The sequence below is a fragment of the Athene noctua genome, chromosome 5 (genome assembly GCF_965140245.1).
Source record: "Athene noctua chromosome 5, bAthNoc1.hap1.1, whole genome shotgun sequence".
NCBI classification, from domain to species: domain Eukaryota; kingdom Metazoa; phylum Chordata; class Aves; order Strigiformes; family Strigidae; genus Athene; species Athene noctua.
This window is the reverse complement of record NC_134041.1, coordinates 32,261,102-32,322,049: the sequence shown is the minus strand read 5'-3', so window position 1 is coordinate 32,322,049 and position 60,948 is coordinate 32,261,102. Positions and strand designations below refer to the sequence as shown.

Below are 60,948 nucleotides of genomic sequence, written 5' to 3'. Positions count from 1 at the left end.
CAAGGTGCCTGCAGGCATCTGTACCTTCCGGTGCCTGGCAGAGCAGGTAGGCAAGGCGAGGGGCAGGACATGGCTCCAGCTGCCTGTACTGAGTGGTTCAGGACTTCGCTAACCCAGTGGGCAGACAGGCTAATGCTAAACGTGTGTGAAGACGCACCCAAGTTCAAAGTCTGGGAATGTTTCATCCATTACCAAAAGATGACATCAGCTGGACCAAAACTATAAACAAACACTCCAATTTGCCAGAGCCACAGATTACTAACAGCTCCGTTTAATAGTCAGTTAAATTATCATCTGGAATTTTACATAGTGTTACAATGACTTTTTTGTTGTTGCTGTTCTTTAAAACCTTTTTTCTTCTTTTTTAAGTAATCCAGAAGGGTTTTGTGTTTCTTGCCACATGGCTATCTCACCCTAAAGCACCCTACTTTCAATCTACAGTAGTAAAACATCACATTAGAGTTTTAATAGAACATCAAGGAGTATGAATTGTAGCCATCTTTGTAAAGAAAAGGACCAAACCATCTTTATATGTTAAATAACTCCACCACAAGTAAAAGGTAGTAATGCTATTGCAGGGGTATGGGTGTAGCAAAGAAAAGATAACGACCCAGAGGTTCATCTTAGGTGAATGATCGCTTGTTAATTCAGAACTAAAACAAGAAGAGAGGGCAGGGGGGAGAGGGAAGTTGCAGAAATGGACAGTGTCTTGTCCAGCTTTTGTGTGGTTGGTAGCATGGGAAGAACCAGGTGTCCAAGAGAGAAAATGCTGTGCCGACCCAACAGTAGGACCCTGCAGCAGATGTGGACAGTGTCAGCTCTGTAGGGAAGGGCACACCTCAGGGCTCACCCATGACTGTTTGGGGTGAGCAAATCCCATACAACACATCTCACTAAGGCCAGGTCTGCAGTCCAGGTGTAACCAGCCTCTTCAGTCTGGGACCCCATGGCAGGCTGCTGGTGTTTGTCTGAGATGGGCTCAGGTGTTAATTGAGGGATTTTGGCAAGAAAATCCAAGTTTAGGCAAAATTCTGAGTAGAAAACCCAGAACAAGGAAACCAAGAAGAAAGCCTTCACAAAGCCAGGGCCATCATGAAAATGGCCCTGGAGACATGCCACACCAGCAGGACCTGCCAACACAGCGGGTGCAGCAATGCCGTGGCAGTCAACCAAGCCAAGCACAGCCTCACCAGCAGACTGCACAGTCTGTCAGGGAATGGGGATGCTGAGTCCATTCAACTGTGTAAGGGTGCTGCCAAAAGACCTTGGAAGGATGACTTTCCCCTTGCCCTCCAGGTGGTCCATCCACCAGCCCATGGGGAAGCTGGGGCCAAGAGAGTGAGTCCGGCCCAGCCAACTGATGCTGCCGCAGGGTTTTGATTGACCACACAAGGGCTTTGAAATATGAGCACAGAAGCAGAAAAGAAATATTTGCAGACCCCCAGTGTAAATCTTGAGGCTGGACAAAAAAGTAACCTAGGCAGGTGTGAATGCATGGGGTGTCCAGGGTTTTCCTGGCAGCGTTGCAGCAAGCAGCTGGCAGACTGCACTGCTCCCATCCCTGCTGCTGCACCTAGTAAGCAATAAAAGAGAGGAGTCTGCTACCCAAAAGAAAATGGTCTGCATTTCATATAAAGGCCACATAAGCGGTATTACTTGGCAAGCAACCAACTTGCATCTGGGCCAGAGCAGCCTTCGTTCAAGCATCCCTCTGAGGCATTGAGCAGAGGTGCCCTTTGCCCATCCCTGAATGGCTGCCTGGCTGGAAGTTAGAAGTTTTCTCAGCATCCTCTGGGAAAAGCAAGAGGATAAACGAAAGTGTCTTGGCCAGGACTGCCTGTGACTGAAAGGAAAAGGAGCCACGGCTCAGTATGGATCACTTGCCCACATCTACCTCCTCATGGAGACAGGGCTGGTCTTGCTCTGAGCCCCAAGCCCTTGGCAGCATCAGGCACATTCAAAATATAAGGAGAAACATATGAGAAAAAGCCCAAAGGATCCAGTTAGACTTCCTTCTTGCAATGAGCATGCATTTGCCTGATGACCCCTGGTAGACACATCCATTACAGAAATGGCATGGGAATGCCCAGGTAACACTGACTGCTGGTGGCTGCTCCCAGCAGCTCCCTGGTCCAGGCCAGCTGCCCCTGAAGGAGAGCTCTGCCCACGAGAAGAGAAGAGCAAAGCACGGTATCATCCAGCAGGAAGATATTTAACTGCTGTTCAGCAGATACTGTATTGCAGTGCTGTTGGCTGTGACTGGCTGCAGACCACAGACCACGCTTCCTTCTCAGTACTATGCAAATATTCGAGCCATGTCCTTGGCAGGTAGAAAGAGGAATGAGGCAGAAAATCATAAGAGATGGGCTGAAGATTGGTCCTGCCAAGACTGAAAAATGAAAAGCAACTTTCTCTCTGAAGAGGTATCATAAAAATCCTACTGTAGGGCTTCTGGCATGTCCAGATCAAAGGTGCCCAGCTAGCAAGTTCAGAGAAGCCTCCTCTGCAAACCAGGCTGGAAGCTAAAAGGAAGCTGTTTGCTGCCTCCAACACTGTCAGTGGTAACAGAGTTTTGGAAAACAGTTTGCTCTGAACCAAGCTCAGTGTCCCAGGACAACCCCAGTTCTCTGTTTTGTTTTTTTTTAAAAAAAAAGTCACATGTGAGAGCTGCAGATGTGAGTCTGAACACAGGCAAGAAACACCCCCAGAATCCTGCCCACCACGCCGTGTCACTGAGCCCTCCAGGAACATCCTGCGCTGCTGCATCGGGTATGCTACACCCCACTTCCCTCGCCATGCTGAGCCTGGGCTATAGGGCAGCTGGTGCAGAAGGCAGCCTTGTCTATGCCGTCTGGGTGCTGCTCTCTTGGCTGGGGCTCTCCTGAGCAGTAGTCTGACATTGCTTCAAGTCTTTATTATGGGGGTTTAAAAAAAAAAAAATGGAAGGGATTTTTAAGTTGACTTCCTAGCAATGTGGTTCCACAAGAAGAAAACTCATGATGTCCAGCTGACCACTGGTCCTGAGGCCAAGCTGCTTTTGCTCTGGAGGACTCTGCATCTTGGAGCAGGCATGGGCTTTGACCATGACAGAAGAACCTGAGGAGATGGGCTCACCAAAGCCCCTCTCTCGTTGCCTCAGCTGGTGACACCATGCCAGCCCTGCCCTGAAATGGCACAATCACTTGGCAAGGTCTCATCCAATTCTTGTGATTTACAATCGGAAAAAAAAAAAAAAAAAAATCCCAACCCTCTTGGCCATCCAGTGGCAGTTTTGTTCAGCCATAACCATTAGCATCTCAACCTGACCTGCATGCCCTGCCTCCATCTTCCCAACTCTGAATCACCTGTTCTCCTGTCCTGGCTGTGTCACTGTGTTTCTCTCATGACTGGTGTCCCCCACCCTTGGGGACGGCCCCCACAGTCAAGGCAGGGATGGGGCAGGAGGAGAAGGCTGTGCCCTCCCAAACTGCCCTCTCCACTAATGCTGAGGAACCTCTTGGCAAAATGAATAAAACTAAACCAAGAAAACTGGGTCCCACAAGACTTCTAACTAGAAAGGCTTTTGGCCAAGTTAAAGAAGAAACTAATACTGAGTCAGTCCAGCACAGAGCAGCCGGTTTCACGCCCCGGTCCAAATTTTTGCCTCCAGAAACATCAGTGACACCCTCCCCCCACCCCATGGGTCCATGTATAAAACCCTCACAAAAGCCTGTGGGAAGGCCAACATGAGAGCGGACACCCGCAACCCTCAGTAGTCCTTGTCACCATAGTCATTGTAAAGGACACTCAGCGTCTGCTCCTCGCATGTCTTCTTGAGGTCCCGGCTGAGCTCCGACCAGTCGAGCCCATAGGGCTTGATCTCACTGTAGCGGCAGGCGAGGTATTTGAGGGACGAGCGCTGGAGGCTGATCTTGGGCTCTTGCAGGAGGCCATTGCACCAGCTGCTGAGGTCCCCCAGCTGCGAGAGGATGAGTCCGGCCTTCCTGCAGTGAGGGAGGGCACGGAGAGATGCCAGGGGGGACGGACAGCGAGGGGGCAGTGAGGGTGATTGAGACACCATGGAGGGGATGGAAGGAAAGGCAGGAGGAGCATATGAGGAGAGAAAAGCAAAGATGGTTAAGAACACCACAGGGAGCTCCTGAAGGGAGAAGAGATAATGCAAGAGTTGGGCAGCATGGAGAGCAGTTGAGTGGAGCCTGATGCTGCCAGGATGAGGAGGGTTGGCAGGGCTGGGGGGACACAGCAGCCCCGTGGCAGCACTACAAACCTAAATGCATGCAAGACCAGCCCCTACCTGGAACAGAGATGCCTGTGCCACCACAGCAGTGCTGGACCTGCTGCACAGGTCTTGGGACTCAGCTTACACTTCCCTGCCCTGTCCCCCCTTCATCTTCCATCCCATATCGTTCCCACAACAAGGCCAGGTTTGCTGAGGGTTTAGTGAGGGGACAGCCACAAGTGTAGATGTGAAACTCCCAGCACCCCTTGGGAGGGACATCATCAACAACTCAGATGGCATCACTACTCACTGCTGCAGCTACTGGACCCCAAATATAACAGGATGGGAAAGTAGGAGCCAAAAGCACTGCAGAGAAATGCTAAAAAGTGTCAGGCATGGCACATGTAGCTAGCCCAGGGCAGTGTCACCACATGTGTCTGCTCCATGAAGTGCATGTGTTGTATATTTGGGAACTGTGCTCATCACATTTGGGAACTGTGCTTGATGTAGAGCTCCAGTGACATCAGGAAGGACAGGGAAAAGGCAAGCATGCTGGGAGCATCAATCCCTTACCATCACGTAGCTGAAGGGAATGTGATGGAGAAGAAATGCACAGTATTGGGAGCCAGCATGCTGGGACACCACTGAGCAGGAAGGAGATTCAGGGAAAAAAAACACTTAAAATATCATGCCTGGCTTGTGGGCGTTTGCATGGAAGGATGAAGGTGAGACAAAAATTACAGTCCTCACAAGATGCAGTATCACAAGATATAAGTACAATGAATGACACTCCTGGTACATGACTTGTAATGTTTAGTAACAGTTTAGGAAATGTGTCCCACAGGACAGTGCACAAACTAGAAGGAATATACTGAGCCATGCAACACAGGTTTGATCCCAAAAGATCTGAGAAAGCAGGGGATGTGGCGGAGCTCCCCAGTTCTTTGCATGTGCGTTTTGCACTTTCCAATTGCAAAGAGCAAAACAAGAAAAAGCAGGTCACGGCAGTAGCACTTTGTAAAGAGCCACAACCCAACCAAGCAAGCCAGGAGAGAAGGTTGGGTGACAGAGGGAGAGGAGGTCCAAGAGGAATCCATCTTCAGAAGACAGACATGCAGCACCTCCAGGACAACAAAGCCTTGGTGTGGGCTTGTTCTGGTAGTGAGAAAGTGCTATATTACAAAGCCCTCATGTTGCATGAGATATTGGAAGAGCGCAGAGGATCCTAGCCAAATATGACCAAATTGTGTTCTCTTCTTTTCATGTTTTTCCTCTTAAAATTGTACTCCTAATGCTTTTATCAAGAAAAACAGGTTGCTCAGATAAAACCATCACGTTCATTTTAAACTTGTCTAGCACTTGGGTGATCTCCAGGGAATCTGGCAAATGTGGAGGTAATGGATTCAAATGAAGTGTCTTGAAGGTGAGTATCGCATGTGCTTGGAAATCCAACAAAAGTTTAAGTGCCTGAAGAGCTCAGATAAATTCCCTATCCAGCTTCAAGGGCAGTTGGTGGGTTAGGATAGACAGGGAAGAGGAGATATACCCCCTTAGTAGCTTTAACTCGGCATCTGTTCAGCACAAAACAAGCAGCAGATGCACAAACCGTGGTGCTAGGGGGAAAAAAAAAATCTCTTTGTCACATTCTTACTTGGATAAGCAGAGGTTGTGTGTGGAGCACAGAGCTGTGTTGTGGCTGGTTTGACAGCTCAAGGGTACATGTACCAACCATTGGAGGAACATCCACACCCTGTCCACACCTTCCTCCAGGCCAGGTACACCATGGGAGGGCTTCTTAGAGAGGAATTATTTTACCCCAGGACTAGCCAGAGCCTTGACTTTCCTGCAGAGGAAACCCTCAAGATTCATCATGGAGGTGGTTGCAGCTCCAGATCGATCACTTTCCAGAGGTCTGGACAGAATGCAGTCCATTTAATACAGTAAATACAGTAAAAACTGTGAAATAAAATTACTGTGAACTGTATGTGTTTTGTGTGTGTTTTGGGTTTTTTTTAACGACCAAATGTTTCAAGAAATTACTGGAAAATGTTTAAAGAAGTCACTAGGGAAACTGTATTGTGTCAGTTCTGTGGACAGTGCTTTCTTTAAAGGGGGGAGTTCTTAGGATGTACTTCTGAAGTGTTGGGCTTACAAAAATGCAGTTTGTGCCACTCTGAAATGGAAAAACGAATTGGAGAAACAAACTTCTCACCGTAATTCCTTGCAACAAGTTCTTGTATCACAGGCTGTCCAAAGAAGCCCAGGGCACGGGGGCAGGTCTGGACCCACTGAGAGGTTGTCCAGCTCTGCAGCCACATGACACCTGCAGCCCCAGGGCTCACATCCAGAGCACAGCAGAAAGGTGAAGGTGCTTAACATGGTGATAGCCATCCAATGCTGGCCGGGTCTTACAGCTGTGAGAAGGCAGCCGACCTCTCACTTGTCATGGTCCCTACCTCTAGACATCTAGGCAAGGTGTTGTGACTGACTCTCTTCCTCCAGTATCACAGGTACCCTAACAGGAACATTGAATATGATCCCACAGATTTTGGCTCAAAGCCCACAAACGCTACCAGACTTCACTAGGCCTTGCATCAAATCCTACTTTGACTTACTGCTTGCTAGAAAATTACTTGCCTTTCCCTGCATTTCCTCTCCTTATGCAAAGTCCAGGGCTCTCTGCGGCTCTTCTCGAACTGGGAGGGAGCGACTCACTTTCGTAACCCCAGACAAGTTATCTGCACACACCCTTGCTTCCTTTGGTCCAGCACCAGCGTCACCAAGAAGGGAGGCGAGCACACCCCAAGCAAGCAGAGCCAGAAGGCAGCATAGCCACGTGGAGGAGGAGGGGCATGGTAGAGTCAGTCACGTGGGTCCACATCCAGTACTTCAAAGGAGCATCAGCAACAGTCAAACAAACACTCTGTCTGCTGGCTAAATAATGTCATCTGCAAGTGATTTGTCCTGTCACCACCAGTCTGGATGCTTCGCCCTCGCAGACGATCAAACAGGAGGTCTGCTTTCCAAGATTTGTCATCACCAGAACCCATTGCAGCTGCCTAAATGTCTCTTTCCAAGTAGCACAAGCTGCAAACACTTCATCAGCAACTTGCGTCATCCTATCCTAAGCGCTCCAGCATTTCCAGAGGGTGGAATTAACCCTCTAGCTCATAGATTCACACAGCAAATGGTAACATTTGGGCAATTCAGTGGCATTTCTGGCTGCTCCATGCCAATGCACCTCTGCCATATGGGGCTCAAGGAGGCAGCTTCCACCCCATGTTCTGGCTGGTCCTTGGTCTCCTCACTGAGGCAGTAGCAGTGATGGCAATGTTCAGCCTCAGTGATGGCAGTGGCTGTGTGATGACCCAGTCTTCACATATGAAATTTTATGTACTCCTCATGCAACCCATCACAGCAGATGTCAGATGGTCTGTGCAAACCAGGGCTGGATTTCACATCTGGAGACAGCAGCATCACCACAGCTGGACTCGAGATGAAGGTGAGACATTAGTCCAAGCCTCCTGATCCCACTCATTGTCATGGGAATAAAGCAACCCTGGGCAGAGGAGCTGGTGGGAGCCTCAGCCTTAATGAGACTCCACATGCCACGATGACACTACTGAATTTTGAGACTGTGCCTCAAAGCGCTCATATTTCTTAGAACATAAATGGGAAAAAAGGAAAGAGGAGAGACCCCAGCTTTGTCCCAGGGAGTGGAGGAACTCTTAGGAGTTTCCCACCAAAGCTGGACTAGGAGACATGCCTGACACTAAATGCAAGACAACGACCAGCTATTTGCTGAGTCTTTCTGACCACCTAACGGAGATTTGGAGGTCAGAGAAGGTATGCAGTGGATCTCCAGTCCTTTACTAGAAATCCACAAGCGATCACCTGGAAAAGCAGGGTTGGAAGACAGCTAGAACTGTGAGAACAGCAGGAGGAGTTGTGGGACAGGGGGTAAGGTGAAGGACATGCATTTCATAGATAGAAGCTGGTGCTGACGTACATTTGAAGTAATCCTTATTTCCGGATGGGCTTAAGGTTCCAGTTCTTTGGAGGCCAGATGCTATGAAACACCACTGCAGCCCACACAATCTCCCATCCCAGCTTGCTAAACTGACTGGAAACATCCACGTTACTGGGAAACCATGCAGACCAAAGCAGATGTTGAGGACATGGGAAAAAGGGAATATTTGACTGCCTCCGCAAGCACAGGGCACAAGGCACCCCATCCCCTGGCAGCTAGAGGGTCTGGAGTGACCTGGAGGAGCCCAGGGAGAGGACACAGTGCTCACTCAGACACGAAGGGACTGTTTCATCCAGGAAGACCTCAGGGCAACCTCCTCCAAAACCTGCCATGGCAGCTTAGCACTGCCTGGGTACCAAAACCACTCGCATCCCTGAAATCACCCTACATGACCACAGTGATGGATCAAAAGGGAGGAAACACATGCAATTCAGACCCAGTGTCAGTCCACTGCCTGCTCTGGATTGCAAGTGCAGTGAATTCAACACACAGAGATGCATTCAACTCAAGCCAAATCCCAGGAAAAGGAGGAAAGCCAAGTCTGATCTTCGCATGGCCCAGCACATGTATGTGTGATTGCACAAACATTTTATCCAGCAGCTTCCACAACTGAGCTCTTCTGTGTCACCTTCTCTAGCAGGCTTGAAGGTACGACCACCACCTTGCACCTTCTTCTCTCCATCAATGCATAGGGCCCTTCTCTAGGAACACACTTGGACCACACTCTCTCCCCTTCTCACCCACAACAACATCCATTCCTTAAAGATACATTATTTTTCCAAGACCTTCTGCCTTTTGGATTGTGGAAGCAGCTACTGAGGAAGAAAAAGAATCCCATCCCCTTCCCACACTGCATAGCATGAACGGACTAGGCAAAACTCCAGGGAAGTACAGGGCTTGTGAGATGGACATGGATGATGTGTAGATAATGGTCTAACCATCTTCCACCTTATCCTATGTTTATGGTCCTTCAAGGGAGAGTCTGGACCCCAAACATATGCACAGCATCCAGCAAAACAGGAACCCCACTGTGAGACTCTTAAGTTCTATCATCAAACAAATTAATGAAACTTGCCAGAGAGCCACCTTCCTGGTGACCAACAAGTAATAAGCCTGTTGGTGGGCAGGCCTGCCTGCCTAGCCAATCCAGCTTCTGAGCCTACCTGGGCCCCAGTTCATCTTCACAGCGCCAGGTGAACTCCCCAAAGCTCTCATAGTGCTGGTTGTAGTGGTAAAGGACTCGGTGTAGGCTGGGGGAACCAAGGTCCAGCAGAGTGTTGTAGGCTGTTTGCTGCTCCTTGCCACTGGTGTAGCCATTGAAGAGGTTGTAGATCTTATCTGCTATTTCTGGGCAGAAGGATGGGGTGTATTCAGTGGCATGCAAGGAAAGGCATGAACAAAGCCCACCAGACTAAAGTTCAACTCTAAGGAAACCAAGACCAAAGCCAAGATTTGTCCCCTAGGTTATGAGTTATATCATATCAAGACAAAGTCCCAATGGAGAAGCAACAGAGTAGATGGCATTCCTTGGACTCAGTCTGGGTTAGGTTCCCCTGGTTTGGTCCAGGAAAAGAGACATGTGGTGTCATCAGGTACTGTTTGTGAAATACCATTTATTTATGAGAAGGCACACAACTGGGGTTTCTTGAACACAGCCACCACATACACTACCAGTTGCTTTCTGGGGAGGACAGGGAGGTCTTCTTGGTTATTTTGGTATGTCCTGAATGCCTGCCCCTCCACCCATCTTCCCACCCCTCCATCAGCACAGAGTGCCTCTATGTTTGTTGGAGGAGAGGACGTGTGCCTCCTGCCACCCTCCACACCAGCCCTCAACACCACGTGGCAGTACCTGGGCCAGCATGGGTGAAGAAAATGCTACAGCCAGGTCACGAGATGTGTGGGGGGATGTGCTGGAATGGGGAACTCCCTGTTGCTCATCGCAAGCATCACAGTCCAGCAAATCCCTCCGTCTCACCTTGAGCTTTCACATCATCTACCACAGGGCAGGGGGTCTTGACCGTCACATCACTGGACCTGGAGTGTCTTCCTGTGTTATCAACTCCCCAGAGTGTGAACCTGGCCGAGAAGGAAAAAGGTGAAGCTCTGGACTTCCAAGACCTCATACAAACACAGGCAGCATCAGAGAGAAGCACCACGGACAGAGTGACGGCACTGCCATGGGCATGGCACAGGGGAGGCAACTCACATATAGGTGGTGTCGGGCTCCAGGCAGCGAACAATGAGGGAAATGGTGGAGGATAGTCTGTCGGGTACTTGGGCTGGCATGGCGCAGGGTGACTTGGCACCAGAGATGATGTCATCTACGAAGCTCAGCACCGTCTCTAGGGAGAGAGGGGAGGGCGTGCTGTGGGTGACGACAGGTGTTCCCAGGGCTGTGGAGAGCCACTCAGGTCTGTGCCCCCCTACCACACTGCCTGGTGCTGAGGGGCATCAAGGCTCATGTATGAGGTTGTTGCAGAGATAGACCCATTTCTTCTCCAGCAAGGCTCATTACCATGGCATGGAGCTGCCACTTCTGCACATGGTGGGCAGGGGAGGGGCTGCTTTCTCTTCCACAGGATACTGTATGTGTTGCAGCATCCCCTCCTTGCAAAGAGGGAGACAGAGGCTCTCCTTCAACATCTCCATCCCACCTTCCCCAGAGAGAACCAGTGGAGTCCCCACTCACCTGTCTCCACCTTGGAGTGGTCCATTCTATCAGTGACTTTCTCTTGACGGAGGAGGTAGTCGACGATCTGCACCCCGATGGGGGGCTCCGAGTGCCCCCACTCCAGCACCACCAGTGTGCTGCTGGGCTCGTGAACGGTGGAGAGCCGCAGGCTGGGGGGAAATTCCAGCCAGTCAGCATCTCAGGAGGGCAAGGTCTGCCAGCTGTCCCCACCACACACCCAGGATCACCCTCACCCATATCTATCACCATCTTTCTTCTCCTTTTTGCCTTAAAAAGGCAGCAAAACCACCAAGCTGAGGCAAATGGTATGGGGGAGATGCTGAGGACAACCTCTCTAGACAGTCCCCATAGCTGGTGCAAAAGGCAGCATGAGTGTGTTTGCTAGTGCCACTCTCTTCTGTGCAAGCCACATGCAAATGAACCAGAAAATAGTTGGTTTCTGTAAGGTAGTTTGTAGGGACTGTTTTTGCATTAGTCTATCACAGCAAAAGGGCTGCAAAGCCACCCATGGGAGAGAGCAACCTTGGGAGAGAAGCAACCATCCCTCTCCTACCCCTCCTGGCTCTGGGCATGCTGGTCCAAGGGGTTCCTTCCCTGGGGTTGCTCTACCAGGATGGATCCAACACCAGCTCCCCAGTCCTCAGCTGAATGTAGAAAAGACACTGCATCTCTTCTCTCTCTGCCTGGCTTCCAGGCCCCCATCCACTTGCAAACCTGTCCCATAAAGCCACCCCAGTCCCACCACTTCCTGGCACCACACCACTGGTCATTGTCACCTCCTCCCAGACCCATCGTACCAAGAGGCCAGGCTGGGCATGCATGGAGACCTACATGGGGTGTGGGAGAGGCGCACAGGTGGGCAGCCCGTCAGCCCCGAAAGCACTCGAGTCACAGCGGCACCAGTCCTCAATGACATCCCCGCTACCTGAGCACCACAGTGAGCTCATGGTGGCCTCCTGCAAGAGCTGAGAGAGAGGAGAAGGAGTTGAACACTAGGCAGGTAAGCTTCCATCCCGCCACCACTCAAGTCAGTGTTCATCTTTGGTAGGTTCAGTATGGTCCACCCACCCTGAAGAGCAGGGCCAGCCAGTGAGCAAGGGCTGCCATGGCTTGACATGATGCTACCAGGGCAATCTGCCTGCAAAGACTACCCCAATGCTGTACTGCCACCCCCCATGCCCACCCCACCACTCCCAGCCAGTGGTTTCTCACCCGCTGGGTCTGGTTGTTGGTGACCAGCTCATAGATGGGGGCTGCTTTGGTAACCTCCAGCAGGATGGGCTCAGCTGGCACATCAGGACTGGAGGCAACATGGCAGAGTGGGCAGGAGGAAGGGCAACGTCCACGGCTCTGGCACTCCATCCGCACACCGGCTGCCATGCGCTTGGTGCCTGACTCGGAGAGGCTGGCAATGTACTCGGGGAAAGTGAGCACCTTGGGGTCCCGCTCATGCTCCTCTGACTCATCTGAAGGGGAGTTGCCTGGGGAAGGGGGAAAAGAGGGGCACCAGGGTGGGCTTTAAGCCATCAATAAGAGGATGTGAGGGGCCTAGAGCCCTACCTTCCATCCAGGAGAGAGGCAGTGCTGCCCAGAGACCCGACTCTGTACGCTTAAGAGCTCCCCATTTGTTCTGTAGGGATGAAGTGTTTACTGGTCTTCAGAGGGGAAATCAGGAATGAGAAGTCCACTCTGGCCTCTGCAATCACAGGTCCTTTTGTATCCCCATGCCTCAGCTTCCCCAGCCCCAACCCTTTGTGTGGCACTGGGATAGCTCACCCTTGCAGCAGGTCCCCACGAGAGGGAGCCTCCTTCATGTGGCTGAAGACTCATGAAGGACCTGCCTAGGCACATTCATCCCATGCAGACACCTTGTCAAAACCCCCTGCCAAATCACTCCACTGCATAAGCCCTCTTGGCCCAACAGCATATTTCTTTGCTCGAGTCCCTTGGTTCCCAAGGGCCCCCATCAAAGCTGATGTGACAGAGCATGTTGGAGACCAGAGAGGATGAGTGTCAGACCAGGGTGCAACAGCAACAATTCTCACTCAGTGCACCACCACCATCACCAACACCCCACCCTGCAAAGGTCTGCAGCCAGCAGCACCAAAGAGCTCAGAATGAGAAGGGAAGACTTGCTGGTTCCTCACAATGCCCAGAAAGCTTCCAAGATGGCTACAAAGCCACCAAGCTCCTCTCCAGCCCCTCCACCCCTCCTGCACTCAGTCCCCATGCAAGGGCAGGGATATGGGTAGTAGTTCCCTTTCAGGAGCTGGCTCAAGCCTGGCTCTTCCTGTCTCAGGGCACAATGGAGGTGGGTAAAGTTGCAGTGGGGCAAGGAAATAGGGTCCCTTCCTCAGGACTTAGCTTACAAATGAAGCAAAAGAAAATGGTGAGGTGGAGGCAGATGTGTTCATCAGGACTGCAGACCTCCAGCCAGATGGTGACAAGGCTGAAGGCTTATTTACCCTCTGCTCTGTGCACACAGGGAAATATCTGCAGGTCCCACCATGTCAACCCTGCAACCCAACAGGCTTGGAAATAAAGATTTGAAGCAGGAAAGCATTGCCACGGGCTACCATTTTCCCAGCTCTATGCAAAGAAGCCTGATGCTGGGTGACGCCATGTCCCCACCACACAGGGCAGTGAGCCAGACCCTGCACTTGATGAGCTTTTCTCCAGCTGTCCCACAGCAGGGAGTATTTTGACACAAGGAGAAAAATGCTGGTGCAGCAATCAAGAAGGTAGGATCTGGCCAATACTGTGGTGCCCTGGCTAGTGTCTCCCCACCACTGCAAGCCTTGCTGTGCAGGGGAATGGTGCTTTTCACCCAAAAGCCTATTGAAGGATGTCCCTGCCTCTGCACAAAAGAAAGAGGGTCCCAGAGGGAACACTGGTGATGGTCAAGGCAGGCCAGTGGGGCTGGAGCAAGCCGAAGAATGCTCAGGCAAAGCCTCACCCCTGGGGCAAGCTCAGGTCATTGCCAGCAGAGGCTTAGTACAGGCTGGTTGCTGCAGGGAACTGTGGGAGAGCACGTCCATGGCTCAACAGGAAGATCTTCCCATTACAAGGGTTTGCTGAGAAATGGGCCAGTGCTAGCCTATCATTGAGACTCCTGCAAAGAAAACAAGGCTGTTAAACAAAACCCGGGATACAAGAGCATTGCTTCGCTCCCCCAGGGAGCTGGAAATGGATCGCTTTGGGCTGGCTGTGAATTGCAGCTTAGCAGGCGCTGAGGGAAAGCAAAGGAGCCAAGGAATGATTTGTCTCTTGCAATTTCTCAATCGATATCCAGCTCTTGACGTTTGCAAACAAAACGCAAAGGAGGGAAAGTGGCAGGTGCCAGAGCGAAACCGAAATGTGATATTGTGGGTGGAAAGAGACTGCCAGACCTGAAAAGCCTCCAAGCAGGAAAATCAAAGAGGAGGAAATTACAGCAGAAAAAAAAAGTACTTGCAATCAAGAGATGCTACATCTGGAGAGAGCCCACAGCAAAACAGCAACGGGTCTGTACTGTCGCAGGTGGGCTTGGGAAGAAGTCCAGGCTTCAGGAGGTCTGAGCCCACAGGATCCAGACTCAGGCTCCCAGAGAAGCCTTCCCCACACAAGAGTCCTGGAGAGAAAACAAATGTCTTCACAGCCGAGGCACAGCAAGAGCAGCACTGTAGGCTGGTGCCAACACGGAGAATTCATGATGGAAACGATGCAGCAGTGAGCCCCAAGCTCATGCTGCCTGTGCCCAGGAGCTTCTGGGCAGGGGGCAGCAAACCAAGGTCACCTAAAAAGCAGCAGCTCCACTTGGCATCTCCCATGTCCAGGTTTGGGAGCTGGCTCTGGCTTGTCCCCCTAGCCTGGACGGTAGAACTCAGTGTCCCCAGCACAGGCAGCAAAACGCCTGTGGGCAGCTTTGCAAAGACCAGTACAAGAGATGTTGTGGTTCTGATGACATCTAGAAGCAGGCGGGCGTTAGGCTGCCTCTGCTTTTGGAAATTTTGGATCCAAACCAGACATTGCCTCTCTGCAAAGCCCCTTTCACCAGAGATCTGTCACAACTTGCTGCATTGAGAGCACTGGAAGGGGATGCAGCAGTGCTGGATGCCCTCTGCACCATGGTGAACCTCCCAGTTCATATCTAGTTTCCAGATACTAAAACACAATGCTGACATCCCGGAAGAAGGAAACACCTTAGAAGGAGAAAAGTCTGGCCGCAGGATGCAAGTGGAAGAGAGCAGATATGGCAGAGACAAAAGGAAGGAAGGAGCAGGATTAAAGACAAATAACAATTAAATCCAGAATCAGGCAGGATGGCTTGGTGGGATTAGTGCATTTGTCTTTCGTCTCCCTGGGGATGTGGGTATTTATCTTCATTTCTGGCCTGGACTAATGCCTGCTGCCATGCATGGGAGTCCTTCAGCTGGCTTCAAAGGGTGTGAGAGTGAGGTGTAAATAAGAGGATGAGATGGGATGCAGCCCTGACATGGACTGTGCACTTTCCTGGCTATGCAGAAAGCAAACTCAACTTCCTCCTCCCATAGGGTAGCTGTAGGGACCCTTCCTAGGGACGAGCAGGGCTCCTACCTTTGCTGATGTCCTCATACTCCAGCCAGAGCTGCCGCTGGACCTGCCTATTGGGATACCAGATGGAGCAGGACTCCTCAAAGCCATACACTGCCTCCTGGATGTAGTGGTTGCCAAACTGGTCCAGCAGCGCCACGAAATCTCCACGGGAGGTGGCCCCATCCAGAGAGTGGAGTGCGTTGCTGAAGGCTGGGGAGGAGATTAGAGGAGATGCTCAGATCCCAGAGGACCCCAAGCCTTTGGCACCTCCCTACATGCTTGCGATGGGCAACCAACCTCTGAATCCATCACCTGCCAGAAGGCGGTGTGTCCTCTCACCACCCCTTTTTTCCTTCCTCCCCCCTGTCCCGCATGCTTACACTGGGAGATGGTCAGCTGGTTGAGCCGAACGTGGTACATGACGGACTTCACCTTCCAGTGCTGCAAGAGGGGGTACCCAGACACCTCACTGAAGTTCACCATCCCTGCCAGAGAAAGGACAGGGGGACTCAGTGCTGCTGCCCAGGGGTGCCTCACCATGGGGGTGGCTGCAGCCCCTTGTGCCATGCCCTGGGGCAATATAGCCAGTGGGGTGGGAAGAAACCGGGAGAAAGGACTGTGCACACACCATGTCCACCCAGGGAGACGTCAAGGTGTTAAGAGCTGCAGGTCAGCTGTTCCCTAGTAATTAAAATCATGGCTTTGAAGGGGAACACATGGGCTCGTTTCATCCTGCCATCCGGGGCTCTGTGTTGGAAGATAATGAGCCTCCTGCATCCCCTCCTGCTTCCTTCCCCGCGTCCGCTACCAAGACGTACCCAGGTGTGCTAATTATCTCACTAATGAGAGTTGCGCTTTTTAATGAGCTGTTTGCAGGCCTGGGAATGGTCACCGTCATGCCACGTGTGCCCAAGTGTGGACAGACAAGAGGCTTTGGGTCCCCTTTGGCCAGGACTGAGCAGAGCAGGACACACACGTCTGGAAGAAAATTGCATGCCTGTCAATGCTCATGCTCCCTTGGGACATTATGGCAATGCAGGGGTTGAGCGGTACCCGAGGTTTCTACTTCTCCAGGAAAAGACACCTTGTTCTCCAGCCATTGAACTGCGTGTTATGGGAGACAGAAATTCATGGAGTCCAGGGCTGGGCAGCCACTTCATCCTGCCCAAGGCACAAGCCATGGCACACGGCAGTGCAGCTTCCATGAGCAGAGGGACAGAGAGGCCACCGAGCCTTGGACAAAGCCCCAGAAAGGGAATTGAAGGGTGCTCATGGTTTTGACTTTGGGGAGTGGAACATCCCTCAGTTTGCTGTAGCAGGATGCTGGGACCCAGCCACTTGCTCCCTCGCAGCACTGCTGCCATACAGTCAACACGGCACGTCTCCGCTCGGCAGCAAAGTGGCAAACACTGCTGCTAAACAGCCACACAGTAGGAGTTCAGGAGGATAACAACGGGCATCCCCCCCCTGTAACAAGAAATGAAGGCATGAGGATATGGAGGATAAGATCCTTTGCCTTCCAGTGCCTCTCCCTTCAGTGCTGGCTGATACCAACAGCTTCAAAGCCTTGCTCTTCCCTTCAAGTGTTTATGCAAAAAAAGCCCTTCCTTACTCAGCAGCTCTGCCTCTCATGTATTCACAGTAATATCCAGATCTGCTTACTGACAAGCAGAGATTTTACTTCTTTTCTTTTTTTTTTTTTTTTATTTTTATTTTTTTCTTAATCAGCCACAGAGAGCCAGTAGAGCAGTGGGAAATGAACAGGATAATTTACTGGCTTCTGCCTCCCTGGCATCATTGCCAGCAGAATCCCAGCCCCACCAACCCCGTCATGATGCTGAAGCTGTGATGGTGCCACCTTCACTACATCCGCGTAACCATGTCAATGCAGTGGGGAGTACAGCAGAGCTTCTCTGGGAGGCAGGTGTCCTCCAGCACCTCCAGGTGGGGTTGAGTATCCCCGTGGCTGCAGGGATGACCCAAGGGAAGCTCAGCACCCTCTTCTGTGTCTGCATCTGCCCTCACACACCTACATTGCCATGCACCCCGTCAGGGCAGCCAGCACCCATCGGACCCTGCATGCAGCCCATGGATGCTCCCCAAAACCCTCCTGGGACCTCTGCCAAATAGGGTGAATTCATAAGGTCCTGTATGAGACCACCCTGCAGAGACCTTTGACAACACCTTGTTATCCACATCACTGATTTAGTAGCTGCCCAGGGTCCTCAGCCACTTCAGCCAACAGCAACAAGCACTGAGTAAACAAAGGCTATTTAAGGGTGCTGGCAACTTGGTGGAAGAAAGGTAAAACCTTGAAGGTTGTCTAGGAATCCGTGATAACCCTGTCACTCATGGCCCACAATGATCTGGCAGGACAAACTAAAATATTTTGGTTTGGCTGCAGCAGGTTTTGAATGCTTCACTATGTCAGCAAAGGGTTTCTGATTTAGAAATCAAATGAAAGGTGTTTGAAACCTTTTTTTGCCTTGAATAAAAAAAATTCCTTTTTTCAAATTATCTCAAATACCCAATGGATGCTTGAGCTTTTAAACCACATAACTAATTTATAGCCTCTCCCTCTCCATTTTTAAAGTCTTCCTCTTACCACTGCTGCTGCTGCAGGTGAGTGCAGGATGCTAAAACCAGATTAGACATATCCCATGGTAGATATATCCTCTGAGAGGTATAGGTGCTGAAGCCAGGTATGCTGGAAGCTGCCCCACTGAGAGAAGCGCTGTCCGGCCAGACACACTCACCGGTGAGGAACTCCGGGTCAGGCATGGGGTCGGAGAGCTCCTCTTGGCACTGGTTCTCCAGAGGCACCGTGGCCACAACCAGCCCATCCGGCAGCTGCTGCTCCAGGCCCCGAGCAAAGTTGTTCTGCCTGGAATTTAATTGCAGAAAGTGCAGGGCTGGAGGACATGGGAACTGCCTGGAATCATCCCCACCAGCTGGTGACCCATCCCAAAAAGCTACCCAGCGCCAAGCCTTTCCTTTGGGCATGGGTTACAATGATGTCCACTCTTGATGGAAAGCTTCAGATGCACCCTCCTCACCAGCCTGCAAAGCTTGGCCAGACATGTATGGATCAGGCAGTCTGTGAAGGTCCAGACCCAGGTTGCTTCCAATGACACCTTCTCAGAGAGGACAGCAAGGTCTCACCCTGCTGGGGTCACCTCCCCACATCCCCAACTCACCTGAATGTCCCTTTGAGCACCTGCCCCGTGGCCACCTCTTTGGAGTGGTTGTTGTAACCGTAGAAGATCTCTCCGAAGAGTGTCTGGTTCATGAGCAGCTCACGGGGCTCACCACAGTCCCCTGCCTCAGGGCATGACTCCGAGATGAGCTGGCATGACCGCCCGTCTGTGCCCAGCTTGTAGTCCTCAATGCACCTGGGAAGCCAGCACAGGGTCCACCATCAGCTGCGGTCCCCACTGCACCAAGGGCCACCAGGCCACCTCAGAAGGGACACAAGGAATGGAAGAGACCTCCCTCTCAATCCAGCTACGAGCTCAGGGTGGCAGCGGCAAGGTACAGCAGTACCTCGGGAGTGTCCTTGTGGCCACGGCAGTGATGGGGCACTCACCCACAGAACATGAGGATGTTGTAGAGCAGGGGCTCCTCAGGCAGGGGGACCATCTGCTGCAGGCACAGCTGCTCACAGCCCCCATTGAAGCCATCTGAGCAGTCCACACCAATGTGACGGTCGTAGCAGCCCGTGCCATCCTTCATGGGGCTCAGTCCTGACGGGCACTGGTGGAGCAGAAGAAAGAGGTGAAGACCCCAGGGTAGAAATCTGGCCCAGGGGTGTGAGCTGAAGGTGAGGGCTCCAGTGCTGCTCTCCATTGGAAACTGCAGCCTGAGTGATGCTTGAGGGCTGCAGGACGGATGGTGACAACACCACCCATGGCTGCAGATATTCCTCCCGCCTCCTCTGCCTCCAGGGAGTGGAGCCCCTGGGGTCAGAGCCCCCCAAGCCATTCCCAGGCCATTCGCAGGTAATGGGCTGGCCTCAACCCTGCTCTGGTAGGTGCAGGGTGGCACACAGCTCCAGTGACCACCAAAGCAATAATGCCCTTTCCAAATCCACTGGCTGCCCCATGCTCACAGCCTCCCCACAGCAGGGTGGCCCAGCCCCACAAACCCCTCTGGTTTGGGGCACACACTTTCTCTGCACAGCAAAGCAGCTGGTGTGGTGACAGGGGACATGTCTGAGTGACATGGGACCTCCCACAGAGCCAGCAAGCAGACAGGCTCTCACTCCCTCGTGTATGTGTGTGCAGCAAGGTCAGGGATGGAGGAGATGCCAGTCCAAAAACATCTCTTCTGCTGCAAAACCAACACCAAAAGGAAGGAGGGAAGGAAGGAAGGAAGGAAGGAAGGAAGGAAGGAAGGAAGGAAGGAAGGAAGGAAGGAAGGAAGGAAGGAAGGAAGGAAGGAAGGAAGGAAGGAAGGAAGGAGGGAAGGAAGGGGAAGGAAGGAGGGAAGGAAGGGGAAGGAAGGAAGGAGGGAAGGAAGGAAGGAAGGAAGGAAGGAAGGAAGGAAGGAAGGAAGGAAGGAAGGAAGGAAGGAAGGAAGGAAGGGTGCAGTACTTCCCCCTGCACCTTCCCCCTCTTTCCTCAGACCGAAGGAGATTTGCAGGTCCCCGGAGGGACCACACACCACGCAGCCCGTCGAGTCCAGCTTGCGGTCCGAGATGCAGCGGAAGTTCTTGCTGCAGCCCCCGTTGTCCCGGGAACAGTCACGGACAGGGCCAAAGGAGTCAAGGAGGACCTCTAGGCTGTCGAAGGAGGAGGAGGTCATCAGCTCTTCCCTGCGAGGAGGAGGAGGAGGAGATGTGTCACTGCTTCAACGAGACGTTGGAAATGCGTGCATGACCACAGCTGCCATGTGGGTTTTTCTGGAGCTCAGGTTTCCCTTGGTCTGACAGTGAACTAAACAGCAGCCAAGCTTTTAGAGGGATGCAGGAGCTACTGAGACGATGAGAGCTACCTCTGAAAGCTCAGCTTTGAGGCCACTAAAGAGAGGCAGGTTAATGGAGGTACTAATCTCCACCTGCAAAATATGGGGCAGAGGTCCCAGCTCTCATTACCCCCACATGCTCTGAGTTGGTCTTCTCATTCCAGTGACACACTACCAGTTTGAGTGAGGAAATGCCTCCTAAACACCCCTGCCCTACCATCTCACCTACCTGACCTCCACTGCGTCCTCCATCACCGTCATGTCGGTCTTGCACTTGGCTGAGGGGTTGATGGCCAGCTCAGCTGGTGGGATGACGAAGCTCTTGCTCAGTGGCAGCCACATGCCTTCTCCCAGGGTGTAGGTGAACCTGTCAGGGAGAGCAGCAAAGGCTTGCATGGAGGGAAACCCTGACTCCCGAGGGCTACCTCTACCCAAAACCAAGCCCTTGGACCTCTCCCATGCCCTGCAGGGATGCCAGCCTGAGCAAAGGCAGATGGGCAGGGTAAAGTGGGGTGGCTCCTCCAAATGCACTTGAATAAACCAAAAAAAGCACATGTAATTTAGGTAATTTTTTTTAAAAAAGGCATTTCCCTTTTCAGTAGAAATCCTCCTTCAGAGCCTAAACCTCACTCTCATAAATGAAGAGGAGGAACTGACTGCTGGGCATCCAGCATCCCATACCGCAGCTGTAGTAGGACCTTAGTAGCCATGCTCACGTGTCCCCAGGAGGTGGCACAGGACAGCCATGCTCAGCCCTGCCAGCTGGGGTACCAGCCTGCCCATGTGCCCTGAGGCATATTTTTGAGCCTCAAAATGTGCTGACCAGGTTGCCTTTACTGCTTACCGAAAAATCTTGTCAGATGGCTGCTCGCCCAGCACCAAGTCGAAGCCACGCTGGAAGATGGTGTATGGCCAAGGCCTGGAAGAGAAATCCAGGAACATCACACCAGCATTGCGCCCTCACTGCCGCTCACAGGCCAAAATGCTTCACAGTTGTGCAGAGCTGTCCTGGGATGAGACAGCTCAAACCAAGACAGGACAAGGTGATGAAAAAGCCCCACATCCAAGGTCCTAATTTTCGGGTTCCTACAACATCAGATCCTCTCCCCAGCCCCAGTAGGTCAGTGGTGTATCACGTCCTTTATTTTGGGGTACAGTGCGCTTCAGTCCCTCCCCCCGTATCTGTGAGCCTCATGATTCTGCACACTCACATACGTACCGCCTGGCCAGCTTCTGTTTTAGGGATTTGTATCACAGCCATCGAATTGCAAAACAAAAACCAAAATACAGCTGAACCCCCTCTCTCCAAGACTTTTGTAAGGGAGCACATCGGGTCCAGGGCTGCAGCTTCATGATCTGCCTTGGTATTCACTGTTTCTGGAGGGGAGCTCAAGAAGTCTCAGCCCCCATGGGACTTTGCAAAGCGGTCTGAAAGACGAGCTGGAAGTTTGGAGCCAAGCAGGAGGCTGGAGATCTGATGCCCCCATCTTCTTCATCCCTGCTGCCCTGGATAGCCACGGTGATGTGCAACCATGATTCAGTGGCCAGCGCCCTTCAGTGGGACACTCACAACCACACCACCTTGGGACACACATCTCCAGCAGCACAGTACCACTGGCAGAGCATCACTTGCAGAGGAAGGCTGACAAGGCAGAGGAGGGGAGGCACAGAGACCCAACTGCAGTGTATTTTGAATCAGGCAACGCGAACCCCAGTCCCAAAACCTAAAGCTCCAAATCCCCTTTGCAAGAGCTGGGGAGAGAAAGAGATTTTCCATCCCATCGCATTGCTGCTGTTAAAATTCAGGGTGAGAGTATCAGGTGCCGCCAACAAGCCTGGGGATTTTCTCCAGAGGCAATTACAGCCCTCCTGCACAAGCAGTTTAATTTCTAATCTGAAGTTATTTCAGCAAGGACAAAAAAATAATAAATAAAAATCCTGATTGCAGGATTACAGCATGCTGTTTCATTTCCTCACCAGGATACAATGCCATTTTCCCACCCGGTTGGCTGGGAGCAGGGGATTATATTCAGCCCACAGATCGGATTGCCCTGAATGAGGTCAGCTTCGGCCGGAAGGCGATGTGCTCCTTGCAAGTCCCCAAAGCCTTGAATGCTTTGCGCCTCCGCCTTCCAGTGCTCCTGCAGATGGGCTTTATTCTTGCTTCTCATGAGCACGCCCGCAAGGAACAAAAGCAGAGGCAAGGTATTGTTCCCCATCGACTCGGGTGGAAAAGCGGTTATGAAGAGCCATTCTTGGCTTGCAGTGGAGCTCAGTGCCAGGGCAGAGACTGCAGAAGCGCGGTGACTGCCAGGCCTCTGCCAGACAGCACATCTGGCAGCCCGTGGATGCCAACGTGCCTAGAAAGTGCAGCCAGTGCGCTTGGACCTGCCTGGGAGACGGAAATCAGCACCCAGGCCATGTTGTGTTCACCTAGGGTGCAATTTCCAACTGTCACTAAAATTCGTGTGATGATGGCTTTGTGCTGGGGAAGAGGTTTCCATGGTCCAGAAAGGAACCATGTGGCATCTCCCCAGATTTCCCCACTTTGCCTCTACTTGGGGTCAAAATAGGCCCATTAAAAGGAATGTTCATCTTTAGCTACATGCCTACATGGCAGAGGACAACCTGCCGTGCACCAAAGAGTCTGCAAGGACATGGTAAAGGTACTGTGCAGATAAGCCCTGAGATGGTCTCCATATAAGACCTCCAGCTCAGCAAGAGGCACACTATCCATCCTCATCTCTAAGGAAGCTCTCCAGGAGCTCAGCGCTGACATTTCCACCCATGCACCCTTGCTGACTTGTGTATTCTGCTGCAGAGAATGGGGCAAGATCTCCTCCCCAGGCACAACCCACCTCCTCCATTGCTGCCTTTTTCCCCCTGTGCTTCTGCCATTGTTTCATCCCCTCCTTCCTCTCCCATGCACGCAAGCATGTGCCCACATAGCTGTCTCCCTCCCTGCTTCCTGTGATAACTGGAGACACCTCGCTGCTCTAGCTTTTGTTGCTCTTGTCAGGTATTTTGGTTGCATGGTCTTCAGAGCTCACAAAGGGGAACTGATCAGAAGCAGCTCTGTGCCTGATCACATTGGATTAAATGGGAGAGAAATGACAGCTCTCAGCTCCCTGCAAGCCTTGGCACCCAGGTAAGCATCTGAAACAACAAAACAGGGGATCACCAGGGCAGCTGAGAACCAGCAAACTCCCCACACTCAGTCAGCAAGTTCTCACAGTCAAAGCACTGCCTGTGCACCCCCAGGACAATCTTCAGGCCTCTTTGCTTTTTCCAGCTGGCCCATCAGCTAAGCTTTGCTCCAGAACTGGTCTTGAGTGGAAGTTCCTGAAATGCCTGCTAAGCTCTCCAGACCTGGTGCTGCTGCTGGTGCTCTGACCCACCTCGACAGGATCCCAGCCACACTTGAATTGCAGCCCCAAGGGGACAAGGCCAGACCAACTTCTAGCATCAAAAACTGCTCTTGCCGGTGCTTGCTCCCTGCAAAGCTCTCCTAGACAAGATGGGTGGGATGAATTAAAGCCTGGTGCCTGCAGGATGTGACCACAATGAGCTAACCTGGAGCAGCTGGTTTGAGGGGAGCTGGCAGAGAGGTTGAAGGGTCTTTACAGAAGGCACTGAGAAGTCACTGCATGTGAGCATGGCAGAAATGCCCCTGGAGGAGAAGGTGGTCGGCTGTTATGCACTGAAATACGTGAAATCACGTCTGGTTCCCTGACCCCTGTGCTCCTGGGGATTTCCACCCAGCGAGCGGCATGAGGATGGCCATGCCAAACCCCATTGTGGCACCAGAGCACCAGCTCCAAGTCTGCTGGGAGCAAGTGGTGAGGACAAAGGTTGTCACCACATCCCTTCACTGGCAGCTCAGGAATTCAAGCCCATGGTGAACAGACCAGAAGCACCCCCACAGCACCTGCACCCCTCTGGCAGCCCCAGAACCCACTCCCCACAATGATCAAAATGGGGACCCATGACGACCCAACACCACCCTGATGGGGAGTGAGCAGAGAGCAGATATGACACGAGGACCAAGCTGCCAACTTCTTCCAGCGGTGATGCCCATCCCGGCTCCTCCTCAACTTTGCTTTGCTTCGCAATGGCTTTGCTCAGGCTTCAGCTGCCGATGCTTCTCCTCTTCCCACCTCCCCACCCCCTGCCATCCCTTCCAAGCAGCTCTTTATTAAAAATGCTAATGATGGCACTTTCTCCCTGGGCTGCCCATAAATCTGCAAGGAGAATGGGGTGGGAGGAGGAGGCGGATGGGTGGTTTGGTGAAAGGATCTGTAAGAAAGAGGAACTTTTTATCTGGCCGTCCTTCAAGCTCACAAAGCCAAGGCACACAGCAGGGGATTGAGAGAGGCAGAGGGGAAAAAAGATAGAGAAATGGGTGGAAAGAAATGAGAAAAAGAGAAAAAAATACTTTAAGCAGGAAAAGTGTCACTTCAGCATGTCCCCGGCTCTTCTGTGGGGTGGGGAGTGGATGGTGTATGGGGATGGGATAGGAAGAGCAGAAGCACAACCAGGTAGGGGGATAACTGTGTGTGGAAGAGAAGAAGAACCACAGGGAGGGGAGGTGGGTGCACAGAGCACAGGCTGTTGCTCTAATTTGGGTCCCGTGCTGGAAAAAATGACTGCAAGGCTGCAGGGTGGAGAAAAGGGTAAATTGCCCTGCGTGGGAGGGTGGTTGAGGTGGCCCCTGCCTGCCAACTGCTAGAAGAGGATGAGAGTGCTCAGACAGACGTGTTCGCCAAATTGCCTTTAACTGGCCTAAAACCTCCCCATGCCAGGGTGAAGCCCATTATAAGTCAAAAGAGCACGTTGATAAAGACCCTTTAAATGCAGACTATCTTAAATCTCATTGGAGTGTCCGAAAACAGCACCCAGGCAAGAACAGCATGTGGGGATAGGAAAGCCACAGGCCATTGCATGGCTGAGATGAAGAAGTACAAATGTGAGCAGGTAACAGTTTATTAACTAAAGGCAGAATGAGCTTATCTGACTTTGGTCAAGTCATACTATGAAGTACCCACAGGAATTTGGTTTGACCAGCAAAGATGAGGCAGGGTTGGTTGGATTGCTGGAAACTGCATCCTACCCAGGAAATGTTAGAGTAAGAGCCGAAAAGCAGCTAATTAACAATCCATATCAAAGTGGGAAGACAGACTGTGAACACACAAACAGCACCAGCCAGATTTGTTTAAAACAGCTGAAGAGCAGCACAAAAAAAGGAGCTGATCAAATGTATCTGCTACCCATGATCAAAAAGAATTTTCTTTTTTAAAAACTGATGAAGATTTAGGGACCGGATGCGTTGGTGAAAGATGTACCACAAGGGCATGGATCTCAGCATGGTACCCAAAATACATACAACACACAAAGCCTCACTGCCATCGCCAATAAAGTTCAAAGATGAGCTCACCCTCCTGAGAAAAATTAGAGGCTGCTGAATGAACAGACACCAACTCAACTTGTAATCACTGTAAATAAAAACAAACCAATGGCAAGCCTATCTAAACCAAAGGGCTGAAATGAATTTTCAGGGAAAAACACCACCCTAGGAAAACAGAAAAGGTCATAGCCAGGCCACGTTGCTCCCAAGAGTGTTGAGGGATTTGGCAAAGCCCCCAGGTCCTACTTTGCTGATTTACTCTTTGCTAAGAGATGATGGTGCCTTCTCCAGGGACTGACTTGCCACCTGGTTTGTGCTACCCACAGCTGCAGCACATTGCTCCAATATTGGAGGAGTTAGGAGCATATTAGACAAACAACGGTAAGAAACAATTGAGGCATAGTTGATCTCGCCTTGGGATCAGGGGAGGGAGTAGAGGGTTTGAAGACATCTTTCAGGTGAGTCTGTGGGAAACCTTGTTAGGCTAGAGCTGGGAGTGAGCTGATGAGTTCAACCAAAAGACAACTTGGCTTGGCAGCTCAACCTCCACCCCAAAAAATGTAAATACCAGGTATAAAGTTATAAGTTATTCAGTTAAACAGGCTCTGACAAGATGGTTCTGCTGGTCCAAAGACAGTTCATCACAGTCACGGCCATGTGGAGGCCAAAGGTTCACAGGGGACACCTTGGACCGGAAGAAGAGACCTCTACCATCACAAGCCCTTTCAGGCAGAGCTGCACCAAGCAGCACCTGAACATTAGGGACAGATCACAGCACAGAAAAAAAAAATCCTCATTAAATATCAAGATGAACTTGGCATCACAATGCTTAGTGTGGACACGCTTTCAAGAGCCCCTATAAATAGTGGAAGCTGCAGGCAGGGATGGTTAACTGTGGTTAAGTGTGGTTTCAGCTGCTACAATTTTTTGAAACAAAAATCTGACAAGTTCAAGGAAGAAACACAAAATTACCCCGGTTTCAAACAGTCAAGAGAGGAACTCTTAAAGGGTGGTGCTGAAAAAGCCCCAACACTGCAGTGGCAGAGCCTCCTTGAGAGCCCAGAGAAGAGCAGAAGGACTTTGATGGCCCCACCATGATCTAGGGCTGTGTTGCACCTTGGGGAAAGAAAGAGATCTGCTGGGTTTCTCTGCCTCAAACAGAAAATTATGTTGGAAATGCTGCATATAATTTGTCATAGGCAACTTTGGTATGTAACAAGAGACCCAAGACAACATATAACCTGGCCAGGTATGAATAGTGCTGCAGGAGGAAAGGCAAAGGCTCAAGCATGAGCTCCCAAGGGGACATTGAGGTGGAGCTGGGTCTGAAAACAGGCCCCAAATCCCCTGGAGGAATGGAGTGGGTCCAGAGCACCTTTCAGGTTGGCATTGCTGAGATAAAAGCCAAGTCCGGAGTGGCGAACAGGTCCAGAGGGCCACAGGAATGGGTTTGTCCTTCCTGCCCTTGGCTTCTCTCCTGCTTGTTACCACCTATAGTTTTTCCCAATTCACCTGAAAGTAGCTTTTTCTCCACTTTGCTTTTAGACGGTGGAGCAGCTAAATCTGGAAAAAGCTAAAGAGCAATATGCATGGGAGGAAAAGTGTGAAGCTGCAGTCCCATGCCCAGGAGCAAAGGAAAAGCAGAAAGGAAGGAAACAAATGCTTCCCCACCTGTGCTTATCCATTTTCACTACCTGCCTCCATGGATAAAGCCTTCTTGCTTTTCCCAAGGTGGTGGGTCCAGCACACTGCTGGTAGCTCTGACCAAGGCACAGGCTGGAACCCAAGTCATGCATGGTCATGGGTGGCCATGGGCTCTTTCCAACCCACTGTGAGACACTCCTAAACCCAATACATCCCAAAATGAGCAAGTCCTTGGCAGACGGAATACTCTGTTCCACGCCTCAGTCCCCATCACTTAATGTTTCTTATTAGATGGGCACAGAGGAGCTGGGTACATCCCTGTCAGACACTTGACTTCCTGGGGAGAACAGGGCAGGGAGCTGTATTTCTGCCTGTGTTTTCCCACCCCAGCAGTGGTACCCCACAGTGGTCTGAGGACATGGACCACACCACTCAGCACATCCTCAGCACGGGGCCACCTGTCTCATGAGTATCACCCTGTCCCCAGCCTGCCTGAAGGCACCCACAACAATGGCCGCCCTTGTCTCCCACAGCCAGTGCTCCGCACTGGATTTAATTGCTAAATTGCTTTTAAAATGAAAAACCACAGAGAGGGGGTTGGAGACAAAGCAGCAATGCTCTCCCCGGGCCCCAGTTCAAAGGGACACAGCCAGGACTTGCCAGCACCAGCAGCCTCCTGCGGCTGCCATCCTCCTGCACAGCAGCACAGCAGGGGTGTCGCCAAACTCAGCCTTTGATGATTTTCTCTTCCTGCTGTGAAGACTAATGACTTCAGAGAGAGCGTCCTGGCACAGACGGGGCTGCTGCAGATCCAGCAGTGGCACAGTTAGACAAGGGCAGGAAAAAAGAGGTTCCAGTACATGTGGGGCTTCTGGTTTTGGGGGTGTCTTGGCTTTCTGCACACTACCTCCAGCCATTCCTGGAAGTACCCATCTGCATGTCAGAGACCCATAAGTGTTAAGGACCAGATGGAGTATCCCCTAGAGGGTCACAGAGAGATGGGAACATTTGGGATACCCCTCCAAATTGCTGCCAAAGCATCAGAAAGATTTCCCTTTGCACTTCCAGGGGTGTAAAGCTGTGGAGCAGAGGGCAACTGATATGTTCCCTCAGGCTTTGGCATCAAAGCTTCTAATTTGCCAATTTTCAATGGGGTGTCCCCATCCTGCCGACTCTCTCCTCTGCCGGGGACCACAGCCCAACCCTCTGATACCTCACACACCCAAACCAAAAGTCCCATGAAGTGCAGAATCCCAAGGAGAGTGCCCACAAGGGGAAGAGGAGCAGCCTCCATCTTCTCCAGGCTGTGTTTACTCTGAAACCTAGCAATGGCCTCTATACATCATCTCTGATTATTTCAGAGAACAGAAATCCTCGTCTCCCACAGACCTGCTGCAGAGCCCAGCCATGTGCTGACCTTACAATTCACCAAGATGCCTCTAACTCTCATCCAAGAGGATCTGCCACATCCCTGCTACACTGCCATTGAAGCCCAGCAGCTCGTGCAAGGACAGTCCAAGCTTGAGCATGATGTGACAGGCACACTCACCCCTGGTTTGTTCCCCACTCATTCCGGATGCAGAGGTGCTTATGCACAGGGTCCTTCATGTAACCTTCGTAGCAGAGACACTCACCTACAGAGAGAGGAGGGGACATGAGGGACGTTGGAGGACAAGGCTTTCCAGGTATTTCCCTGCTGAACCCAGCCTGCAGCCATCCCAGCCACCCAGCAGCTCCATTCTCACATGTGGATCAAGGTGAGAAAGCATCTATCCACCAAACTCAGGTTGAGCAGGCAGGGGTGGGCTCCCAACCCACCCCAGCTGCCTGACCACCTACCAGTCTCAGGGTCACACTGATGCTCGCAGGGGTCAAGGAGGCGCCGGGCGCAGAGGTCCAGGGCCCAGGGCCCGCTGGAGTTTTGTTGGGAGAAGAGGATGACCTGCGCCGGGTTCAGCCAGTCACTGGCATCCAGCTGGCTCCCCTCCAGCAGGATGAACCGGCTCCCTGTCACCGAGAGGGCAGTCAGTGGTGATGATCTGCTGCTGTCCCTTCCATCCCATGATGGTCCCCTGCATCCCATAATGGACTTCTACATCCTGTGATAGTCACCTCCATCTTGTGATGATCCTGTACATCCTCTCCATCCCAAGACAGTGGCCTTTGCCCTGCAACAGCCCCCTGTGTTCCACAATAAATCCCTCTGTCCTGTGCCCATTCCATCTGCCCTATGATGGCCTCCTCCAACCCATGCCTGTCTCCTCCATCCCATGACAGCTCCCTCCATCCTGTGCCTGTCCCCTCCATCCCACAGTGACCAACCACCTCCATCCCATACCTATCCCCTCCAACCCATGCCTGTCCCCTCCATCCCATAATGGTCTTCTCAGTCCTGTGTCCATTCCCTCCATCCTGCACCCATCTCCTGTATCCCGCACTGGCTGTACCTCTGTCCTCTCCATCATTCCCTCCTCCCCTCCATTACAGCTTACAGAATGGGGCAGGAGGGGGTAAGTAAAACTGTGGGGTGCTCACCATCAGCGATGAGGTGCTCAGGGACATGGAGGGTGATCTTAACTACAAGGGGGCAGCTCATGTGGGATGAGCACACCAGGCTGATGACACAGCTTGTCACACTGATGAGGGTCAGCGTGGTCTTGTTCACAGGACTCCGGGGAGATCCCACTGCAAAATGTGAAATCACAGTCAAACCTGAGACCTGGGAGACTCAGGAAGATCTTGGGGTGCAGCCAGGGGATCTTGGGGTGCAGAGACCCTGCCCAACCCCCTGGAGATACAGCATCAATCCAGTCAAGCAGAGTCAGTTTGGATTTTCAAAAGCATAAAGCAGCCTTTGTCACAGGACCCTCCCTCTCAGCTACTGCAGCTGAGGTCTCCCGGAGCCCCCGCAGCCTGGGCTCTCCCCTACCCCTGCACTGCATCATGCCAAAACCTTTGCAGTAGCATAACTTTAAAGCAAGGCAGAGATATTGAGGAGAAGAAAAGTAAATGCAATATCCCTTTTTTTCCCCTCCTCCTTCTTCTTGGCACTTCTCTCAGGTTGATCTTGTCATAACAACAGCTTCCTGGATGCCTTTGAAAAAGCACCAGAGCACCCTAACTGCCCAAGACATGCAGGTAATCTCTCAGCTGAAGAAGCTGAGCAGAAAAAGCTGGCTGGGGGCTGAGCTATCCCCTGCAGAGATAAAGCCTGAACCAGACTCCCAGCACCCAGCACAGGCACTGGGAGTGAGGCAGATGGCTCCCAGTTCCACCACTACCAAAAAACCAAAGCACCATCTAGCAAACAAGGCTCAGCGAGGGAAAACAGACACAAACTCTCCTCCATGGAGGAAAAAAACTCCCAAAGGGATGGTGCAGGTTAGCGGGGTGAGGTTCCTGCCTGGGGACCAAGCCTGTCCCCATCCTCTGCTGCACATACAGCTCGTATGTGCACCGGAGCTCACAGACCAGCCTTTGAAGCGTGTTACTCATTAATACACACCAGAGCCTGGCAGAAGCCTCCAGCAAAAAATCAGAATACATTTCATCCTCTGCTGAGAAACTCCACTGGAGAGCAGTGGCAGCCCGCTGCGGGAGCAGGGACCGGTGCCTGCCTAAGGCAGCCCAGATCACGCCTGGGTTTCCATCTTTTGCAGATGGAAAGTCTCCGAACCTGGAGAGGTGACAGCAAACAAGGCAAGAGTGGTCATGGCTTGTCACCCACCTCCACAGCCGCACCCACCTCGGCTGCGCCTCCGGCTCCGTGATGGGTCTGTGTAGAAGGTCAGCTGGGGATCAGTGTCTGCCTCCGTCCCTGAGTCCCCCTCAGGGTTGAGAAATGCTGAGCCGGCTGCAGGGGACACCAAGTGTGGTCACGGCAGGGCTGGCACCATGCCACCCCAAGCTGCCACATCCTATATCACCCCTTCAGGGCAAGCTTTGCCTTGAAGACCAGGAGCCCTGCCTGCCAAGTGCAGCAGGGACACCATTTTTTCCCCTTCCCACCACACAGAATCATGCCCCTGCCACAGCTCCCATTACCTTGCAACTCTTCCCCATAACCGTGCCAGTATCATATAATATTTACTGTGGCTAACACCCTCTGCATCTTTGCAATCAACAAACCCAACATTATTTTCAACCTTGCAGACACCAATTTTTCTGCTTCCCCCCATCCAAACCCTCCTTTCCATGCTTCTTGCCCAACACTAGTTGTGTTTCTCCATCCCAGGAGAGGCTGAGTTGTTGGATCATGGGTGGGTAGAAGCCCAGAGCACCCCATCCACCCCAGGGATACCCCTACCTCGTGCTTTGTTGTTGATGCGCTTGCGCTGACTGCTGGAGGTGTGGGACAGTAGTGTGGCCTGCTGGTGGTTTGAGTCCACAGGGCTGGTGGCGATGATGTTATCCTTGTACTTGTTCATCAGGGACAGCTTGGCATTATCGCTCCCTGAGTGGGAAGAATTTAAGGCAAAATCTTTCAGGGATAAGATTTTTAAAAAGGAGGGAGGTGAGAAAGAAAGAGATTCTTCCTTGGATCCATCTCCAGCATCTGCATGAGGCAACCACGATGCCATGGCCAATGGGCCAAGCTGCCCCCAGTGCACCCTCATGAGCTCCTCAAAGCCTGATAGGGACCAGCACCTCCATCCAGCTAGCCAAAAGCTGAGACTTAACATTCAGCCTCTCAGGGTACTTCTGCATATCCGTGTCGGTAAAGAAAACCCTTGGAGAGCTTTAGAAAGCACATCATGGTCTTCCCAGACCATGTCCCAGTTGAGAATGCTCCAGCTAGATGGCTCAGCTGGTAATAAGGCCAACAAGCAAGCGTGTTACAAGTCTCAGAGAATCCCTGCTGGTGATCAGAAGACAGTGTTAACTCTGAATCATACTGATGACAAGTATAATTTTGCTACTAAAAACCCCAGCTGAAGAAAACATGAGAAATCCTGGGATACAGAAGGGAATTTTGCAGGTCACCTTGGGGTAGCTTGAAGGGAATGCCATTCTGGCTGTCCCTCAGGCCACAGGAACCCTTCTCCTCAGAGGTCCAGTCTGAATTGTCCCAGCCATGTTCCACTTAGCAGGGACTGCTCTCAACTGGATGCAAGGTCTCCCAGTAATGGAAGCACTTTCAGAGTGCCACCAACATCTCACATGCAACAAAAGCCCAGAGAAACGGGGAAAATGATTAAGGGAAAACTTGTGTATGGAACGATGGAGAGAAGACGAGTTGGAAAGGACCCAGCTCAGCCCATGCCCCCCTGTCTCATCCCCACCTGGTGTGAGGTCCATGCTGGCCTTCTCATTGCAGCCCTGCAGTGAGTCCAGGGTGCGGGTGACCTGGCTGGCAAAGTCTTCCCCACCGTTCATGCACTCACGCTGGAGGTGGTGCCGCAGGTCGGTGATGTCATACTCATAGCCGTCCAAGATGGGGGTTTCACGGATGCTGAGCGTCCCACTGGAGTTGTGCCCCTGCACACGGGCATTGCGCAGGCTCTCCCGCCCGTGGCCCCCGATCAGCACCGAGGGGATGTAGTGGATCTCGTTGGCCGCCTCGGCGCTGGCACTCTTCTGGGGCTGTGGCACGCGGCGCCGCTTGCACCACCGCCGGCGGGTGTAGAGGATCATCACCAAGCAGAGGATGGAGAGCAGCAGAGCGATCATCCCTCCCTGCAGGCACAAACATGAGAAGGGCTCAGCCAGGGACCCTGGCCAGCCACCCCCTCCTCGGGGATGCAAACGCCCCAGGGATGCTCTGGAGTAGCTAAAGCAAAGGCAATGGTGACAGGAGCCCTGTCACACCGACAAAAAGGTGCTGGCCCAGGGAGTGCCCAGCATTGGCCAAGCGCTCCCCCTGAAGGTTGCCTTGAGCTGGACCAGCTTTGAAGTCACTACCGAGGCATGAAAAAGCAGCATTTAAGCAGAGCGTGTTTTGTTTCGCTTTCCTGTAACACGTCTTTGAAAGCAGAGATCAGATTTATTCCAGGCGAACGCTCCTATGGGCAACTTTTTCTGACCCATTTCCAACCAGTTTCAGTGCTGTCACTCTCAATCTTGGGAGATTTTCCCAGGGCATCCTGCAGAAATTGCAGCACAGATTAAAGGAGATCAAGGCTCAAAACAGCCAGATGACTGAAGTTGTTTGGGGAATGCCTGGGGGGAAAAGACTGAATAAGCTCCTGTTCTGCAGGGACAGACCTGAAACTGCACCCAGACCTGTTGTCTCACCAACATCCCCAAGGCCACCCTCCTGCAGAGACAACATCACTGCATACAGATAGAGGCAGCAAGATGGAAGCCCAAGCTGGCCCTTTACGCCCGGTCCGCCAATAATTTTTAAATTTCTTAAAAATTTTTATTTTTAAAAAGCATGCAATCAGCTAAGAGCTTCATGTCCACCCATGGGTCTGGTCCTCCTCCTCTCTTCTACATAATAGGTGATCTTGATAAAATAAAATAATAGTAATAATCTGCTCCATTAGGATAAAACATTAAGGGAATTATTGAATGAAAAGCAGGAGAGGCAGCTGGAAAAGGATCTCTAATGGTCATTACGGTTTAACACTCTTTCATTCCCAGGATAATGGAGCTGCAGTGCACCCTCCACTCTCCTTCCAACCTTTCTTTAAAAAAAAAAAGAAAGAAAAAACAAAGAAACTTCAGTGATTAAGGACACAAGCAGTCCAGGATAGGAGGAGGGGCTGGCTGGCACATGGCATCTCTTTGGCCAGGAGCCTGCATCTGGGAGGATAGGAAATCTCTTGCTGGGGCTGAAAATTGGCACTGGATTCAGGCCTGGCCATGTTCATACCGAGTTTTTTAGTGTTAAAATCAGGGCCCAGTTCTCTAACATATTCAAAACCTTTTGAGATCCATAAATGAGTGGGGACTAACCCCATCCCCACCAGAGATGGGCTCCCATGTCATGGCTCTCCATCGCCCTGGGGAAGGGTCCATCTTCAGGTGGGGTGACAAGCAGGTGGGAGTAATAGCCAGGGCATTGCCAGCTTTCCTTTGCTGCCCTCCATACACACATTAAATCCTCCAAACACCAGGGAACTCTGCCATACGCCTGTGCCGGTGAACAAGGGAAACCAAGTGGCAGATTGAGTCAGGTAGACACCCATTCGTTTAGGACTGCAGCTATGAGTTCTCAAAAAATAGTGAATTTCTTCTGCCCGGGTAGTATGAAAGGTCAAACCATCCCTGGGGGAGAGTAGTCCATGGCCACTTGAGATTTTGAGGGGCTCTGAAGGGAGGATGAAAACCAGCACTGGAATCCCCTCCACTCACTGCTGGTTGGAGGGAGTCAGAGCACCACCTCAGACCCCCAGTTCCTCTCCACAGGAGCACAGAAATCCCATTCTGCCTTCATCCCCCTGACCTGGCACTTGTACAATGGCTGCAAGAGGAGCCCTGTGCTGGACAGGCGCAGGAGGGCTTCTCACACGGTCCACGTGCGAACTGCTGTCACAATGGATACAGCCCCTTGCTCACACTTCTTCTCTTGGCAGCCACAGGGGAAAGAAAGAAATTCAGCCTTGAAAACTCCACGTGATCCTGACTCCTGGCACAAAAGCCAACGTCTATTTGTCAGGATGTAAGGATGCCACTGGAGTGGAGCTGAGAGTGACGGGGGGAAAAAGTGGGGGAGGGAGGATTCAATCTGTATTTACACATTTTGGTCCGAGAGCAATGAGTTTCAGACATCAGCTTGATAATAAGCCTTTTTCACGTACTCCTGTTTCGATCTTGGGATTCAGCGGTACCCAAAAAGACCAAGATCACAGTGGCAGAGTGGGGCCAGCCTCTCCCTCTCAGGAGCAGCTGGGAACAGACACTAAAAAAAAAGATAACGGTGCAGAATGTTTGTGGGGGTGGTTTTGCCAGTGACTTTTTTTTTTTCCTCGAGACTAATCAAGCACAAATGATGGAGGAGAAACCTGGCCTGGGGCTGCAATCTGGAAGAGCTATTGTCACTCTCATTAGGGTAGGCACCATTAAACAGCCTGTTTGCAGCCTCGGCAACACATTGTCTCTGGCTAATTATCTTCCAGGGGCACAAAAATTGTCGGATTCTTCAAATTTTTTCCAATGTAACAAAAAAACCCCTAACCAACAAATCACAGGTCCATGTCCAACACACAGATCTCTGTCTCACCCTCCTTTCTCTGCCATCAAAACCTCATCCCTGCATACCTGGAGGGAGGAGGAGAGCTGTGCAGCCTCTGTGCATGGGATGCTCTTGCTTACTGCACACTGTGAAACTGCGGCCACGCAGCTGCCACACTGATAAAAGTGGTGGTGACAGTGCCCAGTGGCACCGTGACACCTGCCACGTGCCAGAGCAGCGGGTGCCAGGCACCATCCATTGGGCAAAGGGCTCCTGACAAAGTCATTGTGAATTAGCCTTGGGTTAAGGGGGTTGAGAACTTCAAAGCCCAGCAGACCCCTGGGGATAAAGGCACCCCTGCAAACATCTTTGCAAAGCGATGCAAACTAAGGGAGAGGTTCAAAGCAGCCCGATGTTAAAGCATCCTGCATGCAGCATCATTCAGAGAGGTGCCCAGAGCATCTTAACCAGCCCCTGAAGGTGGACTCAGTTCCTCCTAGACCAGCTGAAGCCAGATGGGTAAAAACATGGCTTTACAGAAGCCCCTATATATTCTACAGTCTTCTGGACACCTAAAGAGGGGGGCTGCCTTCCCATCACATACCATGACAGAGATATGGAGGATCCTCAGCTCCTCCTCTGCTGACTCAGTCTGGGGCTCGTCTGTGGGGTCGAAGCCGGGAAGATTGGGGGCCCCATCTTGGTGGTGGATGTGGAAGAGCAACGTGCCATTCTCCAGCCACTGCTGCCGCCAGCGCACCAGTGGGATGTCATCCGTGTTGCCCGAGATCTCTGCAAAAGCAAAGCCAATCATATGGGAAGGTCACATGGAGGAGGAGAGTGATGGGTGACATTTACCTCTTCCCAGAAAATGAGTGGAGGGACCAAGGGACACACAGAGCAGGCTCCCCGCAGTCACCTCCTGCCAGCACCATAGCTGTCCCTACACAACCCACAGGTCCTGTAGGCTGTCCCTACACAGCCTGAAAGGTTAAAGAGGAGTAAAATCATATTTCTGGGTAAAATACAGATGTGAGCCCCTCCAAAAATCCAGGTGTCATGCAGGGACAGACAGCATCTCTGGACCAGAGCCAGGGAGCCTGGCAGCATCCTTCCAGCCCTAATTTGGACAGGCTTCACCCACATGCTTCATGCTCCAGCCATGGGGAGCAGAGGATATAGGACAATGTTTCAGTGGCACTAATGACATCACTGGGACCACGTCACAAATTATTGCAGACAGAAAATATTTCCCATCCTTTCTGAATGGAGAAATGTGCACATGGCTGCGATCGCACCTGCGGTTTTGGCTCTGACTGAGATACATTCAGAGGTTTTCACTTTCAACCATTTTTTACAGCTCCCCACACAGGACTCAGCCCTGAGATCTGCAGATGTACTTGCACCTTCTGCCCAAACACCCCAACTTTCCCTAAGTACCTTTAACTTCAGTGTTTGGGAGCAGGGGACAGATGGACAGAACTGGGCTGAGGAGTGACAGCAGCAGAGGACACCCAAGAAGGAGGAGCAGCTGAGGGCTGGGACACGACATGTGCTGCAGGACACTAAATGCCAAATCAAACCAAATTCACCTGTCTGACTCCAAAATTTCAGGGACATAAAAGGGAGGGTGGCATCAGCAGATCCCTAGGAGAAGTGGACACTGTTTTAACCACCACCTCCATCTCAGACCAGATCACCTTGATTACTACCTCAAACACCTTGGTCTCAACCATCACCTAAAGCCTGCCATTTGCCTGTTAGTTATTTTTCCTGAAAACATAAGTTTCAATTGCATTTGTTGGAATGACCATTAAAAACATGATGAGCTTCCCAGCGAGAGGCAGCTTTCCCTCCTGTCTCTGCCCCATGGGAAGGCTCCAGCCAGACCTGTCCACTTCATCCCATTTGTATCGTGCATTTTGACAGCAGTGGGAAAGAGCCCAGCTCACTTTGCAAATTGTCATCTTTGCTTGTTTCATGCTGCCTTCAAATGAAAACCGGAATTCAATTACAGTGCCGAAAAACAACATTTTAAATTCACTGTTAATTAATTTCATTAGGCTGCCTTAAGTGAGCTAGCTACTGGGGCGGGGGGGTGGGGGGGAAATCTGCATCAGGAACTAGGTTCATCCTCCAAAACTGATTTGATTAATCAAAAGAAACATTAGCCACAGTGAGTGAATTGGCAGATTGTTTCTGCTCAGCACGGGCCATATTTCTGGCAGTAATCAGTGTGCTCTGAGTGTCCCAAGCAGAGAGATTCTGAGATGTCCTCAATGCCACTGGGAAGCAAAACATAAAGAAGTTAAAGCATCGAGGAAGCCAGAAGCACATTTGAAATTCCCTCTAACTCCTGAGCTGCGTTTAGGAACACAGATCCCCTTTGAAAAGCCAGTCCTGGGAGCCAGGAGGGTTTGAAAAAGCAGATCTCCTCTCCCACCTGGTCTTTATTCATGGGCTGAAAGGGGAAAACAGGCTTTCCTGCTTCCCCAACTCCCCACAGCTTCTCAACTTCAAATGAACCAGCTCAAATGGAAGAAAATATTCTCTCTGCACCTGCCTGCTAACATGAAATTAGGAGTAATTAAGGCAAGAGCTTTTATGCACAACAGGAACTCAACGTACTGACATTTGGAAAAATGTAAATACCATCATTTGCTCCATTGTAAAGAGTGAAAATAATAGATACTAAGTATATGACATTGTGACATTTAGAAAGCTGGAGTTAAAGATGTTTTCCCCCTGATCTGACATATCATTGAAAAAGCAGCACCCTTCAGCTCATTAATATTTGAGGAGGACTCCTTGATGGAAGTTATTTAAATGATTAATAGATTATAGTAAATTTAAGTCTTGAAATAGGTTGTCATAATTTCAAATTTATTTAAACAGGCTTATTTTTAAAAAGAAAAATGTATTTCAATAAAAAATGGATTCTTGTTTTAAAAGAGCACAATCCAGCCACAGAGCCTGAGCACATTATCCTCTCCCACCAGGCATCACAAGACAACCTTGCGGCTGCATCACACACAAGTCAGAAGTGCTAGAAACAGAGGAAAACACCCCATAAGTCAACTGCCATCACCCCAAACTGTCAGGCTACGATCCCTCCATCACACCATAGGACAAGGCTGTTCCACCATCTCTGCTTCTGTCCCGGGCAGAGGTTCTCGAGGCAGCACCTAGATGAGTGAGCTTTAACTTTGGACCTCCTCCTCCTCTCCTCAAAGGTCTTAGCAACACACCAGCTGCCCCTATCCCACTCCATTTCGACTTGAAAAAATTATACATATAAATGCTTTCCTGTGAAGTTCTCCTGGAGTTTGGTTCAAGCAAGATCAAGACCAAGACCAAGCTTCCTCCCTAACACAGTATCTCTTTGCTCTCCTCTCCCAGTCCAATGCATTCTACTTTTATCTTTGTCTTGCTTTCCAAGCAGACATCTCGTCACCTGGTGGGACATGCTACAGGGACCCAGGCAGCCAACAGGGGCCATTTATCTGGATGCTGTAGGGGCTCAGCTCTGCCATGGGGCTGGCAGGTGCCAACCCTGCAGGCCAGCTCATACCACAGGGCCAGGAGACCCTAGAGGAGTTGGCAAAGTGGTCAGAAAGAAAAAAAAAAAAAAAAAAGGTAGGTGGGAAAGGATAATTTCAAGTTCAAAGTTTGAAAAATATTGATGATAGGCCTGGTCCCTGCATGGCTTTCATTAAGGACATGGATATGAAGCCATTAGCACTAGTATTAACTTCTTGCACCTCTGTTAAAAAATAGCCTGTCTGAGTCAGGGGTTAATAACAGTAGGAGACCACTAATTAGGCTGTGCCGTGTTCACCTGGTATCAAATGTGGCACAGGTCCTTTATATCTACAGAAGCAGCAGCCTCCAAAGATCCCGGCTGATGCTTTCAACATAAACGGCCGCGGCTACTCCCCTCCCAGACCATCTGTGAGGGAAGGGAAGGGGGAAGGAAAGGTTGTAGAGAAGCACACTGAGGAGAAGACAGAAGTCTAGATGAAGTTGCTGGAGGTGAGTGGTTTTATACCCGCTTCATTACTGATCATCCCAAACAACCTCATCTCCCTAGGGATAGCCATCCCACCCAAAGCAAACCCAGTCCTGCTGGAGGCAACATCTCTGCCTCTCCCAATTCTGGGAGGCAACACCCCTGTCACAGACCACTTCTGCACCTGAGCTGGGGCAACCTTGAAACTGTGGCCCCCAAGCCCAATGCCAGCATAGACCCATTTCTGCACCCTCATATTCCTGCCAAGACCTGGCACTGTGGCCCACAAAAAGAGCAACTCTCCTTAAAAACACACACCAGCATCTAGATGGAAAAAAACATGGCAAAACAATTTTCCTTTCCATTTGGAAGCATTAATAGATTCCTCCAATTAGTCACATGAACTCTGCCATAATGCCAGTCTCTGCAGACTCATTTCATTCAGCAGAGCGCAGATTTTTACTTGGACTTATATTTCCTCATTAACATTTAAACCTGGCTTATTTTCCATCCGGAACCTGACTGTGTTTTTATTTAAGTTCCCTATTAGCTAAGGCTTTTGCTCCATGTGTAAACATCACACATCCTTTAAAGAGCTCTGACTCAGCTAAAGCAAGCCCTGGCCTTGCACTTTTCCAAGGGTCTCCAATGTCTTAAGTAACTCAGGAGACCTTCCCACCATGAGCCACTCACACTCTCTGTTGGGACCTCAGGCCTTGATTCCTATCAATTCAGATGTCAAAACGCATATCCTGACATTTAACTCATTTTTACTTACAAGATTTTAGTGACACATCTTTCATGGGATAATATTAATGTTTTAATGAGCCCATTCGAAAAAATCACATTAATCACTGACTATCCATATTTTATTTGCATTTTTTCTCTTGTCTTCAATCTCAGGTAAAAAAATCAGCTCATTCTGTAGGTCATTCTGCCTTTTCAAGACAATCCAACTTTTCTATACTAGCAAACACAAACTTAATTTTATCTGTTAGGAACTGCTTCACAGGAGAGGGCACCTTGGGCTAAATTTCCAAAAGATCCATAGACATGGGAGAACCTCAAGGCTCAAGGAAAAAGACACCCGCTGTATCTGGAGCCACTCTTTGGCTAGGTCAGAAACATCATCCCATCAGGACATCTGCACGTGGGCCTGGTACACGTGAAGCCATTAGCCGTCATAGCAAAGGTGCCTTTGTTTTTAGCAAGGTCATCAAGGACTTACATTTCAAAGCTGTAGCCATGCTTTACCCTTGAACTGGAACTTTTGTCCCAAATGTGCCAGAGCCCTAATTCATGCCTTTCTTTAACAACAAAACCCTCCATCACTCTGGGAATGACATTGTGCTGCATGGCCGTTTCCAGAGTGAAGGACATTGATTCATCATTAATGGGTCTGAGTCGACTGGGTTTGCTCTGCAGCTGCTGACCTTACAACACGATGTGCCCCATTGCCTGGCTCTTCCCTGCAGACCCAAGGACATGCCCAACTGCACCTGTGCACCATCCCCTCTGAGCTTATTTTTCCACTGCGTTTGTCAATTTTGACCAAAAGCTGGGAAAAATAACGAGCAGACTGGGATATTCGCTGGCGTTTGACTTTCACTCCTGCTTTGTTAGTTTGGTCCCATCTGCCGTAACTGTGAACTACAGAGGAGATGTGGGAAGAGAGACAAATCCACCTCCTTGACTAACACTCAGGAGACATGGTCGAGTAAAAAAAATCCCAAAGCCCCACACCATGACAGTGGGCAAAAGCAAAATAAAGAGAATATGTGACTACAAGATGCAGGGTTGATATATAAACCCCAGAAAGGACCACATCTATAGTTGATATCCCAGCCTGAAATGCCATCATATGACCTCTTCCAGAGGGAAACCCAGGTCTCCACAGAAAGAGTCCAAATGATGGAGAAGCCCCCAGTCAGCCATGGAAAACTACTGCCCTGGCTAAATTGCCTCCCAGCAAATTGGTGAGATGGAGAGCACGAAACCCTCAGTGCAGATGGTACTCATCCACAAGCAGCGGAGGAGGACACCTGCTGAACTCCACCAACACAACAGCTATCACTCAGAAAGGGTGAGCAACTGAAGAAGCAAAATTTGGCAGAGGAGACCCCAATCTCTTAAAAAAGTTCTTGTGCATCATGGAAATTACAGACCAGTAAATTCTACTTCTGCCCTGGACAGTTTGTTAGAGGAACCAGTAGGTGTGTGGGTAAATATGGGTCACCCAACACTGTAAGCCAGTAGATAAAGGTGATCCAGTTTGATGGACTCATTTCAAAGAGTTCTCGACAAAATCCACCCTCAAAGTTTCCCAAAGTGCCAAAGTGGGGTTGGGATAAGAGGAAAGTCCTCTTGAAGCCCACCAGGCATGGGAGGAGTAAGAGGTTAGTTTTCACAATGAAAGGAGGTTACCAAGAAGCCCCACAGAGATCATTGTCAGGACCTTGGCTGTTCAGAAATGCTCTGGAAGATGAGGCAAATGACAAAGTTGGTCACCAATGCTAAATTTAGTCTCCTCAAAGCTAAAGATGTGAAGTGCTGGAGGAAAGTGGGCAAGGAAGTGGGCAGGTGAAATTCAACTTTGGTGAAAGCAAGCTGATCTTGAATCCTGCAAGCAGTATTCAGGTCAGCCATCTCGTAACGGAGGAGGCAAAGCTTGGAAGGTTCGGAGGAGGGGTACAAAGATGAGATGTTGCAAATGGCTTTGTGGAGAGGAGAAACCAACTGTGATAGGAATCCTCAGCAAGGAAAACAAACAACTGAGCAGGGACATGATAAAAGCCTATAAAATCATGAAGCCAATGGAGCAGTGGGAAAGGCAATGATTATTCACTATTTCTCGCTTTGCAAGAATTAGGCTTGTAAAAACTAACAAAAGACTCTCTTTCATCCACCATATAGCACAAAAGCACTGAGAAAGGAACTGAATTCAGGGAAGACAGAGCCACCAGCGGCTATCAAGCCAGACAGTCCAGAGGCAAATCCTGGCTCAAGAAATCCCTGCAGCACAGACCTCGGCAGTAGGGAAAGGACCACACAATATACATTGCAGTTTTAACTATTTTTTCCCCAATTATCAGCTACTTGCCATGGCTGGAGATGCCAAGGGACCACAAATCCACTGCCTCCAACACTGCATAGTCTCTTGGGGACAGAGGGTGGCTGCAAAACCAGGTAGGTGCTACTCAGGCCACCCCTGAAGGATGCATCCCGCATCCACGTGTCCCTTCAGGAGCGTCTGAGAACCTCTGCTCCTCCAGACACTGCCTTGCTGGGGGAAGGAGACCCCAAGGCAGCTCCATCCCCTTGAGGTAGCCTCTCAGTGCCCAGCCAGCAACTCTCCCTCTTCAAACCCCAACCTTCCATGCTGTCAGACCCTACAGACCCAAGACACCTGTCAAGATTATCTTCAACTTTCCAAGCCAACCAGCCATTTTCACAGGGAGGCAAAGGACTATTTATATCCATCATGGGCTGGCAGGGAAGGTAATGGCTGGCCACTGCAGCCCATCTGCCAGGCACTTAGTAAGACATTGGAGCATATCGTACTGGAGAGGTCAGGCAACGGCAGTGGTGGGACAGGTTGGGGAGGCAGGGGGATGCATTACAGCGATGACATGGACTTCACTTCAAGGGTAAACTTCAGCTCACTCCTGCAGACTAATTTGTTTAAGTGTTCATTGCGCTGAGGCCAAGAGGTCGGGAAAATTAGATGCTATTTTGAGTTCTCAAGCTCAGCACAGGAAACGAGCATGGCTGCTTGTTCCTCATCTCCTGGGGGGAGAGCCAGAATCTGCTGGTCTTCTGGGACATGGGAGGGATGAAATGGTCCTCCCAGGGAGTGAAACAGGACCCGAATAACCCTGTCCACTTTCCTGCCAACAGCAGGGCCAAGACTTTTTCCAAGAGGTGGTCCTCCTCTTCCTCCCACCTCCCCTGGGTTTGGGGGCAAGACAAATCCTCACAGTGGCCCCACACCAGGATGGAGAAGGCAGGCATAGGCTACTGCTGACTGCAGCCTAATGTCATAAACTCTTTGGTTCTTAGGACCCCTTGCCTGATTTCAAGCTCCATTTTCAAGTTTGTGGAGAGGCTTTGAAAGATAATGGGGGGGAAGGAAAAAAAATGAAGCATGAAAGATGTAGAAGGGGAAAAAGTTAACTGTGCATCTTGAATTTATCACTTGTGGAAGAAGAGCTTGTCAAGAGGGCCAGAGACCAGCCAGTGCACAGTGATCAATGGGAGGACTTTTGGGTCTAGTCAAGCTTGTTTCAGATTTACAGGAACTGAATAGAGGCATAAATCTGTCGCCACCTGATAAAAATGGAGGTAATTAAATCTGCAGGTGTATATAATTGTCATATTGATGATCTATATAAATCAGCGGAGCCAGCAGAGGCACAAAGCACCACGTTGAGCATGGATCCTCCCTATGAGGAGCTGTTCACCCACCTGCCTGGCCAGGGGACAGCGCTGGTGGGCACAGGACACAGCCCTGCAGACACCTCTCTCATCTGCACAGACTTATCCATCACCGCAGCCACCATGACCCTCTCCTCTGAGAGAGACCTTCTCCAGATTGCACCCATGGCCAGCAAAAGCAGCAGGACCCCCACCCACTTTCAGTGGATGCCATTACCTGTGGCATCATCCTGGCTACTGCAAATTCTCCCAGGATATCAGGAGGATGAAGATGGGACCCCAGGTGTCAATATGCCTGACCATGGATGCTGCGGGGGGCTCTTTGCAGCCACTTTGAAGCCCTGAGCCTGGGTGCAAGTGGGGCACTGACTTGATCTTGTAGCAACGTTATTTTTTTAAATTTATTTTAACCTTTGTTATTCTGGGAACTTTGAAGACTAAGCTGCTCCAAGGTAGCTGCCTTTGTAGAAAGGACATAAAGTGCAGAGTTGGGATTTGAAAGAGGGGGGGAAATAAGGAGGGGAAGAAACGGCGCTTCACAGCTGAGATCTACAACAGCTCCTTCACCGTTTCACCCAAATCCAAACAAACCCAACCTGGGAGTATATCAGGGTTCTTTTATCAGCAGCTACAGGAAATCTAGATGCAAAGCAACCACAGTGTCTTCCATTTATTTAACACTGCGACCCACCGAAACCTCAAAGACCTTTGCAGACCTGCATCCCTCCTCCTACCACTCAGCAGGACACCCCTCAGTCCTCGGGGTGGCTGCAGAGCACGCTTCCTAGCTGCCACAGCTCAGTCCCGCTCCTGCCATGTGTGTCAGTGCCACAGGGACACATTTCTTTCTGCCATGCCAGGAGGAACACGAGGGAAAGCTTACCCATCATCTTTGCCAGCCAAGCCCCTTGCACATGCCCACGGGCCAACCTCTCTTCCCAGGTCGAGTGTTACATACGTGCAGCAATTGGATAATTAAAAATTAAGCAAGAGCTTCTGCATTGCAGTCCAAATTATGTAACGCCGCTCTTCGGTTTCAGCACCCATCAGCTTTAATGCGATCACACGGCAGCACGGCCCTGCCTGTATTTACCTGCCTGTCTTTTCAGGCAGCGCTTGCACCATTGGTAGGGAAAAGGAAACTCCAATGTCATAACCATGGGCAGAAAGTTCCTGTGAGCTTGCATGGGGGGAAAAAAAAGGAGGAAAATCTGAATTTCTTAGTCCAGTGCTGAAATCTGAGATGGCCAGGAAAAAAGGGGATGGAGCCAGGATGCTCCAGCCCAGACAAGTGCTGAGGGTCCCCCCAGCCAGGACAACACCCCTGTGACCATGGCTGGGGCATTTCTGAGCGAGGGGCTGCTGCCTCTTGCTCCTCCTGTGCCAAAGGGAAGCAGCATCCCGTTTTAGCAAATAAGTAGCATTTTTGTAAGCAAACAAAATTAAATCGAGGCAAGGAGTGAGCTGCATTTTCAGTATCTCGAAGAGCCCTGCCAGACTCTGAGCACCAGGTAACTGCAAACTCCTGCATTCACAGCCACATCTTTGCTTCAATCCCACAGGCTCTGGTTGTGGCTGAGACCAGGGCTTGGTGAGCCGGCCTGACACCTCCTTCCTTTCTTGGCCAGAAACCCATGGAACACACAGCCATGGCCCTTGCAGTGTTATTCCCAGGACATGGATGCTGCCACCAGGTGTGAAACCAGCCATGAATTCCTGCAGCTATTAGCTCCAAAGGGCACTTCACTGGGCTCCATGCATGGCGGCTTCAAGAAGCCACCAGGTATGGGGTGGCTCACACCCATGGCGAGTGGCTCTGCCAGTACCCTCCATTGCTGCTCCTATAGCCCCTTGGCTTTCTTGTGGTCCCTCCAGTTATTTTCTACCACCTGCCATTGTACCGCTCCTTTCCCCTCATGGTCCTTCCTTTCCTGTCCTCCCTCCATCACCCTGATGCTCTCCCACTGCTTGGCACAGCTGTGTTTCACACACTTTCTTCCCACGGCACGTGAAAAGGCCTTTTTCCCTGATGCTGAGCTTTAATTACAAGGAGGCCAGATCCAGCCTGGGCTGACCACGCCATCACCATCCCATGGGGAGATGTGTACCACATCCATCCCAGGAACCTCTGCATCCCTCACAGCTCTCAGCCCCAGCACCTGTGGGACACTCCTTCACCCCAGTTTGTGCTGGCCAGCATGGGGGGACTGCAGGAGGATGCTTGGGGTGGGCAGGTTGAGGCTGAGTCCTCCAGCTGTTAACCAGCCACTTGCCTTACTTGACAAATAAGGAAGGGGGAAAATGTGATAATAAAAAGCTGTGGAAGCCAACCCAGGTCCAACGTTGACTAAGTAGGCTCAAAGCATGCAATGTGCTCCCCTCCCCAGCTCATAGGCATTTCCATCATCCATGGAGGGGGCTGAGCTATTTCTCCAGCCCACTAGGTCTGAGCACGCCAGGAGCACCACGCACCCAGGAAGAGAGCAGCTCCTGCTGAAAAGCTGATAAAATTGGTTTGCTTTTTCCCTGGAAGGATGTTTCAGGCACTGTCTTGCTTGCAGATGCTCAGATATGCATCCCAGCCTGGCTAAAGCTGAGCCTTAGTGTAAGCTGGGACGAGACCCCTGCAGCTCCCATCTCACTGGTCTGCATAGACATTTCTAATCCCCCCCAAATTCTTGTGCCACATGTGTCATGTCTGCAAAGACAAACTCCCTGGCTTATCCCTACAGCCAGCAGCTCCATGGCAGTATGACAGCTCTCAAGTCCCATTGCTGCTCCTCTCCAGAGCTCTTCCTGAAAGCGGCAAGAGCCAGAACCCAGCTATTTCTGGCTGAGCAACACAGGAAAGGTTGGGGAGATGCAGCTCTGGGATAGGAAAACAGCTCTGCACCGGCACGACCACCACAAGGAAAGCAGCACCAAGAGGAGCTTGAGGCCAGCCTGGGGCAGTGGCAGGCACAGTGAGCTCTCTGGTCCCAATCTGACATTTCCAGATTCCCAGCAGCTGTGGACACTGGGGACATCATTAGGGGAGAGGACGGGCTGAGAGCACCACAGCAATTTAAAGTCTGTGCTGAGCTGGTCTAAGCCCCCCCAGGAACCTGCGGCTATGGCTGCAAAGTAGACCCTGACAAGAAAATTCGGGAGAAGGATGCCTCCTCTCCCAGGCACCTCCTCTCACCCACTGAAGCCTATCTCTGCAGAAGCCTCCCTGCCACGACGCTGCCCTTCTCAGCAGGAGAAAGGGCACTATCTCCTGATGCCACACACATAAAGACAAATCACCCCGACCTGCGCTGAGCTGCCCGTCCCCACGCCAGAGCTGTACCCTGTAGCTGTTTCTCATATCCTCATTCCTCCCTCAGTGCCCCTAAGCCTTTGCTCGCACCAACCTCCGCCCCAAACCCTCCATCTAGGGAGATAGGAAAGGGGACTTCTAAGCCTTAAGCTACCTCTTCTAAAAAAACACCCTGATTCTTCCTCCATGGTGGAGAAAACCCATTACCAGAGGGCATTTGGTGGCTGCAGGGCAGCAGCACTGGGAAATACTGGGAGCCCACCGGCCCAGGCAGCTGGTTCCCAGCACCGTGCCCTCCCTCTCTTGCTCCCCTTGGGATGCTCAAATTAATTGCCATGTCTCCTGGAGCTTTTAGCTGGAACAAATAAAAGAAAAAGGGGGGGTGCCAAAACCCATAATAAGGTCTACAGTTCCTCTGAGCTACAAGGGCTGCTTTAAATTTCGGGTTTTTTTTCTTTTTTTTTATTTTCATTTGAAGGAGGTTTCCATGGCAACTGTCTCCCATCACACAAGAGCCTGTCCCCAGGATATTTCGGGGCTGCTTTCCCAGGCAGCCACTCTGTTGTGACGGTGACATCAGGGACGGGTTTTTTGGCAGGGGAGGAGGGTAGAGGTGCAGAAGAAAGGAACAGGAGGTGCTTCCTCAAAAACCAAGGTCAGGGTCTTGCCTGTACCCAGTTTCCCCTGCCTATGAGGAGACCTCCATCCCAAGAGGCTCCAGCAGCCAGGCAATGGCTTTGCTTGGACTGCAGACCCAATTCAGGGAGAACACAGGTAATACAGCCCTTGCTAGGCCAAGCAGAAGTGCTGTGCCCCAGCAAGGGCATGGGCAAGGTCTCCTTAATATCTCCTGTCACCTTCTCCAACTACTTTCTTCCACCAGGTTAGTTTTCAGCCAGATCAACTCCCCACGGAACCAAAGCCAGATCTCTGCATCCCCCATAGCTGCTTGCTCTGCTACGCTCGTTAGTCATCCTAATTACTGAAATGCCTCAGAGCCAGCCAGAAAAGGGATGGTTCCTCCTCTTGCATCAGGGCTGTGGATCCCAAACTTCTGTAACCAATGTGCCATCACCAAATAGAGGGTGCCTCATGGATCCTTTACACCTCCTTCAATTATAAATGGTGAAAAAAGCCCCTGCCCGTTCCCCAGCAGACCTCAGGCTCTGCAGACAGGACACGGCAGAGGAGACAGTCTCAAACCCCTGCCTAAGCCCATCACCAGCAAACGAAGCCCCATAACAAAGCAAAGCATGGGGTCAGTTTAGACCACATCCCAGACCAGACCGCAAAGAGCCCAGTGCCAGTGCTGCGGGGTGAGCATCCATCCCAAGCATCCCCCAGCTGCAGGGCAGCAAAATGGGATCAGAAATACCAACATGGCACATGGGAGCAGAGTATGCTCTCCTCCAGGCACTTTCTCAGCGTTAAGCTGTAGCGGGGCAGCCAGAACCTGACAATCAAAAATCTTCCCTTATCTAGACAAATCCCCCAGCCTCCAGAGCACTGCTGCTTGGGGTGAGCTGCTGGCCATAGCCAGGCTAGCTGTAGAGAAGCCAGAGCCTGGCAATTTGCAAGTAAAAAGACAACCAGTCTTAAATGACAGCACCATCACCGTCCAGAAGCTACCTTAATCCCACCAGGCAAAAATGCCTTCATTTGAAGGACGTCTCTGCAGCAAGCCTCCAAGCTTAGCTGGCTAAGCAACCATAAAATAAAATAAAATAAAATAAAATAAAATAAAATAAAATAAAATAAAATAAAATAAAATAAAATAAAATAAAATAAAATAAAAGTAGAAAATGGGATGTGGCCCAGGAGCAAATGCCACTGGCATGGGATGAGAAGGGCAGAGGTGAGATAGCAGTATCAAGGAGGCATGTGGCTGCCTTAGGGTCCCCTCCACCACTGGGACTAGAGCCAGTTCCAGGGGGTAAAGCATGCCTACAGAGCTTTGGGGATCTCTGAGGAGTGTCCATGCACTGGGACAGGTTTCAGGGTGGGAATGAGAGTGAGCCTGAGCATCTCTGCCAGGATGCGGTCTGAGAAGTTAAGGCTGGGAGTGATTAAAAGGAGGTGGGAGCATCACTCTGTCCAGCCAAAACAGGGGTCTAGGCCCCCTGCAGCCCCCTCGGCGGACATCGGTCCCCTGCCCACCCTGCCAGGTGCTGCCAGACCCTTGTACCCCCCACTGAAATGCCAAGCAGCCCCATGGACTGCTCCCCCCACCACTTTCTGGGTCAGTGAGATCCCCTCCCAGCTCCGCTGCCGCTGGAGCCAGCTGGATGCATGGTTGCTGTGGCAACGGGTTCCCAGAGACGAAATCCCTATTACTTTTTTTTTTTTTTTCCTTAGTTAAGAAAAAATATACAAGAAGCCCTCTACATCCGCTGTGCCACTGAAGCCTCCGCTCCCAGTAAGAGAGCGGATTGACAATGGGCACAACATGGAGGCAAGGTGTCCTGAGCTTTGGTCACCCCCAGTTTGGCCATGGGGGACCCTGTGCTTCTCTCAGGGATGCTGCCCACCTTCCTGCAGCATTTTCCACACCGGCTGCTAGGTTTTAAGGACTGCCCCTGCTTGTAGCTGAGGCTGGTGCTGGGCTCCACCTCCTGGAGGAGGGTGTGTGACCAGGCATGGTGGTGCCCTCGGTGCTTCCGTGGCTCTGAGAAGGTCACCCTGCCCATTCTGGCCCCCTCCTTCAGCTGGAACAGGATGTGGAGAAGTCAGGTTTACATTGCATGGCCAAGAGCAAGGGCCGGAGCAGGGTCCCACCAGTGGTTTCCACCAAGCCCTGTTAGATGAGCCTGTCCTGTCCCACCAGTTGCTCCAGGGCAGGTCCAGGGCATGATACATCCCCTTGGCAGGTCCCTCTCTGTTTGCTGGAAGTTCTGCAAGCCCCCGGACCTTGGCAGCACCCTTTGGGGCATGCTGGCCTCTGCTGCCAGCACCCAAGAGGACACCTCCAGTGCGAAAAGCAAGCACCAAAGCATCAGAGGGGGAAGGAGATGCAGCAGCACTGAAGTCTTAGTGATGGGCTGGAGATGAAGAATATTGATGAAGAATATTGATGAAGAAATCATCATCATTTGATGAAGAATAAAAGAAGGAGGCAAGTGATGTGGAGTGAAGCATCTCAGCACAGACTGGACAACTGTCAGTGCTCTGGGTGCCACGGACAATGTCCCATCACCAGCACCAACCACTCCAGGAGGGCATAGGAAGAAGAAGGCACCCCTGGATTTGTGGGGGGTATAAACCCCAAAGCATCCATCTCAAATTCCCCCCACAGTGATGGGAAGTGGGGTAAGGATCCTGGCCAGGAGATCAGCTGCTGGCAGCAGAAGGGAATTAAGTGCATCCCACTGCCAGGGCGGGTTTTGCCAGCAGGCAGGAGGGCTGCCAAGATGGAGTGTTTTGGAGCCCCTTCCCCACAGCAGGTCGTGGCATGGGTGCATCGGGACACCCTGGTGAAGCACCTGGCTGCCCTCCAAGCTACCCAGTGGGGAGATGTCAGCAGCCACCCCCTTGGCCAGGCACGCCGGAGCATAGATCATACCACCAGGTTTCAGTGCATGTGACAGTGTCCAGGATCAAAGCCAAGTTCAATTAATGGCTCACAATCTTATTAGAGGAATTATTTCAGGATCTTGAGTAAAAGTCCGATATATCCACTCCATTCCATTAGTCAGGCTCATTTAGTAATTCAATCAATCTAAGCAAGGCAATTGAGCTCCTCTGGTATAATTTAACTTGGTTATTCTCTAGGTACTTAAGAATTTCTTAATATTTGCTCCATTATTTTGCCATTACACCTATTTCCAGGTGCAAGGTTCGCACCAGAATGATGCTGTGGATCCCACAGTGGGACCAGCCCCACTGCAGCCCTCTGCCATGCCCCGGCTTCATGGGCTGGGGACACGTGACAGGGAAGGGGGGCTCCAGTGGTGATATGGGGGTGCCCTTGACTCCCTTGGAAATGAAGTTGAGCTGGGGACCAGTAATGCCACACCCTGAGCCCCCCTTTGCTACCACAGACAGCTGGGAACAAAAACCTGTCCTTTGGGACCCACCACCAGCACCCAGACCTGGGTGAGAGACGCAGGGCCAAGCAACCCCCAACCAAAACCCAATGGGATGCTCTTCCCATTTGACATGGAAGTGGGGAAAAAAACGGTATAAGACAACCCTGCAGCCTCTTAGCTCCTGCTTCCCTCCTCCAGGACCATTTAGGAGCCAGGGGTGAGGGTAGGTGGCAGGGGGACCACCTCCAGCAGTCTGCAGCAGTGGACAGACACGTGGATGAGAGCTGACGGGTGTCACATGTCACCACCTTCCCACAGAGCCTGGAAGGAGAGCTGGGGTGGGCAGGTGCGCTGGCAGCCCATCATCCTGATTAGTGGCAGCCTGCACCCCCACGGTGGTCTGTCTAACATCCCCATGACCCTCCATGCCATCCCATTATTAACCCAGGGAAGTCATGGTCAGAGCATCCACCAGCACAGCCAAGAGCTTAGCTGAGATTTAAAAAAAAAAAAAAATTATTAGATATTTCAGGGAGATATTCAAGAGCAGTTAAATGTGCCCAACTCATCGGTGCCTTTGAAAAATCTCACCCCTCTAAAAAATTAGAATTGATTTTGTATTTAAAAAGGAATCTATTTAATTTAAAAGTAAGATAATTTGAAATCATGACAGCTTGTATTAAGACCGAAGTTTATGATAATCTATTAAAGTCATTGAAGTTAAGAACCTTCTCCCATCCTCTGCTGCCAAGGCTCCCATGAGGACGACAGGGAGCAGGGAAAGTTGGGGGGTGAGGGGCTGTGCTGCCCCCATTTCAAGGCACAGCAGCTGGGCTGGAAAACAGTGAGGCAGAAAAAAAATCCTTCAGCTCCTCCACACTCAGAGAAAAAAAAAAAAAACGGACAGGACAAACCATCCGGTATTTTAAGATCTTGAATTATCCAGTGTCCAGAAAGCACGGGTTCGACCCATCGGCTCTGTTTTCTCATTCCCTGAGTCCATTTTATGCACAAAACTGCATTTCAAGACTTCACTTCTCAAATATCTAGTGCGTTACTTGGGCGAAGGAGTCAAAGATGCCGTCTTTCACGCATTTTTTAATTGCATCTTGAATGTCCGCCAAGCCTGAGGGGCCATGGGAAGCCAGGATGCTAATAAATACCCTGCTCACCGGTTTGTAACCTGTGAAGGATGGGGCCCAAAAAAATTAGCAACCCACAGGAGTGTGAATCCAGTTAATGACATATCAAATGCGGCTGGATGCTGCAAACCAAGCAGCGAGGAAGAAGGGGGTGTGAAGGTTAGCGGACAGGGAATATTGAGCTGCTAATTAGCATTTCTTAATGGACGGTGACCAGCAACACTCAGACTCCCTTCAGGAAAAAATACAAAACTAATGCAACAAACACAAAATTAGATGAAAGGAGACAATCTCAAATGGAGGTTTCCTTGATTTAAAGCAGGATGAAACCGGGTGATTTTAAATGCAGGCAGCCTGGCGCGCACCAGCAAGCAGCCCCAACCCTGCTCCCACGCCCTGGCTGCTTCCCGAAAATTCAGGAGGTGGGAAAAAACCCTGCAGCAAAACGTGGGGATGGTGCTGGAGTCCCTTTGAGGACATGCATATAACACACAGTTGTGTGGGGTTTTATGGGTACGAGCACAAAAGGCGATGCACGTGGGGACCGCATGCGCCGAGCTGCTCCTGAGCAAACATGGGCAGCGAGGCAGCACGTGCACAAGGAGGCGGCCGGTGCAATTACAACATGCTCTGTTCGTTAGTAAAGGGAGCTACAAAGAAGCTGAAAGCCCTGTGCAAGCGCCTCTCCTCACCATAAAGCAGGGGTAATAATCCCAAAAACTATCCCTCTGCTTTCAGAGGAACATGGGAGCAGCCTCGAGATTTCCAGGTTTGGGAGGGCTGAGCACTGACACACTCGACTCATCCAGCTCTGGCACTGGGATGGCCACAAGGGGGGATGAGACCCAAAAATGGTGTATGCAGAGCAGGCAACAAGCAATGCCTCACCCTCTCAGGTAAAGATAAATATAAAGCTAAAGCCATGGGGCAGCAGGTCAAGGCAAGCCAAAGCCAGCGTGTCGCCTAGGCCCCTGGCTGAGCCCCCTGCAGCTCACAACTACCCACAGTGGGGAGAAGTAAACACATGAGGGGACAGATGCCAGTCCCCACACATGACTTTCCCACTGTCCCCTGCAGACCCTGAGGTCGGGCAGAAAGCCCCTGGACCCCCACTGTCTCTCTTGGCACAGGTGAACCCCGGCAAAGCTTGGTTTAGGGGGGTCCATCAATGACCCTGCCACACCACCCACCAGCAGCAAGGGGATGCCCACAACCTCTGCACTCATCGTTAAGTGGATTATGTTACCAGAGTATCTCATCAGGGTTGGGGAGTGATAGCCGGTTTTGGGGTGCCCAGTTCAACACACACCCCTGGCACCCCATTTTTAGCAACATACATGGCGCTCCAAAGACCCTAGCGCATCTCCAGCTGGGGGAGAAATCTTGACACATGTGCCCATCGGTGGATTGCCCGGCTTGGGCACCACGCAGGGAGCTGCCATCAAGGAAGGGGAAACTGTACACACCACTTTCCACAAACACTTGCCATGCTTGAAAAGCACTTGAATTATTTAGGGGGGGTGTTGAGGAGGACAGACAGGGCTGGAGGGGGAATGACACTCAGATACCCTTTGGCTCCCCGATCCTGTCCCATTCCTGGATGCTCCCTTCACCCCTTCTCCTGTCTCAGCCACCTCCCCGCATGCTCCCATCATCTTCGCGGGGAAACTGAGGCACAGAGAACCTCAAGTGAGCTGCTTGAGAGACTACATGGTAGAGTCAAGGTGCTACTGCCAGGATCACCCGTGGAGCGCTGCCTGCCTGACCTTCACAGTGCTCAAAGCCCACAGCCAGGCCCACCCCAGCCCGTGAGCAGCACCCTGAGGTCCGGTCCAAGTCCCCATCAACCAGCAGGGCAGCTCCCCTCCCCTCAGAAACCCCTTCCCTGGACACAGGCCCTGGATCCAAAAACCAGCAAGAAGAGAAGGAGCAGTCACCCAGCTCTCTCCCCAGTAGCGATACCCTGAACCAGACCTGGCTCACAGACACAGAGGTGAGTGTGAGGATTATCCACTGCTCAAACACTTTATTGTCAATTCAAACACAACAAGGTGGGTGCAATTAATGGATCTGGGGTCTGCCAGGGATGGTGCAACTGTGTGAAGCCAGGTTCCTAGAAGGATGCTCAAACACACCTTCCAGCCCATCCATGAGGGCTTGTGGAATCACAAACAGCTGCTGACACCAGTTCCATGCATTGGCTAAACGAAGCCACATCCCCACCGAGTGCACAGCACCAGCAGTGACACTCTCTGCCCCGTGCACTTCCTGGGCTGGGGGCTCTCCATCTCCAGAGGATGCAGACACTTAGTTACCAAGTCTGGGTCTTGCAAGACCTCTACGCACTTTCGGCCTTCTGGCATGCAAAAGTGGTCCCCACGCTCACAGTAGTAATCATAACACCACCACCCACACACGGCAGAGCAGCACAACAACAATAATAATACCCACACATGGCAAAGTGTCCGTGCCACTTTCAAAGCAAGCCCTTCTCTCCTGGGAGGGATGGAGGGAGCTGTAACATGGCATTTCCCAGGAGTCACCAAGCCAAAATCCTGGCAAACAGGGCCCGCCCTCCTGCCAGCCCAGCCCCAGCATCCCAGGTGGGGAGACTTCTACTGGGACCACCTCTGTGTCTCCACAGCCCAAACCCCTGAGTGCTGGGGGGCTGCACACCCACAGGCTCTCGTGGGACTGATGTACGAGGCAGCAATGCTCAGGAGAGCCCAGTCACCACTGGGACATCGGGGTGTGCCAACCCGGGACCAGACGTCCCTGTATCTGTCCGGTGGCAGTCAGCAGAAGGGGGTGAAAGCAAACCCCTGCCTGGCATCACCAGTGCAAACCCCGGGTGCAGCGGGTCTGTCAGGGTGGGTGGCTGCTCTCCTGTGCTGCCCCACGTATCGCACCTCCAGGATTTGAAAATTCCCTGGTGAAATCCCCACAATACCAGCTGAGGCCATGCTGGGGCTCTCCACCCGAGCAGCACCATGCATCCCTGCCCAGATCACCCAGATGCTCCCCGCTAGCAGCACCCCAGGTGCCAGGGTGCATCGGGGTCTGGTTCCCTGGGAACAGGTCCAAAGGGGGCAGAGGACAAGCTCCCGTGTCGCCTTTGGGGTGTCAAGGTGGCGCGGGGCTGGCGGCCATGCCTGCACGTCCCCCTGCATCCGCCGCGCTGCCGCCCTGTTGCCACAGCAACGCTCTCCGGCCTGCGCCGCAGCATCCCTCAGCACAGGGCTTGAACCGGAGGACCGGGGGGCAGCACAGCCTGCTACCCCCTCCCTGCATGGCTCCCCGGCCTCGAGCAAACCATCCGTGGGTGTCCCCACATACTCCACCACTCCGCCCTGCCATGGCATCAACAGGCCTCACCTGCCTCTGCCTTTCTCACAGGAGAAGGGGGATGCCCACGCAGCAGTGAGCATTGCCCTGAGCCCACACAGCACCCAGGACCAGGGTCTTTTTTGCACACAGAGAGGTCTGGGGGCCACGGAGGTGACGAAACGCTGGGGAGAAAACCCAGGTTGAGGTCAGCACTCTGCCCGCACACAAGGGTGGCACACAGGGGCAATGCCACACAAAGCAACGCACCAGTGCCTCATTTTCGGGCCAACATCCAGACATGGGTGGCATTTTAAAAACCTCACAGGGTGCCCAGGGTGCTGCAGGAGCAGTGATGGACTAGCAAGGCTTGCAGGTGTGTGCAGCCACCGTGGGGCAGTTAGGAAAGCAACAATCGCTCCTGCCCAGGGTGGGGGGTTACATGCAGGTCAGAAACTGTCATTCTGCACAAATATCACTAAAAATTAAAAATCTCAGCTACTTGCTCCAGGTGGTGTGAAGGGAAGTGTGTCCCTGCACACAAAGTGGTAAAGGGCCTTGCTCTGATCCCAGCATGAACGAGGGAGAATATAATCGGCTTTTGGGGGGATGAAGACTGAAGCAGCCCATCAGATTTGCACAGATGAGCCTCACGCAGCAAATGAAGCGCAGAGGCCTGGCTAGAGCGGGTGGGAACCACCTGGAGCAGGCCAAAGCCTAAAAACTGGGGGCAGGAGGACTGAAGACGGCACACACAGGTGGGATGGGAAACGCCGGGTGCTGAAGTATTTTTCCACCAGGCTGCGGGAAAGGTGATTCCTCTCGGGGTCAGACAAAGCAGAACCCCCCCACCTCCAGCCAGGCACGCTGGAAGCAGACTGCGGGCCTCCCGCCAGAGCAAACTGCCGGTGGCCGTGCACCAAGCTGGAGACAAGCCCCGCGATGCCAGCCCGGGGATGCACCGAGCGCCCCGGGCCTGAAGCATCTCCACGGGCAGACAGCCCGGCGCTGCGGCCGGGGCTGCAGGGCTGCAGCGGCGTCAGCCGGCCCCGGGGGCAGAGAAGCCGCAGGTTCCCCGCACGCCGATGCCGCAGGGAGGAGCCCCGCAGCCGGGGATGCTCGGGGCCCGCCGCCGGGAGGGGAGAGGAGGGGAGGGGAGTGGGCCCGCCCGGAGCCTCACCCAGCACGAAGTAAGGCAGCTCCGTGTTCTCCAGGTCATCCACCACCACCATCTCGCCGGGGAAATCGTTGCGCACGGAGAAGAGCAGCTTGGGCTCGGCGGCCGAGGGGCCGTGCATGATGCTGAGGTCGTTCTCCCGCAGGAAAGGCAGCGCCGACACTGTGATGCTCTTCAGCTTACACTCCAGCTCCTTCGCCGCCGCCTCCGCCGCCGCCGCCGCCGCCTCGGCGGGGCCGCTGCCCGCTGCCAGGCAGCAACCGGCGAGCAGGGCGCACAGCCCGGCCAAAGCCATCTTGGAGCCCCGCGCCGCGCTCCCAGCGCCGGCCGGGCGGGCGGCGGCGGCGGCGGCGAGGGGCGGGGACCGGAGCCCGGCGCCTCCCCGTGCGGCGCGGCTTGGCTCGGCGCGGCTCGGCTCGGCACCGGGAGGATCGGCACGACACGGCTCGGCTCGGCACCGAAAGGATCGGTTTTCCCGGCACCGCGACCGCACCCCCGCCCCCCCCCCCCCCCCAATTTTTTCCCGCATCCCTGGAAAACTGGGAGGGCTGCAGAGCGGTGCCGGTGCTGCCTGGCCCGGCCCGGCTGCCTTTGCCTCCTTCTGCACTGAGAAAAGCTTACAGGTACCCTCCCAGGAGAAGTCACAGACCTCCAAAATCCCCAGAGGAGTCATGGACCCCAAAATCCCAGGAGAATTCACAGACTTCCAAAATCCAAGACCTCCAAAATCCCTGAGAAGTCACAGACCCCCAAACCCCAGGAGAACTCAAGCACCTCCAAAATCCCAGATCTCCAAAATCCCAGCAGAAGTCATGAATTGTAAAGTCCCAGAAGAAATCATAGACCTCCAAAGTCCCAGGAGAAGTCATGGACCCCAAAATGCCAGAAGTCACAGACCAGAAGTTCCGGACCTCGAAAATTTCAGAAGACACAGACCTCCAAAACCCCCCAAGCCTGGGTATTTGGAAAAAAAAAAAAGACACTGGATGCATAAAGGCCAACCCCAAACCTGCTTGTTCATTTTGCAGCAGATGCTTTTTATTGTCGCTCTCTAAGTGAGCTTGAAGAAGCACCGAGGGCCTACCCAACTGCCAAACCTTCCTGAAGACACCTGCGTCCTGCCACCAAAACATCCCGGCGGTAGATGTTGTCCCGGTGTGTGGTGAAAGGCCTGGGCCCAGCCCAGCAGGGACACACAGCCACAGCCACTCCGGTTTGGTTTCTCCTTTGGAGGCTTCTGCCGGCTGACACCAGTGAAGCAGAGGGGTGCCCCAAAAGTGGCGCTCCCACTCCACCAGCTCCATGCTAGCTCCTTGCATGGGGCATGGCTCCATCCTACCTGGCACCTCCAAAAAAAACCCACAACCAGCAGATACCCATTACTTTAAAAAAATCTTGCAATATTTTTTCTTTTCTTTTTTTTTTTTTTTTTTTTTTCCCCCCCAGTGCTTTTCTCCTCACCTTGCAGCAGCTGTGGGGATTTCCCCAAATTTCTCCTCCACTGGTGCTATCTCTCTGAAGCTTAACACGCCCCAACGTGGGCACTGCGAGGGGGCAACACCATGCCCCAAGCACACTAAGTGAAGAGTCACAGGGGGTGCTTTTCCCCAGACTTGCTTCTGATTTATAACCTTGCAGTAACCCGCTATATTTTGGGGAGGAAAAGCATGCTTGCCAGAAATTACCCATTTTCACCACCAGTCTCATTGAACAACCAGAGCTGAGCAGTAAAGGTGTAACAACAAGAGGGTTTTCAGAAGTCAGCTAGCTGGGGAGGTGTTTCAGCAGCACCGTCCCCTGCCGGCACCTGTTGGCCAGCAGAAACTAAAAAAATCAGGAAAAATAAGCAGCGGTGCTCTGTAGGATGGGGCATGGCCCTCCTTTGGGGGTCACAGGGAAACAAACCCCTGTGGAGGGACCCCGCCAGGCCCTTTTGCTGCTCTTCTTTCACCAGGGGACACAAATTTGTTAAAAGAAGGGTTTTTTTTTTCCCTGAAAACAAGGTGCAACTGCATTATTCCCGAGGGAATTCCTTTCAGCCCCTGTTTGAAAATGGGGTGCATCCCTGAGAGGGATACCCCGCTAGCTCCCAGCACTGCACCGAGAGGAGCAAAAAAGGCTTGGTAGGAGGCGTGAATAATGCATAAAAGTAAATAAAACATTTAAGAAGAAAACAGCAGAAAACAGTAAATCCAGTGTCACCGGTGGCACCCTCTTGCCGGTAACGCCCCACCCGTGACACCCTCACCCTCGGTAAGGGTTTAGCGGTGTCGGCGGTGTAATTCGGCACGACCCAGATTCCTTCACGGGCCGGAGGGAGCCGGTGCCGCGGCACTCCGGCGCGACATTGGGGCCTCGAGGCAGCGCCCCCCCGCCCCCAGGCGCCGTGGGGGGCCCACGCGTCCCTCCCGCGGGGACAGGCGGCTCTGGGGGCCGGGGAGGAGGGAGGGGGGAGGCCGGCGGCGGCCCCCGCGGCTGTGCGGGCCGGGGAGCGGGCGGAGCGCCCACGGGCCGCGACCCCCGCGCCATCCACGCGTGTCCCCCGCCGCGCCGCGCCGCGCCGCACCGCCCCCAGCGCGGCACCGCCAATGGGAAGGCGCGGGGAGGCCGGCGGCGCCTTCGATTGGCTGCTGCCTCTGCATATATTATCGCGCGGCGGCGCCGCTGCCCGCGGAGCGCGGCTGGACCCGGCGCGGAGCCGGCGGCGGGGGGAGCCCGATCGCGACCCCGGGATGGTGGCGGGGCCGCCGGGGGCCGCCTGCCCGCCAGGCGATGGGGCGGGGCGGGGCGGCCCGGAGGCGGCGGCGGGGCCGGGCCCGGGGCCGCTGAGGCGGAGCGGAGCACGACGGGACGGGACGGAGAGGTGGCCGGTGCCCCGCCGGCGCTGAGCGGGAGCCTGGGGTGAGTCTTGCTGCGGGGCCGGGGAGGGGGGGGCGGGAGCTGGCGCGGGGACCCCGCCGATGACGGGCGGGAAGGGGAAGGAGCGGCGCGGGGGGCCCCGCGGCCCCGCACGGCGCCGATCCCCGGTACCGCCGTGCGCGAGGGTGGAAACGCGGTTCGGCCGCCGCCGGCTCGGTCGGTGGCCTTGGCCAAGTTGCCTCCCCGCTCCGGGCTGGTTTCGGTGAGGACGGGGGTGGAGGAAGGCAACGAGCCGCTCCCGGGCGAGAGCCCCCCACGGTGCCTGGTGCGGGGCCCAGCAGGTCCGGGGGTTGCGAGCGGCCCGCTGGCACCGGGTGCTGGCAGGCTGTCGGGGTAAACAAGGCGCCCGTGAGGCGGGAAACCTGCTGCTTGTGCAGGGTGCCCCGCGCCGAGAGAGATGCTGCGAGGAGCTGCCCTGGGCCCGCGGGGACGGGGGCAGGTGCCCCCCGAAATGCCCCGACACGGATTTGGCTGTTGGGCGCGTAGAAATGAGGAGGAAGGGGGTCCCCGGTGCTGCCGGCTCTCCCGTGGGAGCAGCGGCCCGAGGCGAGGAGCGGGTGACCCGTGGGATGGTGTTTTCCCCCCCAGCGCTGCGTGGGGTTACAGCGCGGTGCGGTGACAGCAGCCCCCGGCAGCTCCGGGAGAGCGGGGCAGGGGGGGCGGTGTGTGTCCCCGGCTGAGAGGCTCAATTCCCTTCACCGAAGACTTTTTTTTTTTTTTCCAGTAGGAAACCAAACTCTGGCTTTTTAATGTACCGAGCTCGAGAGCATCAGCTCTCAGCACAGGGATGTCCACCCCGGCCCGGCCCTCCTCGGGGGGGGCCCACTCGCCGCCGCTCCCCAGGCTGCCTCGGGGCAGAGCTGGCGGGTCCTGGGGCCGCCCCTCGCCGTGGTCCCGGGGCCGGGGGTGGGGGGGAGCTGGGGCGCTGCGGGGCCGGGGGGACCCGCCGGCAGATGTCAGTGTCCCCCCTCTGTCAGCAGCCAGGAGGGT

The 60,948-nt window shown here is 52.5% G+C and overlaps 2 protein-coding genes across 4 annotated transcripts in view; one reads left to right on the top strand and one right to left on the bottom strand.

The window, feature by feature from the left end:
* Window positions 1-257: 257 nt before the first annotated feature.
* ASTN1 (astrotactin 1) lies at window positions 258-57,371 on the bottom strand. Of its 3 annotated transcripts, none has more exons than XM_074906980.1 (23): window positions 57,043-57,371; window positions 36,232-36,419; window positions 32,791-33,184; window positions 31,815-31,961; window positions 31,254-31,361; window positions 30,044-30,193; window positions 29,327-29,515; window positions 29,058-29,142; window positions 21,305-21,379; window positions 20,690-20,827; window positions 20,161-20,311; window positions 19,085-19,251; window positions 18,696-18,890; window positions 18,255-18,382; window positions 15,879-15,983; window positions 15,520-15,708; window positions 12,157-12,425; window positions 11,776-11,909; window positions 10,942-11,093; window positions 10,459-10,594; window positions 10,228-10,328; window positions 9,413-9,596; window positions 258-3,983 (listed from the first exon to the last, which is right to left on the bottom strand). In XM_074906980.1, the coding sequence occupies exons 1-23, from the start codon at window positions 57,332-57,334 to the stop codon at window positions 3,749-3,751; spliced, it is 3,912 nt and encodes a 1,303-aa protein (XP_074763081.1). In that variant the 5' UTR covers window positions 57,335-57,371; the 3' UTR covers window positions 258-3,748. The 3 variants fall into 3 exon arrangements, with proteins under 3 accessions (XP_074763081.1, XP_074763082.1, XP_074763083.1); XM_074906981.1 differs by having other exon boundaries at window positions 29,348-29,515; XM_074906982.1 differs by having other exon boundaries at window positions 258-3,979; window positions 29,348-29,515.
* Window positions 57,372-59,751: 2,380 nt separating this feature from the next.
* The window catches only part of BRINP2 (BMP/retinoic acid inducible neural specific 2), a 13,674-nt gene continuing 12,477 nt past the window's right edge, over window positions 59,752-60,948 (top strand). The window contains exon 1 of the mRNA XM_074908292.1: window positions 59,752-59,940. The gene's annotated coding sequence lies outside the window, so the exon portion shown is untranslated. The remainder of the gene's footprint in view (window positions 59,941-60,948) is intronic.

Coding starts and splice junctions, on each gene's coding strand:
- ASTN1 (XM_074906980.1), bottom strand. CDS start 57,334: ATGGCTTTGGCCGGGCTGTGCGCCCTGCTCGCCGGTTGCTGCCTGGCA. Junction 21,380..29,057: donor GAGTGGGGAACAAACCAGGG/GTGAGTGTGCCT, acceptor TTTCTCTTCCAG/GCCTTGGCCATACACCATCT. Junction 20,312..20,689: donor GAGGACGCAGTGGAGGTCAG/GTAGGTGAGATG, acceptor TCCTCCTCGCAG/GGAAGAGCTGATGACCTCCT.